The sequence below is a fragment of the Lissotriton vulgaris genome, chromosome 6, assembly GCF_964263255.1.
Source record: "Lissotriton vulgaris chromosome 6, aLisVul1.2, whole genome shotgun sequence".
NCBI classification, from domain to species: domain Eukaryota; kingdom Metazoa; phylum Chordata; class Amphibia; order Caudata; family Salamandridae; genus Lissotriton; species Lissotriton vulgaris.
In genome coordinates this window covers 1,061,201,161-1,061,273,249 of record NC_141694.1, presented here as the reverse complement: position 1 = coordinate 1,061,273,249, position 72,089 = coordinate 1,061,201,161, and the positions used below count along the sequence as shown (strand labels likewise).

The following is a 72,089-nucleotide window of genomic DNA, read 5'->3' as shown; positions in this document are numbered from 1 at the left end:
TATGTATTTTTGTTGCAGGAGTTCATGATGTCGGAAGGAGTCGTTTTTTTTTTTAAAGAAGTGTTTGTTAGTTTTATTAACTAATGGATTTTTAACACTTCTTTAAATTTTTCGGTTTTCCTGGAGCGTTTGTTCTATATTTTATCATTTTTCGGGATTTTTATGGTTTTTCGAACAACCTTCGTCGAATGGATTATTCAGTTTTGGCACAGTTGGATTTTTTCATTTGTTTTTGGGCACAATTTTTCTAAACTGGGTTGTTTTGGTGTAAATGGATTCTACAGCCTTTGGGATATGTTTGGTAAGTGTTTTAAATTTTATTTATTGTGGGTGGGTAATGGTATTATGATTATTGTTATGTTTTATTCATTTCAAATATTATTAATGTGTGTATATATATTTTAAAAAATATAATATATATTGCACACATTAATTATTTTTGAGATAAGTTATATGATTGTGATTTACATGGTATTGTTTGAATTTTTAGGGTACTGCTTTGTTGGTTAGAGTAATTTAGAGTAGTGTTTTGGCTATTATGTTGAGGTATTCTATGCCTTTTGTGCTAGGGTACAGCTTTACTTGTTGCTCTAGGTATTTATGCATTTGCTTGGTTTGTTTAGATGTTTTTGGAGTTAGTTCAGTAATGGATTGTTCCATTCTGAACTCTTGATAACTTTGCTCTTTTTGGAGGCATTTAATACATTTTTCTAAAGTTGGTTTAGTTCTGCCTGTTGATTGGAGGAAGGCATTGTGCCAGCCTACAACAGCGTTGTTTGTTTTAGATTCCCCATTTAAGGTGCTTCGGTAAACGTTCTACCAGGGTATTAAGAATTTTGGATTTCTCCTGTGGCCAGATCTATGGAGCCTACCTACCCATGTGTCCTCAAAGTAGTCTAAGAGTGCACTTAATTTTGCTTTATTTTGTTTGTCAAATGTGCTGCCAATTAAAAATGCTGTAGTGTTCGGCCACATCTGTTTCTGGAACGTAAGCCAGTGCTGTTAGTTTTTTTTTTGATATGCAAAGATGAATTGGTTGCATATTCTATGCTTAGTTTGTCTTTTGTAAATGTCTCCATAGACATTGATTAAAGTGATAATAGCAGCCTTGGATATAGGTATGGGGGTGTATTTTTAAAATACTAGAAAGCATTGCTTGTTCAAAATCAAGTATTATTTTTTGGGGGGAATAGTTATTAGTTTTTTGTTTGATAGTGTTTAATAATTCCACATATGTTGAATTAGTTTTATTTGGTAGCAGTGCATAAAGTAGAGGTATATTGCAGTTTTGATATAGGCCATGTATCGTGTATAATTGGAAAAAAAGGTTTGGGACAGATGTTAAAAGTCCTATCCATCATCCAATATTGGCTTTGTTGGAGTTTTATGAGGTTAAAAGCTGTGCCAAAAATTATTAGTCTTTTCTCATTGTTTTCGTTGTCGTAAATGACAAAAGGTCGTTTGTTTAAAGTTATAGTTTGGTCAGGATTTAAATTTATATCGCTATATGTTGTAGGAGGTGGAGTGGTAGTGGTAGTTGTTCTTTTAGTATGTGATATTGTTCTTTTGAGGGAAACTATATTTGGCATTTGGGTAGTGGCTGTTTTAGGTATTTGGGGAATCTGTTCTTTTAAGATTACGCGTGTTGTTTTTTGGGAACCTGTACTTGCTTCTTTTTAATGTTTTCTAATGCTGTTCTAACTTCTATTTCGGTTATGTTTGGTGGGTGGTTGTGTTCCCTGGTATAAAGGACTGTTGCTTCCCTAGTTGTTGCCCTTTCATAACATTTGTTGGAGTAATATTTGCTACATTTCCAATTAACTTTCTTCCCAAATTGTTTCTCTTGGGTATAAGTGTAACCCATGTAGCCGAGTAACAGTTTTCCTTTCTGGCTGGTAACAAATTTAGCTCCTTCTGTCATTTTGTTGTTTGTTAATCTATAAGAAATATATTTTATAGTTATTTAAAATATAGATGTATGTATATTAAGTTAAATTTAAAAACATTTCTATCGTGCATGCTTACCTCTTTGATTTTGATGTTCTTTACTGTTTAGTTGTGGTCTGTATTTTCTGTGTTTTCTTTACCTGAAAAAAAAATGCATTTATTTGTGTTAATTGTTCTGATATATTTTTTAGGTTGCAGTTACAGTTTTTGCTATAAGTTTTAGCTTAGACTTATTTTATGTTTTTATAAAAGTCTTTGGACATACTTACTTTGTTAGTTGTATTTTGGTTTTCTGAGTTCTGTTCTCTGTTCTTTGTCAGTTGAGTATTCTGTAGTGTTGCTAGAAAAAAAAGTAGATATGCATTAGTAATTGAATCATGTGTGTTATTTTTTTACAATTTAGTAGTTAGTTTCATTTAGTTCATTTTATTTACTTACTTTTTATTCACTGATTTTTAGGTTGGGTTTTGATGTTCTTGTAGGAGTAGTCTAATGTATCCAATGTTTAGTTGTGGCCTGTATTTTCTGTATTCTCTTTATCTGTAAAAATAATGCATTTATTTGTGCTAATTGTTTTGATATAATTTTTTAGGTTGCAGTTACATTTTATGCTATAAGTTTTAGTTTAGACTTATTTTATGTTGTTATAAAAATCTTTGGACATACTTTGTTAGTTGTATCTTGCTTTTCTGAGTTCTGTTCTTTGTTCTTTGTCAGTAGAGTATTCTGTAGTAGTAGGAGAAAATAACAAATAGATATGTATTAGTTATTGGATCATGTTTCTTTTTACATTTATTTTAGTTACTTACTTTTAATCCTCTGAATTGTAGGTTGAATCTTGATGTTCTTGTAGGTGTAGTCGAATTTATCCACAGTATTTTCTCCTGTCGTTTTTTTGTCAGGTGGTTTGTGTTTAGTGTTTAATTGTTTATATAGTGGTTTGGATTTAGTAATTAGTTTGCTGTTGGTCAATTTATATTTGCAGTGTTTTTATTGGTTAGTTTGTATTTTTGAAAATATGTTTGGGTATTTATTTTCCATATAAGGCAAACGCTAATTAATTTTTTGGTGAGATAATTTTATATATTTTATTTAAATAGTTTTAGTTAAATTTCTATCGAATTTAATATATTTAAATTGTGAAATGTAATTATATTTATCATTTGTTATGAGAGATGTGTATTTTTGTGTTAATTGTATTTTTAAATGTTAAAAAGTGTTATTGTATATTAATAATTATTTTTGATATTTCTAAATTAACGATATTATTGTTGTCGATAATTTTACTCTCGATATTTTTTACTTAGTGTGTATATTTTTTAGTAGTCGATATTTAAATATTTCGATATGTATGTTGTCGATATTAGTGAGATCGATGTTTATGTAGGTCGATATTTAATATCCGATATTTTTTTATGTTTTTAGTTATGTATAGGATGTCGATATTATTGCTTCCGATATTTTTGTGTCGATATTTTTGGAGGACGATATTGTGTCTTTCGATATTATGTCAGTGATTCACTGCACTCTGCAATGCCGGCAGTGACCTTGTGTACAGTACTGCAGGTGCGCATGATCACTGTGACTCCACTCCGTCTCATCAACGACGTGTGTTGTGTCTGAAGAAGTCGGCAGCGGACCGGGCACTGCGTAAGGTAAAACAAAAAGTAACAGCTGCCAGGCCCAGGCTTATTTGGTTTGTAATTGGGTCTGTTTTAGGGTCTGGTCCTGCTGCTCTGGTCCTCGCTTAGTCTTTCACCCCTGCCACTCTCCTGCTTTTGCTCAGTTCACACAGTCTCCTTTGCTGCCCCCCCGTACTGAAAAACACACACTTAATTCTAACGGGTGTGATCTGCGGAAAGCAAAGTAATTACTTTATCCCCTTCTTTACTCTGTAAGGTTTCAAACCATTATCTCCCTTTTTTCCGACCACAGCCTACCAGTCGACCCATCAACAGGCAGTTCCGTTTGCGCACATACTCATTTTGTGTCTGGGGCAAGCTTATCTATATCATGTTAGGGCTCTTTACTATTCCACTATCACGAGGGTTCTGGCCTGCAGCGAGAGATAAGATAAAATGGGTTATGCTGGTGCGCCTGTAGTAGGGCAGAGTCCGTGTAATGTGAGGGTAAATATGTGCATCGATAGGGGGACTACTATTTGCAATTTCAATATTCCAGGGTCTTCAAACTGAGCCTCAAGACTGTTGGGTTATAGTTGTTATGCCGCATATTTTATAACGTGCTTAAGGAGTTCTGCTTGAGGATTTTAAAAGCTAAGTCATTCAGGACTTACATGCCAATACCTGTGACCAATGATAACATGGAGCTTATAAAAAAGTGTGTTGTGTCTGTGAAGTGCTTCGTGAAGGAGTCAGCAGAATGGGAACTACAGCAGATTAAGACAAAAAAGGGACAGCTACGGGCCCAGGCCAATTTGGTTTGTTTTAATTGGGTCCGTTTCGGGGTCTGGACCCTCGCTTATTCTTTTACCCCTTGCACTTCTGCTTGTGCGCAGTTCACACAGTCCCCCTTGCCATCCCTGTACTGAGAAACACACACTTTGTTGTGATCTTGGACAAAGTAAACTGCCTCTAGTCTGGGAGCCTGAGGTTTCAAACCTCACTTCTCTCCGACCACAGGCTACCAGTCGATCCATCCCCAGTTCCGTTTGCCCCCATTCTAAGGGCCCCCAGTCTGGGTCAAGCTTATCTGGGCGTTGGCGCCATTGTAGGACTCTTGTTTTAACGTTGCGAGCGCTCTAAGGCCGCAGTGGGAGATAACATGGCTTCATTGGCTAGTGGGCCTGTAGTAGGAATCCGTGTGTATTGCGAGGTTAAAGACTTGCATCAAATCAATAGGGAATATTTGCACTTTCAATATTCTACGTTCGACAGACTGACCCCAAGACTGTTATAGTTTTTTTGATGCACATATTTTGCAACGTGTTTAAGGAGTTCTGCTTGAGTGGATGTTAAGAGCTAAACGGGTTCACACCATTCTGTCATTCAAGACTTCCATGCCAATACTTGTGCTGAATGACAGATTGGAGTTAAAAACAAAAGTGAAAACATCCAAAATTACATTATAATGATGTTGTGTGTAAGACCAAGAGGTGTACATCAGATATGTTGCTGAGAGGTGCCTCTTTTAATTTTAAAGGAGCCTTGCTTTTATCACATTCAAGCCTCCAAAAAACTGGCAAGAATAAAGGTCTGAGTCTAATTCCAAAGGTTCGATGTGGAATAATAATTTATTTGAACCAACTTTGTGCCTGCCCTGAAATAGATGCGATCTTAAACTGGTTGTAAAAACATATTTGCTTGCAGGAAGCAAACGTAAAGAATTAATTCAGAATTCTACTTCGCCAGAGGGACCTGTTTTTTCCCCTGTGCCCAATGTGTCTCTTTATTTTTTAGTACTTTATTTTCCACTCGTTTGCTCCTCACGCTTCCTCTGATTCTTTCCACTTCTATTGCCGCCTCTCTCCTCTTTTACGTCTCATTCCTTTTCCATGAAGTTTCTTTCCATCTTCTGTCTACTCTTTCCTCTCCTTTCCCATGTCCCTTAACTGCTTCCAGTGCCTAATGAGCAAACTCACTACACGCTCACATGTCTCTCACCAATCTGTCCCCCTGTATCTCACTCTCCTGAGTCACTTCTTAAATCCTGCCACTCCTCCTCCCCCCTGCCGGGCCTCCCCTCTCACATCCCTCTCCATCTCTTTCACCTACTATGTCTTGTGCAAGAAGAGTCAGGGACAGGCACTGTTTGGGCCAACACTTTGGAGGCAGTGACCCCATCAGTGCAGTATTGGGACAGAGCGCAGAGAGGAGGAGAGGGCGGAACTCACATATCCTGCTTGTGATTAATAGGCAGAGAATTTACAACAACTTTAACCCAGTCACGCTCTTTGCCCCATGTCCACTCCTTCATTCCACTCTGGGTGGTTCTTCATGAAGGTAATCCGACTGGTTGTGCTGACCAGGTCACCCCTTGACCTGTTGCATCCGCGGGTGGGGGAGGAAAGGGTGGACTTGGAGCAATTAATCTAGTGCATGAGAGGGAGGCAGAAGTTACAGCTGCTGACAGAGTTGGGGGAACCAAGTGGGGGGGTTGGTGAACTGGCTTCACACTCCACCTTTGAGCTTATTGCTGTTCTCCACTAAGCCAGTTTGACTCTGCCCGCTGTAGTTGTACCTTTTCTGTCTTACCAGGCATCCCCTGTTTGCTCCAAAGGTGTACTTTTGTTCTCTAATTGTGCTTTGTCCTCCCTGCCTTTCACCTTTATACTATATTACACAGTGTTTTCCATAATACACAGAATATGTGGTGATGACATTTATATGTGACATTGACATTTTTATAGAAGTTATAATGCAAATAGTCGAAATTGTGACAGAAATTGATGCCAATGAAAGAGGAGGCACTGTGAGTTTTTCAATGGAATGTAATAGTCGCTGCTGCGTTCATAACTGTACGGGCACCCTGCTGAAACAAGCGTGGTAGGCATAGTTTGCAGCGGCCTTGTGGTTCACAAGAGAGTGTATGTGTGTGAGTGAGACTGATGTGCTACATATTACTGCAAGCAGCCTTTCTAAGTATTCAGGGATGTTGAGGATAAATGCACTGGGAGACATTGGAAGCAGTCTAGTTATGTTTGGCCTCTATGGGAGACTGTTTTTGCAGATATGTGTAACCTTAGGGATGGATCTCATGGTTGAGACTTAAATCTACTCGATCTGTTTAACTAAAGGCATAGCTTTACTCTCTGAATTGTGAGTCTACGATCTGTCTAACAAGCAGATTGCTTTCTTTGCATGAATTTGTAAGATCTGTGTATCCTGAATGAAAGTTCTGCTGTCTGAGGCATGGCTATGTAAGATTTGTGTGATTTAATAAAATGCTTGTTTATGCAACAGCAATAAAATTGTGATTATTAGCCCCTACCTTTCCTATTATCCTTATTATGACAGTCTGACATGTTTCCCACAAACTTCTTGACTGCTGCACACATGCATGACTAAAAAAGCAAGTCAGGTGCTTCATGCAAAGACAGGCCTATGAAAACTGTTCATCTTTTATGCCATTTTTGTTAAATAAGATTTGCACAGGAAATGGCGGAACTAACCTCCCGAAACAATGCGTGGTTCGCTCCCTCCCCTTACCCCTTCCCCACCCCACAGGCTACCAATCCCAGCCTCACCTCTCCTGAAGCTCACCAGCCGCCACTGGAGAAATGTCATCAATCACTCAGGACCAATAGCGAGCAGAGGAGATGCGTCAAGGGAGGAGACGGTAAGTGAGGACTGAAGAGAACAGCAAGGATGAGGAGTTCAATAAGAGGGACCGACAAGAGGCCACCAAGGAGGAGAAACCACAGGCTGCCAGCACTGTGGAAGACCCTCAGCTTGGATCAAGTTGGGGCAAGCCAGGAGGCCAACTTCTTCACGATATGCCCAGCCACGCTCCCAGAGGAGCGCAGCTTGCACAAGTAGTGCAAGCATCCGCGGGCTAACCGGGAGGAGGGAGAGAGCCAGTACTGTGAAAACCCTATAATGGATGGTTAGAGAGTGCTGACCTCTCTTCCCCGATAATAGCAAACATGTGGTGACGGGCGTAAAACCCTTGGTGATCTCTCACCCCCTTCCTAATAAAATTGCAATTTGTGACACTAAATAATTACTGGTGCTACTTCTTTTCTTTGAGGCGAGCCGACGTTGGTCCGCTGAAAACTGCCAATAAGAGGATGGAAAACCTATCAAGAAAAAAGAAAACCAAGGAATAAGAAATATTATCGCTTTGGGAAACAGTCAAAAGATTGAAAAGGAAAAGAATAAAAGTGTTAACTTCCCTATTGATTTGGCTGTGTCTTTCCAAACCCTTACACAGTTATTCCAGCGGGGAGGCATGTTTCAAAACCAGTGCATTTTTTCAAGAGGCTTATGAGACGGTCTCTTGCTGCCTTACAGCTAAATGTCCTGTCATATGTCCACTCCATGCATTTTTTTAAGCAATACGGCCATTTAAAGGAAAATAATAACCTGGATCCAGGTACGATCATCCAAGTAACATGTCAGAAATGATCAAGATAAGCGTGATCAAGCATAGGTCAAAACTCACAGTAGAGAAATTCAAGATCTCCCAGGCTCCCCGCATAACATCCCCGGCTGAACTAAACAGAAAATGGGTTAGGGGTGCATAGCACTCTCCATCCAGCCCACTTCATGCACTGTAAACACCAGTCCCGGATTTGGGTCCTGACCTGCAGACTGTTACTATCAGCAAAAGGTTTAGTTAGGAACAGCAAGTCTAAAAGGTCAAAGTCAGTTACCTGCCTTCCATGAACAAAGAGTGGATGATTCAGGTTGGTTGTAGCATAGAAAAGTAATGTTATGTCCCCATGAATTCATGATATAAATTCGATAATAAAAGCGGCCATAAGTAACATTTCGCCTATCTCCATGGTCTTCTTGTCGTGTCTGCAAGGTGTAGAGTCATGCCCACAGGGCTGGAGGTCCAGGGTTACAACCGCCAAGAACAGGAGCACAGTGCAAATTGGATGGTGATACAGTGGAGAATGTGTCACCATCTAGGGCATTTGAGGAGTGTAATAATCATAACGTATCTGAGTCTCCACCCAGTCGCATCTACTGGGTTCCTTCCCAATTGTACTTGCATGATGATTTTCTCTGGAAACTGTTGTGCCAATCTTCTTGCAGATGTTTGTTTCATGGGGGTTTGGTTCCCACAATGTTTCCAGGTCTTAGAGCTTTCTGGAAAAAGAAAAGCGATTTCTGGGGAACCTGAACCAACCCTTTTTTTGCTCCATGTCAGTATTTCCAACATCTTTATACAAATCATTTTAATATGGCTTTCTGCAATAATTGACAGTTTTAATTTCATAAAGACTACCTATACATACAGTTCTACCATCTTACATCCTTATTCTACAACTAGTGGCATAACGCAGGCCCCTGCAGCCTTTGTGCGCAGCTGGCTTAGTCCTTTAGGGGCCCCCTTCAGCCCAAAGCCAAAGAATATCGGTGATAGAGTGCAATGACTAATTAAACGCATGTATTAACAAAGGGCAATTAATAACGTTAAAATAACATATACACATTTAACACAACATTTGTAATAGCTCATCACAAATAGCCATTATAAGCAAACACTCAAGCTAACTTATTGTAATGAATTAAGCTAGTTGAAACACTGATGCCATTTTGAATGTCGGTTTTACACATTAGGGCTAATAGGCCTGTTTACGTATTCATGCAGGTGTTTTGTACAATATACTTTTCTCTTCCCTCTACTGAAGCTGTACTTTTCAAGAAGCCCTCTGTTAGCTAGAGAATAGTCATGTTTCATTTCTTATGTATTAGACAACTGACAGTGAGGTGTCACCAGGAGGAGAGGAAGATGCCAGGAAGCACGACTCGTGGGAAGAGCTGTCTGAACCAGAAGATTCTGTTGAAAGTATCAAACCAAGGACACAGTTATGTATAAACCATTGTAGAGACAATGCAATGTTGCAGATAGAGTTTTGTTACATTCTAATAAGGATGCATTCCTAGACTAGGGCAGATCTTATAGATGCTTGCTGACTTCAAGCTGAAATGACCTTTCCAGCCTCTGCTAATTTCCACTGCCTGAGTGCTAAGGCTTCATGCCTCTGCATCCCGATTCTTTCATCGGAAACTTTGATTTAGCTTTCCTAAGCTGACACCTTACACCTTGCTTAAAATAAAATGCCATTCTTGCCCAACCTTTTTTAATTTAGATTAGAGATTTTCCTTTATGGAACACTCTTGCTGGATATTCTGCATTCTTTTTCTACTTTTCACCAATGTGCTATTTTATTGTATTTTGAAATATCAACTTTTAGATTATTTGAATCTGTTATAATGATGACATAAATGTAAATACTTACTGAATTATTGATTGATTTGAACTAATTTGTAAATCAATCCCTTTTAAACTCTTTCCAATTTTCTTTGTCATTTTCTGTGAAGTCCCAATTGCTTTTCACTTTTATGGCAACTAACATAAATGATAGCTCTCTATCTCTTCTCCTTGTCAACTAGCAGAGATCCAGCTGACTAGTGGCGGGTATTATTTGATGACCATACCCAACTTTTGAAATACAAGAATCCCCGCTCTAGCATCTGTGACATATGGGAGACTGGGGGGCCCTTCTACTGCTTCCAATCTTCCTCTTGAAATTTCTGACCTGGAATCCTCTGCAAAGTACCTGTGCCTGGAGGTTTTCTCTGCCATATAGCTTTCTCCTCTAGCTTGAAATATCTTTCTGCAGACACCTGCTACCACACATTTTTCTATTGTGCCGAGCAAAGTGGTTCTGGAGGGTTTCATCCCTATCTGGGACAGACCAGGTTAAAGACACAAAGATATCTGGTGTACTCTAGCCCAGGCTGCAAATCATTACATCCAAATGTTAATTACAAACAACCTTCTATAGAGGTACATGATTTATTATTTCAATTAGATAGAGTCATATAGTGAATAAAGGTGTCCTCATAATGGCTAAATAACCAACATTATTCTTCTGTCAAATGTATTTGCATCTGCAAGCAATCAAAATATTGTACCAGTCCAAATGCCTATTTCAACACCATATACGACTCATAATGTAAAATGGGGTATAGAGTGATTTCTCGGCTAGACCCTAATTGAAGAATTCAGTCAATGAGCATAGAATAGAGTCATATTACATTGAAATATCTCTATCATTGGTCAAAGCTAGCAGTAGTCCATCTGTCCCCAAGAAAATCAAATTAAGGGGCTGATTTAGAGTGCATCAGAAAGGCTACTTTGTTGCAACGGCGATGGAGTACCTTTTCCGCCATGATGAAAGTCCACCCATCTTAGTTAGAGTTGGATGGACCTTCAGTATGTGAGTGCTGGAGACTTCTCCATATCCACCACTAACATACACCACAAAGGCTGTCGGACTTTTTATCCATTTGCCCGCTCGTCCTATTTAGACAGGGAGAGCAAATGAAAAGCTTTTACTTTCACTTACCACCATCTAAAACATGGCAGTAAGTGAAAGTAAAAACATTTCAATAACTCCCACGTCATGGTAGAAAACATGCCTGGTGACGACATCATTGCTGAAAATAATAAAAGATATTAAAAGTATGCTGTATGCCTATGCCATGTTGAGGGAGCCGAAAAGCACCCTTTCACTACATTGAAAGGAACATCCATTTATTTATTTTATTTGCGGTTTTTGTAGAGCGCAACACTCATCCCAAGGGATATCACGGCGCTTATACCAGGCAGAAACTACTGATGACTGATACTGAAAAAGTTAAAAAATTGAGGAAGAGGTGGGTTTTCAACTTTTTTCGGAACAGGAGATAATTTGTGGTATGTCATGACAACGGTTCATGCTGCTGGGGCAGTTTTTAATTTTGGAGTACGGTTTCTCTGTCAGGGTCACCCTGACAGAGTAACTGCAAACTCTATATCAGGCCCTCACTATATAGTTATAGCGAAGGTCTCCCTGAAAAGTATAGAACAATTTCCTCCATGTATCAGTACAAATATTCTACATATAGGAACAGCACGGAGTTCATATTGACATTAATTAAGGCCATGAAAGAAAACTAAGATTAAATCTCCTAATTAATACAAATCTATAAAAGTACATGTATGCCTTCTTCAATACTAAGTCTATGTGGTATTAACGTGGACACACTAATAATAATTTGTAGACTCTAAGGGCCTCATTTACAAGGCTACTACGCTGCCGTTGCGTCAATTATTTTGACGCACAGGCAGTGCAGTGTGCCTGCCCATATTTACAATGCCACGTAAAGTCACCCTGCATCCATTCCCAATATTTTCAATTTTCTCCTTCCATCTACTGGTGTTGGGTCTATAACGAGCACATATTTTTATCTTGATGTTCTATTTCTTACTTGGTACCTCTCATATCCCATAACGCGTGCTAAGTAAATATCTGGCGCTATTAATATCTGTTTCAGGTAAAGAGTATCTTTCTAGCCCATAATCTTTCACTACTTTTTCTCCACTTTGGTGGATGAAAGTTTTTATGATGCAATTCATGTTATTGTTATTTTAGTTTATCTCCACCTGGACTCAGTGTACATTATCTCAATTCTGTATAAAGGAATCAACAATGTGGCTTTCCTGATAAAGGCATCATGTATGCCGAAATGCACATAGAAGAACCATCACGTAGCCATCTGATTTACATGTCTAGTTCTTAGATATAAAGTGTATTTTGAAACTACATCAGTACCGCAGTTTTTGTGAATCTTGTTAATAAGTTTATGTTTGTCTATTGTATTTTGTATTCTTTGTTCTGTGATTTATGTTGAGATGCTGTCCCATATGTATATTAGGTAACTGATGATTAGAATGATTTTAAAGATTTTTGTATTGAATAAATGAATTTTTAATGACTTACTGTGTACACTGAGTCCTTAGCATTATCATTTTGTGCAGTTAGGTCGCAAAGCTGTTATAGACCTTTAGTTGCCATGGGGTTGTTGTCATGTTGTCCTTTCTTCTAGAATTGCTTTTCTTTCAGTCTTCCTTCCCTCGTGCATTCTAGCAAGGTTCTATATTTCGTGCTGGATGCCAGTTTGACTGGGAAGTATACTTGTGTAGGCTGTGTCCTACCTCGCTCCTGTGTTCCTCTTGAATAAATACCTCAACTTAATAATTTGCATCTTTATTTGAACATTACAAATTGGCGACGTTTTTAAGGAACACGAGGAACCCTGAACTCACTTTATGGATTATTCCTGGATTAACCTCGTTGGATTTATTTTCCTTTGACCCCTTTTGAACTACTTGCTTCGAGGATTTTTTACAAGATTATTGGATTTTCCCTTATTCTTCCTGGACGTCGCTTACAGAACATTTGCTGTTTAATTGTGAGTGTTTTGGTTTAACTTCGTAGCTGCACTAGCTTAACGCGTTGTGATTTTGTTGCTGCGCTAGTTACTAAAAGGATTGATTCTCTTGAAGCGGAACCTCCATTCTACTATTTTCTTAATATATATTTATTATTGCTGTCGTTTACTTTAGCATTTCGTGCTTGCCTAATTTAAAAGAAAACATTTATCTTCAATTCCACGGAGCATGTTACAGAGGAACGGTTGAATTCCAATTACCGCTCTCTGTATGACGTCATGCAGATTCTAAGAAGCGTTACGGAGAAGCAGCTTGATCACTAATGCCGTTCTCTGTTACAATGCAATAATAATCCTTATGTGCACGTCATTTCCATGAGCGCGTGATTACGCACGAACCTACGGCAGCCATTCTAGGACAAAGTGTATATGTTCCCATAGTCACTATAACATCGGAAAAATTAAGGATTAATTTCAACATGCACAAACTTGAAGTAAGTTATTCTTACTTTTACTTTCACTGCGTTGCCTTTATCCTACAAATAAAAGGTAACACAACAAGCTGGGCTATTTACCTTGTATGGAAACTTGAAGTAGGTTGTACTTTTCTTCATTTTTTTTATCACAAGACGTTAAAAATAAAAAAGAAAGTCCTGCAAGTTAAAAGGAAGAAATTAACCATTACCTACATTGCCTAACCTTGTGAAGATTTTGTTGTTGGTGACTTTCAAGTGCTCAGGTTATCTTCATCTTGTATACATTATGGCTACCCAAAACGTTACCATACAATCTCCACAGGCATTTTGGCCAACTGGATCAGAACCTTGCATGAAATGGCAACAGTGGAAAGCATACTTTTTGAACTTTATTGAGACTATAGATGAAGATGGAAAGATGAAGCCAGAGAGGAAGAAAAAACTCTTTTTTCATGCAATTGGTGCTTGTGGATTAAAAGATTTACGATGAAATGACAAAAACTACTGGTGGGGGTGATGGGAATGTATTTTCTGATATTTTAAAAGATTTTGATAATCATTTCTCTCCGAAAGTATGTATAGGTATAACAAGATGTAAATTGTTCCACAGGAAACAACAACCAGGGGAGACTATTGATGTTTATGTTTCCGCACTAAAGAAGTTAGCTGAAGATTGTAAATGTAATCACCTCCAGGAGCAATTTATAAGAGATCATGTTGTAATGCATGCTTTAGATCCTGCTATCCAAAATAGACTTTGGATTAATGGAGACGCTGATCTCAAAGACGTGTTAGCCATTGTTAAGAAAGCTGAGTTATCAGGTTGCAGTGCCAAAGCTATTAAAAATGAAAGTAAGGAAACTTCTGAACAAATTATCTTTAAAATTCATAACAAATCTAATTCCAAACAAAAGTTACTACCGAAAAACAAATCTCAGGATTTTAAAAAAAGGTGCTGATTTAAAATGCTTTCGCTGTGGTAGTGATTCTCACTTAGCAAACAACAAGCTGTGCCCTGCTATTAAGGAAAAGTGTTCCAATTGTGGGTTGATTGGACATTATTCTAGAGCCTTTGATAGGAAAAAAAATCATAAAGTAAAAGTTATTCATGAGTCCTCTTCAAGTGATGAAGATTATATGGTTAAGAAAGTCATGCATTGCTCTGTTGAAGATGATAGTTATCGTATTAGCAACGAAAAAGAATTAATTTTTAACATTAATGGTCCCTCCGACAAACTCATTAAAAAAAACTATATGTAATATGTCAATAGGTGGAGTTTCAATTGATATTCATGCTGACTCAGGTTCAACTTATACTATTGTTAGTGAACATGTTTGGAACTCTTAGTTTATACGTTATTTAGGTGACAAATTGTACTATACTGATATTTCTCCTGAGAGCTATTCTGGGGAAAAATTGACATGATTGGGTTTAGGCCCCTGATGTTTAGATTCAAAGGAAGAGAATCCTTGGGCAATTTATATGTTGCCAAACAATGGTCCTTCGGTTCTCGGTTGGAGAGACCAAGGGAATTTGAATATTATTTTTAATCCTAATAGCCCAGATCCAGTTCTTGTTGTTGATGAAGGTACTAAAATAGGTGAGTCCATGCTTTCTAAATTTCCCAAAGTTTTCAGCGGGAAAATTGGCTGTTTCAAAGGTTTCACTCACCATATTGTTTTAAAAAGCAATGCCAATCCCAGAGTTTTCAAGGCTAGGAATATTCCCATTTTGATTCGCGGAGATGTAGAGAAAGAATTAGAAAAACTTGTTAATGAGGATATGATAGAACCATTTGAATCCTCTGAATGGATTTCTCCAGTAGTAGTGGCCAGACGCTCCAATGATAAAATTTGTCTAGGCATTGACCTTAGACATTTAAATGAAAATATTGTTATTGATAAGTTTCCCTTACCAAAATCCTCTGAGATGTTATCTTTAGTGCATGGTGCCAAGTTATTTTCTACTATTGATTTGTCCTCAGCATATCATCAGATTGTTCTTGATAAGGATAGTAAATACATGACTGCGTTTGTCACACCTATGGGCTGTTTTCAATTTAAGAGAATGCCTTTTGGGTTGGCATCCGCCGCTGCCATTTTTCAGCGTATTATGCATCAATTATTTGGCAAACACCCCAAAGTAAGATTTTTTCAAGATGACATCCTTAATTTTGGAAAAGACAGTGATGAACATAATGCTGTGCTAGAGGAAGTTTTAAGTACCTTGGAGGAAAAAGGGTTATCTATAGAACACTCAAAATGCAAATTTGGCATAAAATCAGTGACTTATATGGGTCATGTACTGTGTGCTGATGGTGTTGCAACTGAACCCAAATTGCTGGATGCCATAAAAGAAGCACCCCTTCCATCCAATAAGGACGAAGTTAGATCATTCAGAGGAATGGTAGAATTCTATTCTAAGTTTGTAGAAGGGTTTTCAAGTAAAGTTTTTAACATCAGACAACTCCTTAAAAGTAATATCATGTTTTCGTGGTCTGAAACATGTGAAAAGGAATTCAACCTTGTTAAGAATGCAATTGTCCATGCCCCGGTTCTAAGTCCTTTTAACATGGACTATAATTCTGTATTTACAGTTGATGCAAGCAATAAAAGGTTAGGAGGTGTTCTTTCTCAAATTGATGAGTCTGGTAAAGAATGCATAATTGCGTTCGCTTCAAAAGCTCTCTCCACTCCTGAGTGCAAATTTTCTGTGATTGAGAAAGAAACGTTAGCTGTAGTTTGGACTTTAGAACATTTTCGCAGTTTTGTATAGGTCTGACCATAAGCCATTGGCTAATTTGCTTACTACTGAAGGACTATTCAAAGCTTCAGCCAGAATAGCTAGGATGTCTATGCGCCTACAGGATTTTGCTTATAGAATTGAATATGTTCCTGGCAAAAGTAATGTTCTTGCAGATTTTTTGTCCAGAATGCCTCGAGACCTGCAAGAATGCAACATGAACGAATTATATTCTTTACAAGTTGCACTTGTGTATGATGAAAGTCCGTTTTGTGTAGAGAAGAAAAATTGGAATGAAGAATACCTTAAAGATAATGAGTTGGTATCTGTTACTTCTTTCATTCGCCAGGGTTCATCTCCTAACTTAAGACCCTTCTGGGATGTAAGAAATGAGTTGTCCATTTTGTATAGTAGTGTTTTTCGTGGAGATAAAGCCATTCCTCCTATGTCATTAAGAAACTCGGTCCTACAATTGTGTCACGAAGATCATTGCGGTATTGTAAAAACTAAACAAAATATTAAGAAATGGTACTGGTGGCCTGGTATAGATATAAGTGCGGAAAGAATTGTGAGAGAATGCGTTGTGTGTTCCAATTACGATGAAGCACTTAAAATGTTAAGGCCTGACATGTGTGAACCAATTATTCCTGATGGTCCATGGCACACTGTGACTGTTGACATTATGGGTCCCATTGGTGCCAATTCCAAATATATAATTTCCATTATTGACATCTTTTCAAGATGGCCAAGTATTACTATTGTAGACAAAATTGACTCTATCACCATGTTAAAGTTTTTAGATAAAGTTTTTATTGAAGCAGGTCTTCCAGTTCAAATAATTAGTGATAATAGGGTACAATTTGTCTCCAAGTTAGCCAAGTCATATTTTGAGAGAATTGGTGTTACCCATAGAACCACTTCCTTATACAACCCTAGTGGCAATGGTATGTGTGAAAGATTTAATAAAGTACTTAAAAATGCCATCCAAATTGCTGGTATGAAGGGTGTAGATTGGGAACTTCAAGTCCATAAAGCCATCTGGACGTATAGAACTAATATACATGATGCTTTAAAAATGTCTCCTTTTGAAATGATGAGAGGTCGCACTGCAAGAACTAAGTGTAATCCGATTTGATTGAAAAAAAGCCTTTGTTTAGACATTCACATGAACAAAGTTAAAAATGATATTTTAGATAAACATTTACAATAAAAGCGCAATTTTGACAATAAATTCAGTGCTGGTTCTGTGGACATCAAGGCGAGAATGTGGGTCAAAGTAAAAAAGCCTTGGAGAGTCCGCAAGGGTGAATCTCAATATTCTGAACCATTGATGATCAAAAAAGTTTTACGTAATGCGGTTCTTTTCAGTAATGGCAAGGTGTGGAATATTAGGAGTATTGCTGTGTACAGAGGGAAGAAGGAGGATCATTCAATTAAAGATTTAGCTGTTTCATCTTCTTCTGGAATCAATTTTGATGATGAGGATCATGGTGATGTTGTTATTCCTGAAATCATTGTCAACCCTGAAATCAACACGTCTGGTGAAATAACAGATCTGGAACCATCATTACCTCAGAATCGAGCAATGTTGAATTCTCTTCCCTAAGTGTAACGCCTGTTACTGCACCTTGTAACAGTAATGAACCAGAATCTGGAAATGTTCTTTCCCCATCTGTTGATGGAAGTGTTGTGACTACTAATGTTAATGATTCTGCTGAAGCAAATGTTAATTGTGATATGTCTAAGAAACGCATATGTTCTAAACGTAAGAGGTTAGAAGATTTTGAATGTTAATTTGTTTTGTTTTTCTATTTTGTTTTATTTTGGGTTTTTTTGTTTTCCTTGAGCAGGAAGATGTGTCATGTTGTCCTTACTTCTAGAATTGTTTTTCTTTCAGTCTTCCTCTCCTCGTGCATTCTAGCAAGGTTCTCTATTCCTTGCTGGATGCCAGTTTGACTGAGAAGAAGAAGACTTGTGTAGGCTGTGTCCTACCTCGCTCCAGTGTTCCTCTTGAATAAATACCTCAACTTAATTATTTACATCTTTATTTGAACATTACAGTTGTGTTTTCCAATTGTGTTATTTCCCTGCCCTAGGAACCCACATTAGTAGCAGGGGATCCTTGTTTTTTGACGTTCATGGACTTAACATGGACATGTAGGTCTAAATAGTTAACCATATTCTGATCACATGTATTATGTAATCACATGTATTATGTAAATTTAAGTTTCAAATAATAATTATTAAGTATTTCAATGAAACGTATTAGTGTATCTTTGAGCAAGTTTCACAAAAGAGGAGAGTATTTTTTATTTAAGTTTTATTTAAGTTTCTAGCATGGCGACCCGCACCCAACAGATGCACTCTCAAATGCTGTGATGCCGCCTCCCACTTTGCAGTTATATAGGTACTGCCACAGGGCCATGTCTCTGAGAGGTTCAGATCACAACTACCCAAGTTACAGTTTTGCACAAAAAATAAGTATGCCTATCTCAGATCGACAGTGAAAATACGTTCGGAGCACGTTGGTAGTAGATAGAAGTGCACGTTTGAGCAAAGGTTTTTGAAGCACGCTGCGCTCCCTGGAGTTCTGCCAAAAAACTCTGCTGTGCTCATGCACCCTCCGTGATACTGGGCTGCCCGAAGAAGGTTGGACTCCACAAAACCCCCCAAATGTCTCAGACTGGCCCACTCCCAGTAAAACACCTTGGCAAGCTGAGAAGACGTTAGGTCAAAGGTAAGAGTGGGGGTGTGGCAGTAATTTGGGAAAGGAAGAAATAAGAGCTTCTGCCTCGACATCAAGCAGGAGTAGCGTGTGTATTCTCTTGAACGCTTCAGTTAATATGAGGCTAACAGCTACCATTGTGCCTGGACAGAGTATAACCAGTGGTGGGGGCAGGTGGGTTAAAAAAGAAGGGAAAAAAATAAATCTCACTTACCTGAGTATGGCCGCCACCTCTCTCCCTCCTCCCTTTGTTTCTGGTTCCAAGCAGCACACAGGCTCCCAGGCTCTCCAAAGTCAATCACGATGCTGCTGTCACCAGCATGACAGCATCATAGTGATTGGTCTGAGCTGCCTGGTTCAGTGCTCAGACAAGGAGTGGGAGCATGTGCATGTTCTCCACCCGGCTGTGCAATACAGCTGGGTGGAGAAAGGCTTAGTGCGCAAATCTGTTTGGCCAGCTCAAGACGACCGACCAAACTGTCATGCGCACTTAAGTGCACCCAACCTCGCCCACCCTAACCTGGCTCGTTCTGAATAAAATGATAATAACATAATTAACATTGTGTTATTATAATTTTATTTTTCCTTTTGCACACATTGGTGCGATGATCCTAAGCCTTAGTGGAGGAGCCGCTGCTCGACAAACCCATAGTACAGAAGCACCAAGGTTACACATTCCACACTTGCCAACAACTTTTGCACCTCCATGAGATACAAGGCTTACCTAAATTTGGTCAAATGTACTCCATCAGGCCTCTTTCTTCCTAATGTTTGAATGATCCAGCATCATAACCCCCATGGACTAGCAGAATAACCTCATGGCCCTGGTCATTTTACATCTGGCCTTGTGCACCGCAGTGGGTTTCAATACCCCTCTCCATTTCCCCCAAAATATAAACTCAGACCATACAAATGGTAGTTCCCGACCTTAACTGCTTGACCAATTTCAAGTCCGCCTTCATGTGTTGCAGCAGTGTCAGTGTTGAAAGAAGCACCAGGTCGTTCTCCCCAAGGTGAATACGTACTAAATTAGGACAACCCCAGTGAGAAGTTGGCCAAGCATATGCTGTCCACTATTCTAGTGGGCACCTTTCATCAGTCCAAATGACCCTTACTGGTGGTAGGTTTAAAGTCAACCTTTATAGAAAGCTATCCTAGTGGTAGCTGTGGAGAGCAGCCATCATGCTAAGACTTAGAGGCGAGTTAAGTTAGTTGTAAGCATGGGCGGAAAATCCGTTACGCTCGCGGATTTTGCGGATTTTTGGGAAATTCGCAATCCGCGAGATTTGCGAATTTCCCGCAAAATCCGCAAATTCGCACGAAGCGGATTTTTTTTGCGGCTCGCGTCGTTGGTAATACAATTTTTGTGGCGCGCGGCGTTTATCATCGTTTGCCGAGTTGTTTTTCTCGATATTTTGCGAGTGCTGCGCCATTTTGGATCTTGCTGTGTGATCCCGCGGGAATTTGGCGAGCGCGATTACGTCATCGCGGCTTGCCAACTTGCACAGCGAGAGTTTGTCAACGCGAGTACGGCGAGATCACGTCTCGCGGTACTTCGCAATTGCGAGATTTGAGATGCGGCGAGCAGCAACAATCTCGCACAAGCAAAAATATAAAATTGGCAATTCTGCACAAGAAATCCACCAGCAAGCAGCATAAACCTTCTTGAAATGATGATTTTTATCTGAATAACTCCTTAGGTGGACATTTTCCTGCACTTTTTTAGCGAGGAGTCCATTTTGGGGAGGGGGGTGGGAGGAAGGAAGTGCCCCACAGTCTTCAACTTCCTGTTCCTGTCCAGCAGGCTCCTCCCAGTGCTTTGTCCATCTCCTGGTCACTTTTCATTTGGATCTGGAGCTGGAAGGATTACTTTTTGTGGATGCTGCTGGATATTTGGATTTGAGGCCTTTTTGACTTTCTTTGGATCACTGTTGGATTAGAAATTTTACAAGTAAGTTTGTTTGGGGCATTACAGTTGCTGCAACTAAAATTTTGGAATTTTCGATTTTTGGGCTGTTTTGGGGCCTTTTGCCCAGGGGTACTCAGTGGTGGGTGGACTGAGTCTTTCTGTGGGTTGTCTTGAACTTAAACATCATGGAGGGCATGGATGGATTGGGATTGTGCTGATTTTTCAGTGATTTTCGTTTTTTGGGGCTGTACTTGTGGCCTTTTCACCAGGGGTATTTGAGTCTAGCATGGGCCTAGTCTTTCTGTGGGCTGTCTTGAACTTAAACATCATGGAGGCCATGGATGGAATGGGATTGTGCTGATTTTTCAGTGATTTTCGTTTTTTGGGGCTGTACTTGTGGCCTTTTCACCAGGGGTATTTGAGTCTAGCATGGGCCTAGTCTTTCTGTGGGCTGTCTTGAACTTAAACATCATGGAGGGCATGGATGGAATGGGATTGTGCTGATTTTGCAGTGTTTTTCGATTTTTGGGGGTGTTCATGGGGAGGGACAGGCCATGTGGCTGGTGGCCATTTTGAGTGCTGCTACAGGCACTGGCCATGTGCTGGGAGAGGCAAGTGGCCATTTTGAATGCAGGCTTTGTTGTTAGGCCTGCAACCATTTTGCCTACTTTTCAACCTTTATGCCCAGGGGTAGTGAGTCTTGCATGGGCCTACTCTTTCTGTGGGTTGTCTTGAATTTAAACATCATGGAGGGCATGGATGGATTGGGATTGTGCTGATTTTTCAATGATTTTCGTTTTTTGGGGCTGTACTTGTGGCCTTTTCACCAGGGGTATTTGAGTCTAGCATGGGCCTAGTCTTTCTGTGGGCTGTCTTGAACTTAAACATCATGGAGGGCATGGATGGACTGGGATTGTGGTGATTTTGCAGTGTTTTTCGATTTTTGGGGGTGTTCATGGGGAGGGACAGGCCATGTGGCTGGTGGCCATTTTGAGTGCTGCTACAGGCACTGGCCATGTGCTGGGAGGCAAGTGGCCATTTTGAATGCAGGCTTTGTTGTTAGGCCTGCAACCATTTGCCTACTTTTCAACCTTTATGCCCAGGGGTAGTGAGTCTTGCATGGGCCTAGTCTTTCTGTGGGTTGTCTTGAATTTAAACATCATGGAGGGCATGGATGGATTGGGATTGTGCTGATTTTTCAGTGATTTTCGTTTTTTGGGGCTGTACTTGTGGCCTTTTCACCAGGGGTATTTGAGTCTAGCATGGGCCTAGTCTTTCTGTGGGCTGTCTTGAACTTAAACATCATGGAGGGCATGGATGGATTGGGATTGTGCTGATTTTTCAGTGATTTTCGTTTTTTGGGGCTGTACTTGTGGCCTTTTCACCAGGGGTATTTGAGTCTAGCATGGGCCTAGTCTTTCTGTGGGCTGTCTTGAACTTAAACATCATGGAGGTCATGGATGGAATGGGATTGTGCTGATTTTGCAGTGTTTTTCGATTTTTGGGGGTGTTCATGGGGAGGGACAGGCCATGTGGCTGGTGGCCATTTTGAGTGCTGCTACAGGCACTGGCCATGTGCTGGGAGAGGCAAGTGGCCATTTTGAATGCAGGCTTTGTTGTTAGGCCTGCAACCATTTTGCCTACTTTTCAACCTTTATGCCCAGGGGTAGTGAGTCTTGCATGGGCCTAGTCTTTCTGTGGGTTGTCTTGAATTTAAACATCATGGAGGGCATGGATGGATTGGGATTGTGCTGATTTTGCAGTGATTTTCGTTTTTTGGGGCTGTACTTGTGGCCTTTTCACCAGGGGTATTTGAGTCTAGCATGGGCCTAGTCTATCTGTGGGCTGTCTTGAACTTAAACATCATGGAGGCCATGGATGGAATGGGATTGTGCTGATTTTGCAGTGTTTTTCGATTTTTGGGGGTGTTCATGGGGAGGGACAGGCCATGTGGCTGGTGGCCATTTTGAGTGCTGCTACAGGCACTGGCCATGTGCTGGGAGAGGCAAGTGGCCATTTTGAATGCAGGCTTTGTTGTTAGGCCTGCAACCATTTTGCCTACTTTTCAACCTTTATGCCCAGGGGTAGTGAGTCTTGCATGGGCCTAGTCTTTCTGTGGGTTGTCTTGAATTTAAACATCATGGAGGGCATGGATGGATTGGGATTGTGCTGATTTTTCAGTGATTTTCGTTTTTTGGGGCTGTACTTGTGGCCTTTTCACCAGGGGTATTTGAGTCTAGCATGGGCCTAGTCTTTCTGTGGGCTGTCTTGAACTTAAACATCATGGAGGGCATGGATGGATTGGGATTGTGCTGATTTTTCAGTGATTTTCGTTTTTTGGGGCTGTACTTGTGGCCTTTTCACCAGGGGTATTTGAGTCTAGCATGGGCCTAGTCTTTCTGTGGGCTGTCTTGAACTTAAACATCATGGAGGCCATGGATGGAATGGGATTGTGCTGATTTTGCAGTGTTTTTCGATTTTTGGGGGTGTTCATGGGGAGGGACAGGCCATGTGGCTGGTGGCCATTTTGAGTGCTGCTACAGGCACTGGCCATGTGCTGGGAGAGGCAAGTGGCCATTTTGAATGCAGGCCTTGTTGTTAGGCCTGCAACCATTTTGCCTACTTTTCAACCTTTATGCCCAGGGGTAGTGAGTCTTGCATGGGCCTAGTCTTTCTGTGGGTTGTCTTGAATTTAAACATCATGGAGGGCATGGATGGATTGGGATTGTGCTGATTTTTCAGTGATTTTCGTTTTTTGGGGCTGTACTTGTGGCCTTTTCACCAGGGGTATTTGAGTCTAGCATGGGCCTAGTCTTTCTGTGGGCTGTCTTGAACTTAAACATCATGGAGGGCATGGATGGATTGGGATTGTGCTGATTTTGCAGTGATTTTCGTTTTTTGGGGCTGTACTTGTGGCCTTTTCACCAGGGGTATTTGAGTCTAGCATGGGCCTAGTCTTTCTGTGGGCTGTCTTGAACTTAAACATCATGGAGGCCATGGATGGAATGGGATTGTGCTGATTTTGCAGTGTTTTTCGATTTTTGGGGGTGTTCATGGGGAGGGACAGGCCATGTGGCTGGTAGCCATTTTGAGTGCTGCTATAGGCACTGGCCATGTGCTGGGAGAGGCAAGTGGCCATTTTGAATGCAGGCTTTGTTGTTAGGCCTGCAACCATTTTGCCTACTTTTCAACCTTTATGCCCAGGGGTAGTGAGTCTTGCATGGGCCTAGTCTTTCTGTGGGTTGTCTTGAATTTAAACATCATGGAGGGCATGGATGGTTTGGGATTGTGCTGATTTTTCAGTGATTTTCGTTTTTTGGGGCTGTACTTGTGGCCTTTTCACCAGGGGTATTTGAGTCTAGCATGGGCCTAGTCTTTCTGTGGGCTGTCTTGAACTTAAACATCATGGAGGGCATGGATGGATTGGGATTGTGCTGATTTTGCAGTGATTTTCGTTTTTTGGGGCTGTACTTGTCGCCTTTTCACCAGGGGTATTTGAGTCTAGCATGGGCCTAGTCTTTCTGTGGGCTGTCTTGAACTTAAACATCATGGAGGGCATGGATGGAATGGGATTGTGCTGATTTTTCTGTTTTTTTCCGATTTTTTTGTGGTGTATAACTGAACTGATGTTCCTCTGTCTTCCATTGTTTTTAGGTGCACAAGACTCAAGAGAACCACCAGTGCCAGGAAGAAGTCCTGCAGCGGTGTGTGTGTGCAGCATAACGTCACGCGACGTCACGTCTGGCCTCAGACAACTCTACAATTCGTGCAACTGCGGCCTGCTGTCTGACCTGCTCTGAAGAAGATGGCCCCAAAAAAAGTTCTCCGTAGCTCCTCTAGCAAGAAAGTTGCTAGTAAGGAGCAGAAGAAGCAAGTTACCAAGGAGGCTGGTGTGCCAACCGCCACGTTTTTTGGGAGAAAAAAAAAAAGTACGCCTGCAGCAGCAGCAGGATCTGCTGGGGACCAAGCTGGGAGCAGCACCCCTGCTCCATTGGGTTCAGTGCCTCCACAACCACGCCAACTTAAGTCAAAGCCCTTGAGTGCTTCAGAGGCAGTCAGTGTACTTCTCCAATCACCATCGACCAGTGATGTTGGCTCATCGCAAGAAAGTAGCAGCAATGTCCCTGAATCAACACAGGTTGTTGTAACTCATCTGACAAGTGTTGAACAACCACAGCCGCAACAACAACATGTGTAAGTAGTACAAGCCCAAGTACATGTGGAAGGAGAGGCAGCGCAAGGAGATGCGCAAGCAGAGGTGCATGGAGGGTCACAAGTGCCCACAATAGTTGTTCCTCCCGAAGTAGGGGCACATCAGGAAATTGACAATCAGACCGAGGTATCATTTGAGGAAGCCACTCCTCCTGATGATCATTCATTGTCTTCCACATCCCTAGCAAGGAAAAGATCAAGGGGGGTGTCTACATCTTCTTCAAGCTCACCTCCTACTGATGATCTGGATGACGAATGGGTACCACAACGGCAGCCTGAGAGTGAGGCACACCATGATCTGACAAAGATACCTAAGCGTAAAAGGAAGGTCGTCGAAAAACTCATACCTATGGAGTGTGATGAGGCTCAACAAGAAGTGACAGATACTGCTGGTGATGAAGCCTCTCACGATGACGACGAGCCAGTCATCACAAAGGTCACTGCAGCCCCTCCGGGCATGCAGCAAAGAGACATTTTGACCCTATCCCGAGAAGCTGCTGAGCGTGATGATGATGTCGACGAGGAGGCAATGGAAATGGAAACACAACAATCATTAGATTTGGAGTTAAGTAGTACACCAACACCTACCGCTTCCATATTTCTTCCTCGCAAGAAGGTACCCACCTCGACCTCAATTCGTGGTGGTGAAAGTGCAAAACGTACTGAAGTTCGGCAATCCACATCCTCCACTTCATCTGGCATTAGCAGCAGGACCACCACCACCAGTATCGCCGCCTCCTCCGGCCCCCAAAGACATTTCAAGTCTCCAGTTTGGGACTTCTTTAGTGTTTGCCCAAAAATGGAAAACGTAGCCATTTGTAGCATTTGTAAGCTTCGAGTTAGTCGTGGTAAGCTTGGTTCTAACTATGGTACCGGAGGCCAGAGAGGTCATCTTAAGAGAGCGCACCCTGTCCAATGGTTTCCGCACCTAGAGGCGTTCAAGGAAGCCGGAATTGCACGTAATGAAAACGTTGATTTTTCATCTGATGATGACGAGGAGGAAGAAGACGATTCAAACACTTCACTTACACCCAGTACCCCTGTCAGCAGCACACCCCATGTGAGGCACACTAAGAGTGTGGGAGAGAGTGAGACATCAATGCGGAAAAGTTCATCAGCAAGCGTAACTGGGTCGAAGAAATCATCATCATCCCGTAAATCCTTGGTCCAGGGCAACATTAAAAAGATGTTGTTTACAGAAGCGCAATATGAACGCAACCACCCACTGACGCGTCTGTATAACACTAAGGTGGCTAAAATGCTAGCTCTGGACCTTCTCCCTTTTTCTTTTGTAGAAGGGGTTGGTTTTCTAGAATTAGTGGCAGCGCTCTGCCCTAAATGGAAGGTTCCTAGCCGGTTCTATTTTGCCCGAGTTGCGGTTCCAGCACTACATGAAGATGTTCTGAAGGTGATTGGGGCAGCTTTGCAGAAGAGTGCTGTTCACACTATACATATGACAACAGACATGTGGACCAGTGGTGCAGGCGCTGATTACATGTGCATCACTGCACACTGGGTCTCTTTTTCAGGGGCTAAAGCAAAGCTAAACACAGGTGTTGACACGGACATTGTTTTTAAAGCTGCTCGGAAACATGCAACACTAGCCATGTTTGGTTTGGAGAAACGTCACACAGCAGAAAACATTTTGGATGTCTTTAACACAAAGGTCCTTAACTGGCTGTCCCCACTAAAACGCCAGGTTGGTTATGTTTCCACGGACAATGGCGCCAATATAGTTAAGGCCATGAGGGACGGTAACTATTTCAGAGTGCCGTGTTTGGCGCACTGTATAAACCTGGTTGTCCAAAAATTCTTGGGTAATAAAGGCAGTGCAGCGTACAGCGTATTGGACACCTGCCGAAAAATGTGCAAGCATTTCAGCCATTCTTTTAAGGCCCGGAAGCAGCTGAGGAGCCTGCTATATCAACGTAAAATGCCAGTGAAAGCACTCATCCAGGAGGTGGTAACACGTTGGAACTCAACCTTCTACATGCTTGAGCGTCTGTATGAGCAGTATACGGAACTCGATCAATATTTCCTTACAGAGGGTACAGAGGAGCTGAGGATGGGTGCGGCGCAATGGAACATAGTTCAAAGCCTGACACGCATGCTTCGTCCTTTTGAGTTCTTCACGCGTGCAGTCAGCAAGGAGGACTGTAATTTGGGAAAAGCTATCCCATTGTTGTACATGCTGGAGGACCAACTGAAGGAGGTGTGTTCTGTGTTTGAAAAAGATGTAAAAAACCAAGACTCTTTTCTTCTGGCTGAGAAATTATTAGAGCTCCTACAAGGTGATGAACGTCTTAAAAAGATCCACTCAGAAGAGCATTACATTTGTGCTACTATTCTGGATCCACGCTACAAAAAGGCGCTGGCAGGCCAAGCATTCTTTCCTTTTGATGATGAACATGTTCCAAAGTACAAACGTTGGCTAGCCTTGTCAGCCAAGAGGTTTGAAAGAGAACGGCTGGAAATTGAAGGAAATGGCAGTACATCAGCAGGCCATCCCCAGTCAAAACAATCCACTTCTGCACCTGTGGCTGTGGCACAAGTGACCTCTCAGCCGTTAAAGACACCGGCAACCGGATCATCTGCACGAGACACAACAGAAACATTGGAGGCTGAAGAGGATTGGCTAGCTCTGCGTGGGTTTGGTTCTCAAAAGGTCAGAGGCACAGCAAGAGCTAAGCAAAGTGGAGGAACCTTGGATGAGGACCTTGAGTCGATGGTGAAGGACTATCTGAATGACTCAACAGAGGTCTATGTTAATTCTGACCCATTGGCGTATTGGCATGGGAAAAAAGAATTGTGGCCACAGCTCACCAACCTGGCTTTAAACTACTTGTCTTGCCCACTCGCAAGCGTGTCTTCTGAACGGGTTTTCAGTGCTGCTGGTGGCATTGTAACTCCCAAACGGAGCCGCCTCTCGCCCAAAAATGAGGAGAGGTTAACAATGATCAAGATGAATCAGCACCTCATACCACCAGATTTCAGAGTACGAGAAAGCGTGCCGGATGAAGAGGAGGTGGCCAGCAACATAGATGAGGGAATTTCTACTCTGTCAGGTGACACTGAGCTCACCCTGCCTGAATTCGCAGAGTATGATGACGAAGCCTTATTCTCATTCCTGGACCGTGATACCGAGCCCTGAAAATGAGACAACGAATCAATAACTTTCTTTTTCGTCCTTATTCACTTTTATTCCTGTGTGTCTGTCTTTCTTTGTTGTGCACAGTTAATATATTTCAAACTTTAATCAGATAATCACAAAAACAAGCCCATCAGCAGAACTGTCTTCACTGGTTTGCTAATTGATTTGAAGTTGCCGCAGTCTGCATTCCTCAGGTTCACAAGTTCAGAAGAACATGCTCCTCTATCCTCCTCCTCCAGACTCCTATTTCCATCAAACCAGAGGGCTGGTTTACGCCCAATGAAGAAAGACTCAGCACTTGTGGGGGTGTTGTTGTACCTCTTTGCAGGTGAGTTGACGGCTCTGGGACCATTGTTGGGAAGCTCTAATACCGGATAAAAGTGGTTTGGACCAAATCCCAGGCGGAAAATGTTTTGTGTTTTTGATGACTTGCTTGCCTTTGAGGTGCTTTTAGGGGGGGTTCCGTCTGTTTGTGGGTGAGTTTCGTGGTCTGGGAGCACTGCTGGGACACTCTAATCTTGATTGCATTTGCTTTTCAGGAAATCCGTGGTGGCAACCCCGACTTATGGCCTAGCTACGCAGCGCGTTTGGACCGAAGGCCGAGAAATATTGCAAGTATGAGATTTTGCTTTTGGCCTGTTTGGGGGTGTTATGCTTCTTGGCGGGTGGGTTGGCGGGTCTTGGGGCATTCCTGGGAAGGTCTAATACCGGGTAGAAGTGGTTGGGACAAAATCCAGGCCGATTTTTTTTTGGCTATTTCTGACATTTTGCTCAATGTAGCGTTTTTGGGGGCCTGTTTGGGGGGCTTCCTGGTGTTTGTGGGTGGGTTTCGGGGTCTGGGCGCACTGCTGGCTATATATACTTTACTTTGCAAGAGGTTTGAAGCAAATCCATGGTGGCAGAGGGGAGTTAGGGCCTAGCTGCAGAGCGCGCGCGGAGTTATTTGGGAAATTTGTGGAAAACTGACAAAAGTCCCCATTTTTGTACTTTTGCTCTTTGGCTGTTTGGGGGTCTTCTACTCGTTTTCTCCTGGGTTGACGGCTCTGGGGCCATTGCTGGGAAGCTCTAATACCAGATAAAAGTGGTTTGGACCAAATCCCAGGCGGAACATTTTTTGTGTTTTTGATGACTTGCTTGCCTTTGAGGTGCTCTTAGGGGGGGTTCCGTCTGTTTGTGGGTGAGTTTCGTGGTCTGGGAGCACTGCTGGGACACTCTAATCTTGATTGCATTTGCTTTTCAGGAAATCCGTGGTGGCAACCCCGACTTATGGCCTAGCTACGCAGCGCGTTTGGACCGAAGGCCGAGAAATATTTCAAGTATGAGATTTTGCTTTTGGCCTGTTTGGGGGTGTTATGCTTCTTGGCGGGTGGGTTGGCGGGTCTTGGGGCATTCCTGGGAATGTCTAATACCGGGTAGAAGTGGTTGGGACAAAATCCTCGCGGAAAAGCCTTTTGGCACTTTTTGTAACTTAGGGTTCGTTAGGGTTAGCCCTAGCAGCAGGATTGCATGTGTTTCGGGGTGTTCTAGATTTTTGCGACTGAGTTCTGGGGGCTTAGAGCACTCGTGAGAATGTGTAATTTTGGTTGCAAGTCATTTAAAGAAAATCCATGGTGGGAAAGGGGGGATTTGGCATAGTTAAAGAAAGCCTTTGCCACTATTCTTAACTTAGGGTTCGTTAGGGTTAGCAGCATTTCTATTGCATGTGTTTGAGTGGGGGGGATTTCGAGTCTTGGAGCGATGCTGGCTATGGATACTTTTGCTTGGTTGCTTGCAAGTGGTTTGAATGCAATCCACGGTGGGTAAGGGGTAATTAGGAAGGGGGTACTTCGGCCTACTTTTACTTTCAAAGTAAGTTTTGTCACCAGTTTTCTGCTAGGCCTCGTTTTTTGAGATTTGATTGGGGGTCTTCTACATTTTTGCGACTGGCTTTAGTAAGGGTCTGGGTGGGAGCACTGCTAGGAAGATCTAATTTTGTTCTAAAACACAGTTTACAGTACACCTAGCTTGAGGGGAAAGATCCGCTACATTAATTTGCCCCTACTTATTTATCCTTCAAAAGGTGACTCAGACAGAGTACGCACTTTCAAAAATATTGTACTGTCTACTAGGAAAATCAAATTGTGACTTTTTGCACTCCACAGCCTACATACCTTATATTTATTTATCAGTGGTGTTGTAATATTATATCACTTCCTGTTTTTCGTTGAATAATTACAGGCCGGGTTTCAGTCTCTGCAATGGGGAAAAAAGGATGGAGTCAGGCTTCACATTAGCGAGCCACAATTCAGCATCAGGCAGGCAGTGGACAGGGTGTCTTCTGGTGACCAACATCGATGGACGAAGCGTCGGCTGCAATGGAGGAGTGCCGCTAATAAGAGGATTTTTTTTCTGCAGGCAACTTACTTACCACTTCCAACAGGACAACTACAACAACATAGATACAGTATCCCTTGCCTTTTTCTCTGACTGTGACTGCATTTCTTGGATCTCTCTCTGCTTCTAAATTGATCCCTTAACACAGGGGTCTCCAAACCGGTCCTGGAGGGCCGGATCCATGCCAGATTTTTAAAATTACTACATGTATCTCAATGGGGATATCCAAAAAATCTGGAATGGATCCGGCCCTCCCGGACCGGTTTGGAGACCCCTGCCTTAACACATCACTTAGTCCACTCCACTATCACATCTGCACCACACATAGTCATTTGTAAGTACTCCTACGTAATTCGCAAGTCGCAGCACGCCCCAGCCCGTAGAGGACTGGGATGGCCCCAATGATGAAGCATGTCACCAAGGGGCAACCCTGGTGAGTGAGGGGACACCTAGAAAAAAAGCAATTTCTCCTTTTCTATCTACTATACCTTCCAGACCAACCCCATTGAGTGTTGTTGTGAATGGATTTATAGTGACCAGCAAGGCTCTCAGGTATCTGGCTACAGAGACCTTATGTTGAATATAGTTATCAATAATTCCACACACGCCCTGTACTGTCGCATTCTTTCTTCCACAGTTGTCGAAAGTACTACTTACTTTTCACTGACATGCATGCAGTAGTGCATGCACTTTCAAAGATTGATGGATAGGTTTGTACCCAAAGAATTGTTTATGTTCAATTGTTTGTCTATGCTGTGCTTTTTTTACAGGGTGTCTTCCAGTGACCAACATCGATGGACGAAGCGTCGGCTGCAATGGAGGAGTGCCGCTAATAAGAGGATTTTTTTTCTGCAGGCAACTTACTTACCACTTCCAATAGGACAACTACAACAACATAGATACAGTATCCCTTGCCTTTTTCTCTGACTGTGACTGCATTTCTTGGATCTCTCTCTGCTTCTAAATTGATCCCTTAACACATCACTTAGTCCACTCCACTATCACATCTGCACCACACATAGTCATTTGTAAGTGCTCCTACATAATTTGCAAGTCGCAGCACGCCCCAGCCCGTAGAGGACTGGGATGGCCCCAATGATGAAGCATGTCACCAAGGGGCAACCCTGGTGAGTGAGGGGACACCTAGAAAAAAAGCTATTTCTCCTTTTCTATCTACTATACCTTCCAGACCAACCCCATTGAGTGTTGTTGTGAATGGATTTATAGTGACCAGCAAGGCTCTCAGGTATCTGGCTACAGAGACCTTATGTTGAATATAGTTATCAATATTTCCACCCACGCCCTGTACTGTCGCATTCTTTCTTCCACAGTTGTCGAAAGTACTACTTACTTTTCACTGACATGCATGCAGTAGTGCATGCACTTTCAAAGATTGATGGATAGGTTTGTACCCAAAGATTTGTTTATGTTCACAATAGTTTGTCCATGCTGTGCTATTTTTTCTTGTCTCCCAAAACCTTTCCCAAAAACCCCCGTACCCATCCATTTTACAAACCCTAACCCTCTTCCCCCGGGCTGTGTGGTTTTGATTGATGTGTGACTAAATTACAGCAATAAATCCACACACTTGCTGGGGAGGATAAGGTGATAGCAACAGGCTGGTGAAGAAATCCGAGGATATATTCTTACTCTGCTTGACAAAGACCCATGGCTAATGTCAAAGAACTTCAACCGAATTAGTAGTTATACTTTACCATTTGTTAGGCTACAATGTGGCACTGTTCTAGTGTACTTCTGTCACCTGCTATATTCTCTATTGTACCGTTGAATTGCTCAGGAGGACAAACCAGATTTAATTTTCTTTATTTTCATAGGCATGCAACTGCCACTGTGTCACACCACTAGTACCACCGCTATGAGGAAATTTTATCCGACCAAGATTGCCAACCTTATTCGCTGTTTCCCGTGGAGCCAGCCCTGGGTCTAGCCCTACTTTCAAACACAAATTACAGGTAAGATAATCGTTTGGTGGTTTGGGGGGATAATGGAGTATTAGTAGGAGAGACGAGAGACTGACGGTTGTACTACTAAAGTCCTAGGACTCTTGGATTCACTTCACTTACTCTGTGAGAGGTACTTAGTGTTGAAAACATTTGGGCATTTACACTTAAAGGAAGAAAATGGAACTAAACTTTCAGGAAAACAAAGTCACTGTTAAACCCCCACCCACCAGGCAAGCAGTAAGAAACGGGTATGCTCAGATAAAGTTTGAAAAAGTATATTTATATCCCTAACAAAATAATCTCCCGCAAGACCCTCCCTAACCCCAACGATTGTCCTTCAAAAGTCCCCAAAAACCCAACTCCCAATTCCCACCCCCCAAAAGTCTCTAAAAAAGGGGCAAGGGACACTATGGGTGGATGCTGTCTACTTTTTGGGCCAGGGCATCATGCTCCTGGCGGAGCAAGGCGTGCTCTACGCGGAGCCCCTCCAACACGTTTGAAAAGTGGTGGAGCTCCTGCTGGAGGCGGGACACCATCAGGGTACTGCGGCGCAGGCGTGCCTTCACTGCCTTGCAGGTGCAACGGCTGTGAGAGGAAGCTGTTGTCCTTGCTACTCGGCAGTGGCGTTTGGCTTTGGCAGCCCGGCTCAGTCTGGGTGGACCACTGTGCTGGGTGGCAGCCCGTGGGGGCACGGAGGCCGATGCAGACGACGTTGTTGTGGTCGACTGCACACTTTCTTCGTCCTCCAGGGCCACCAGCAGCCGATATTCGGCCACAGTGGCATCGATCCTCCGTTGCCGGGCCGCTCTTGCCAGCTCCTTCCTCCTTGTTCGTTTGGAAGGAGAATCTATATGAAGAAAGAAAGACATAGTCTGTAACCAATGCTCTTTAAGATTAACTCAATCATTCAGCAGAAATTTGTGTTGCAGTACAACTAGCAACTTGCAAGCGCATTACATAACTATTGAGGCCAGTATCTATCTAACCTCATACTTCTTCATCCTTGCTCTAACATTAGCGGGAGTTTAAGGAACAAATTCTACGAGCACTATGGACTTCCATTGGAGTCGACTATGAAAGTACACCAGTCTTATTCTTCTTCTTGTCTCTTGTTTAGGAAAATTGGTACGTTATCTTCTGCAAGCCGGCATAATGCCAGCGCAGTAAACTTGCACCCGAGAAAAAGAGACGCACGCCATGATGAGTGACCTAGACTTGCCTTGCGTTACTGTACCCGTCCAGTACATGCAGGTGGTGAAGCTCTTACTTTTCTATTACGGGTGGCACTGAGAATACTCTGTTACAACTCAAGGGCTACTGCTTAATTAATTTAACTTTCACCCTACAGTGGAAATGAGTACTAGAAATGGAAAATTGAAGAAGATAAATAATCTGATTATCTATCACTTCACATGGGATGTTTTTGCTTATATATGGGATGACTTTAGGTGCTTTGCTTTTTATTGAGTGACCAGTGATACATCCACACATGAATGACTGAGTACTACTAAACTTATTAAGAGAGGTAGGGAGTGGCCACCGTAATAACCGGATCTATGCTGTGCTTGCAATACAAACTACTGCTACTATTGATGGTAGTATTTGGACAAAATTAAAACTTCTTTTCCTTGCCTTTCCTACACTGGAACGGACGTGCGGGTGCAGTGTTACATGCTCTTCAAAGTTACACTTAGTTCATCCACTGACCGTCTACTCTCTCTAGATCATGGGTACTCACAAACTTTCTCTCAGGGGCTAAATTTACAGTGTAGTTTGTGGCAGAGGGCTGCACTGGTGGGGGCGGAGTCAGAGGGGGCGGGGCTAAAGCAAAACGAAAACTTGTGACCATGAGGTTGCACACAGGTCCCTGCAGCAGATGCCTTCATCCACTGAGCCACCAGACCCAGCATTTACATACATCTCTCTCACTCATGCTCTCCCTCCTGCCCTCCCTCTCCATCTCTCTCTCCCTCCTGCCCTCCCTCTCCCTCCCCCTCTGTCATCTCACTGTGTGTGTGTCTGTCTGTGTCAGCCTTCAGCCCGGGCTGAGACAGCTTCCTCACCGCGCACACACAGACAGCCACACCAAAGTACTTAACAGGTCTTTAAAAGACCATTAACATATTATTGAGGCTTTGTTTGTTGTAGCGCCCCTGCATCTCCACCCTGACAATCACTGCTTGCCCGGCCCCACAGAGCAGAGGCTTTGTTCTATTTCACCTCTTTGTGGCCCTGCATCTCCACTCTGCTCTGTGGGGGCCGGGGGAGCAGTGATTGTCTGCAAGGTCTGCACACCGCCAAGGAAGGCTTGCCGGGCCGCCACCGGCCCGCGGGCCGTACTATGAGTACCCCTGCTCTAGATACACATATGCTATCTAAGAGTCAGATAGTAGCATGATCCAGGTATATGGACACATACAGTTTCTGTGTCACCCACCCAGGCTGTTGTCCTTCCACCAATCATTGCTTCATCATTCACCCAGCCATGCATCTCATAATCTTTCCTTCCCAGCCACGTCTTCAATCTCAATAAGTAAGGAATATATAAGAGCTTACCTCTGCCCGCCACCACCACCGTCTGAACTCTCACAGCCGGCACTGGAACCGCCGCATTCTCCCCTGAGGAATTGCCCTCCGCCTCCGTGTCGAGCACCACCACCTCCGCGTTGGCCCCGCCACCAGATGTTCCACCTACAAAGTACATTTAAGAATGTTAGAATAAACCACTCACTAGTATTTGGTCAAGGAATGAAGACATGTGAAAACAATGTAATGCAGCACTTTTTGGCACAACTGATGAAGGCTGGCTTTTTAACACGCACCATTTTTTTCCACACAGACAGAAGATGGACTTCTAACAACAAGATCAAGTTGAAACAAGGTGAGAGCTCGGCTCGACCACAAGAAATGGCTTCAATTAATCGTCAGCACTAACCACTTTTACATTCTCAGTTAAATGTTTGGTTTTTTTATTATGACTTCATTTTAATAAATGTGTTTACTTTTAATAAAGCTTTTAAACTTAGAGAGACTCTGTGTTTTTTGGTCCAGAGTGACTAGAGTGACTGAGCGAAAGGTTTTGCAATTTTTGCAAGCATGAGTCCGTGCCTCTGACACTTCTTGACTCTGACTCCGTACTCTTCAGCTACGTTGGATAATAATCATCATTGGGGATCAATGATCGATGAATTCGGGAGGTAAATGACTGTGCCACACTATGTAGTCAGTCAGTAAGGAATTGGGGGTTCAAAGTCTGTTATCACAGAGGTATGTGGAAACTCTAACAGCGCCTATTATAATTGATAAGCAATGCACTATTTATTGTCCATAGTTCTGTTTCTGCAGAAGAATTGTCCGCGCCACTGTAGTGGTATGGATTGTTCTCCTATCCAAACCAAAAGGTAGTATCTTATTCTTTCTTGGTGGTCATTCACATTTTATAGTTGGGAATTTTCAAAGCAGATAGAACACTTCAAAAGACATTATGGACAATCCCAGAGGACTGCACTAAGTTGATAGAGCTATTGCAGACTAGAATGGGAGTTTCGCCAACCGTGCAATCTTAGTTAGCTACACAGACAGACTAATAAGAATAATCTAGTAATACCACAGGGAGTCATAGTAGAGGCAGGATAAGAATTTAGATACAGTGTACAAGAAGATCAAAGACGATTTTGAAAAAATCAAATGAGGAACGCTAGGAAAAATAGGTACTAGTCTAAAATGAAAACTTACTGGGGCCAGCAAAGGAGCCCTCGCCTGCCCGATCCTGGCCCTGTTGAACAGCATCCGCCGCCTGCTGCTCCTGTGTCCTCCCCTCGCCCCTGGGGGGAGCTGACGTACAACATGAAAGAAAGAACAGAAAACATGGATGATTGTTGCTTGTCAATGTCAACCAAATCAAACATTTCAAAAGAACAATAACAAAATATTTCCGCGAAATTATATTGATTAGGGTTAGTTTTCATTTATTTGCAGACCTGTGACTTCAAAAGTCACGTAACTCACTAATCAAAGTACTGAAAGGTTCACCTAGGACTGGCAGGCAGCAGTCCGCAGGCAAGACGCAAAGTGACAGACAAACTCCATTGTGATTTCAGTCAGATCAGTGACAACACTAACAGTTGCCTGCTACATTACCAGTCATTTAAATAGTCAAACTATCAATCCACCGCCACTATTTTTCTTATTGTCAGGGGTACAAAGGAAGGGGCAGATGTAAGCCCCTTGCGGCTCTTTTGCTCCGTTCTTGCGTGACTTTTGTGACGCAGCAGCTAAACAAAAAAGGGCGCCATGGTGCGGCGTATAATATTATAACAACGTGACGCATTTGGGAGATGCATCCCGTTATAAAGCCCTGCGCCATCAGGGGGCGTTCCGGCGCAAGGGAGGGCATTCCTGCGCTGGAACACATCCTAAAAGTGGCTGAGGGAAATCTACAAAATTTCAATCAGTCACCTTTAGGACAATAATGCGTCCTAAAGATTGATGGATAGGTTTGTACCCAAAGAATTGTTTATGTTCAATTGTTTGTCTATGCTGTGCTTTTTTTACAGGGTGTCTTCCAGTGACCAACATCGATGGACGAAGCGTCGGCTGCAATGGAGGAGTGCCGCTAATAAGAGGATTTTTTTTCTGCAGGCAACTTACTTACCACTTCCAATAGGACAACTACAACAACATAGATACAGTATCCCTTGCCTTTTTCTCTGACTGTGACTGCATTTCTTGGATCTCTCTCTGCTTCTAAATTGATCCCTTAACACATCACTTAGTCCACTCCACTATCACATCTGCACCACACATAGTCATTTGTAAGTGCTCCTACATAATTCGCAAGTCGCAGCACGCCCCAGCCCGTAGAGGACTGGGATGGCCCCAATGATGAAGCATGTCACCAAGGGGCAACCCTGGTGAGTGAGGGGACACCTAGAAAAAAAGCTATTTCTCCTTTTCTATCTACTATACCTTCCAGACCAACCCCATTGAGTGTTGTTGTGAATGGATTTATAGTGACCAGCAAGGCTCTCAGGTATCTGGCTACAGAGACCTTATGTTGAATATAGTTATCAATATTTCCACCCACGCCCTGTACTGTCGCATTCTTTCTTCCACAGTTGTCGAAAGTACTACTTACTTTTCACTGGCATGCATGCAGTAGTGCATGCACTTTCAAAGATTGATGGATAGGTTTGTACCCAAAGATTTGTTTATGTTCACAATAGTTTGTCCATGCTGTGCTATTTTTTCTTGTCTCCCAAAACCTTTCCCAAAAACCCCCGTACCCATCCATTTTACAAACCCTAACCCTCTTCCCCCGGGCTGTGTGGTTTTGATTGATGTGTGACTAAATTACAGCAATAAATCCACACACTTGCTGGGGAGGATAAGGTGATAGCAACAGGCTGGTGAAGAAATCCGAGGATATATTCTTACTCTGCTTGACAAAGACCCATGGCTAATGTCAAAGAACTTCAACCGAATTAGTAGTTATACTTTACCATTTGTTAGGCTACAATGTGGCACTGTTCTAGTGTACTTCTGTCACCTGCTATATTCTCTATTGTACCGTTGAATTGCTCAGGAGGACAAACCAGATTTAATTTTCTTTATTTTCATAGGCATGCAACTGCCACTGTGTCACACCACTAGTACCACCGCTATGAGGAAATTTTATCCGACCAAGATTGCCAACCTTATTCGCTGTTTCCCGTGGAGCCAGCCCTGGGTCTAGCCCTACTTTCAAACACAAATTACAGGTAAGATAATCGTTTGGTGGTTTGGGGGGATAATGGAGTATTAGTAGGAGAGACGAGAGACTGACGGTTGTACTACTAAAGTCCTAGGACTCTTGGATTCACTTCACTTACTCTGTGAGAGGTACTTAGTGTTGAAAACATTTGGGCATTTACACTTAAAGGAAGAAAATGGAACTAAACTTTCAGGAAAACAAAGTCACTGTTAAACCCCCACCCACCAGGCAAGCAGTAAGAAACGGGTATGCTCAGATAAAGTTTGAAAAAGTATATTTATATCCCTAACAAAATAATCTCCCGCAAGACCCTCCCTAACCCCAACGATTGTCCTTCAAAAGTCCCCAAAAACCCAACTCCCAATTCCCACCCCCCAAAAGTCTCTAAAAAAGGGGCAAGGGACACTATGGGTGGATGCTGTCTACTTTTTGGGCCAGGGCATCATGCTCCTGGCGGAGCAAGGCGTGCTCTACGCGGAGCCCCTCCAACACGTTTGAAAAGTGGTGGAGCTCCTGCTGGAGGCGGGACACCATCAGGGTACTGCGGCGCAGGCGTGCCTTCACTGCCTTGCAGGTGCAACGGCTGTGAGAGGAAGCTGTTGTCCTTGCTACTCGGCAGTGGCGTTTGGCTTTGGCAGCCCGGCTCAGTCTGGGTGGACCACTGTGCTGGGTGGCAGCCCGTGGGGGCACGGAGGCCGATGCAGACGACGTTGTTGTGGTCGACTGCACACTTTCTTCGTCCTCCAGGGCCACCAGCAGCCGATATTCGGCCACAGTGGCATCGATCCTCCGTTGCCGGGCCGCTCTTGCCAGCTCCTTCCTCCTTGTTCGTTTGGAAGGAGAATCTATATGAAGAAAGAAAGACATAGTCTGTAACCAATGCTCTTTAAGATTAACTCAATCATTCAGCAGAAATTTGTGTTGCAGTACAACTAGCAACTTGCAAGCGCATTACATAACTATTGAGGCCAGTATCTATCTAACCTCACACTTCTTCATCCTTGCTCTAACATTAGCGGGAGTTTAAGGAACAAATTCTACGAGCACTATGGACTTCCATTGGAGTCGACTATGAAAGTACACCAGTCTTATTCTTCTTCTTGTCTCTTGTTTAGGAAAATTGGTACGTTATCTTCTGCAAGCCGGCATAATGCCAGCGCAGTAAACTTGCACCCGAGAAAAAGAGACGCACGCCATGATGAGTGACCTAGACTTGCCTTGCGTTACTGTACCCGTCCAGTACATGCAGGTGGTGAAGCTCTTACTTTTCTATTACGGGTGGCACTGAGAATACTCTGTTACAACTCAAGGGCTACTGCTTAATTAATTTAACTTTCACCCTACAGTGGAAATGAGTACTAGAAATGGAAAATTGAAGAAGATAAATAATCTGATTATCTATCACTTCACATGGGATGTTTTTGCTTATATAAGGGATGACTTTAGGTGCTTTGCTTTTTATTGAGTGACCAGTGATACATCCACACATGAATGACTGAGTACTACTAAACTTATTAAGAGAGGTAGGGAGTGGCCACCGTAATAACCGGATCTATGCTGTGCTTGCAATACAAACTACTGCTACTATTGATGGTAGTATTTGGACAAAATTAAAACTTCTTTTCCTTGCCTTTCCTACACTGGAACGGACGTGCGGGTGCAGTGTTACATGCTCTTCAAAGTTACACTTAGTTCATCCACTGACCGTCTACTCTCTCTAGATCATGGGTACTCACAAACTTTCTCTCAGGGGCTAAATTTACAGTGTAGTTTGTGGCAGAGGGCTGCACTGGTGGGGGCGGAGTCAGAGGGGGCGGGGCTAAAGCAAAACGAAAACTTGTGACCATGAGGTTGCACACAGGTCCCTGCAGCAGATGCCTTCATCCACTGAGCCACCAGACCCAGCATTTACATACATCTCTCTCACTCATGCTCTCCCTCCTGCCCTCCCTCTCCATCTCTCTCTCCCTCCTGCCCTCCCTCTCCCTCCCCCTCTGTCATCTCACTGTGTGTGTGTCTGTCTGTGTCAGCCTTCAGCCCGGGCTGAGACAGCTTCCTCACCGCGCACACACAGACAGCCACACCAAAGTACTTAACAGGTCTTTAAAAGACCATTAACATATTATTGAGGCTTTGTTTGTTGTAGCGCCCCTGCATCTCCACCCTGACAATCACTGCTTGCCCGGCCCCACAGAGCAGAGGCTTTGTTCTATTTCACCTCTTTGTGGCCCTGCATCTCCACTCTGCTCTGTGGGGGCCGGGGGAGCAGTGATTGTCTGCAAGGTCTGCACACCGCCAAGGAAGGCTTGCCGGGCCGCCACCGGCCCGCGGGCCGTACTATGAGTACCCCTGCTCTAGATACACATATGCTATCTAAGAGTCAGATAGTAGCATGATCCAGGTATATGGACACATACAGTTTCTGTGTCACCCACCCAGGCTGTTGTCCTTCCACCAATCATTGCTTCATCATTCACCCAGCCATGCATCTCATAATCTTTCCTTCCCAGCCACGTCTTCAATCTCAATAAGTAAGGAATATATAAGAGCTTACCTCTGCCCGCCACCACCACCGTCTGAACTCTCACAGCCGGCACTGGAACCGCCGCATTCTCCCCTGAGGAATTGCCCTCCGCCTCCGTGTCGAGCACCACCACCTCCGCGTTGGCCCCGCCACCAGATGTTCCACCTACAAAGTACATTTAAGAATGTTAGAATAAACCACTCACTAGTATTTGGTCAAGGAATGAAGACATGTGAAAACAATGTAATGCAGCACTTTTTGGCACAACTGATGAAGGCTGGCTTTTTAACACGCACCATTTTTTTCCACACAGACAGAAGATGGACTTCTAACAACAAGATCAAGTTGAAACAAGGTGAGAGCTCGGCTCGACCACAAGAAATGTCTTCAATTAATCGTCAGCACTAACCACTTTTACATTCTCAGTTAAATGTTTGGTTTTTTTATTATGACTTCATTTTAATAAATGTGTTTACTTTTAATAAAGCTTTTAAACTTAGAGAGACTCTGTGTTTTTTGGTCCAGAGTGACTAGAGTGACTGAGCGAAAGGTTTTGCAATTTTTGCAAGCATGAGTCCGTGCCTCTGACACTTCTTGACTCTGACTCCGTACTCTTCAGCTACGTTGGATAATAATCATCATTGGGGATCAATGATCGATGAATTCGGGAGGTAAATGACTGTGCCACACTATGTAGTCAGTCAGTAAGGAATTGGGGGTTCAAAGTCTGTTATCACAGAGGTATGTGGAAACTCTAACAGCGCCTATTATAATTGATAAGCAATGCACTATTTATTGTCCATAGTTCTGTTTCTGCAGAAGAATTGTCCGCGCCACTGTAGTGGTATGGATTGTTCTCCTATCCAAACCAAAAGGTAGTATCTTATTCTTTCTTGGTGGTCATTCACATTTTATAGTTGGGAATTTTCAAAGTAGATAGAACACTTCAAAAGACATTATGGACAATCCCAGAGGACTGCACTAAGTTGATAGAGCTATTGCTGACTAGAATGGGAGTTTCGCCAACCGTGCAATCTTAGTTAGCTACACAGACAGACTAATAAGAATAATCTAGTAATACCACAGGGAGTCATAGTAGAGGCAGGATAAGAATTTAGATACAGTGTACAAGAAGATCAAAGACGATTTTGAAAAAATCAAATGAGGAACGCTAGGAAAAATAGGTACTAGTCTAAAATGAAAACTTACTGGGGCCAGCAAAGGAGCCCTCGCCTGCCCGATCCTGGCCCTGTTGAACAGCATCCGCCGCCTGCTGCTCCTGTGTCCTCCCCTCGCCCCTGGGGGGAGCTGACGTACAACATGAAAGAAAGAACAGAAAACATGGATGATTGTTGCTTGTCAATGTCAACCAAATCAAACATTTCAAAAGAACAATAACAAAATATTTCCGCGAAATTATATTGATTAGGGTTAGTTTTCATTTATTTGCAGACCTGTGACTTCAAAAGTCACGTAACTCACTAATCAAAGTACTGAAAGGTTCACCTAGGACTGGCAGGCAGCAGTCCGCAGGCAAGACGCAAAGTGACAGACAAACTCCATTGTGATTTCAGTCAGATCAGTGACAACACTAACAGTTGCCTGCTACATTACCAGTCATTTAAATAGTCAAACTATCAATCCACCGCCACTATTTTTCTTATTGTCAGGGGTACAAAGGAAGGGGCAGATTTAAGCCCCTTGCGGCTCTTTTGCTCCGTTCTTGCGTGACTTTTGTGACGCAGCAGCTAAACAAAAAAGGGCGCCATGGTGCGGCGTATAATATTATAACAACGTGACGCATTTGGGAGATGCATCCCGTTATAAAGCCCTGCGCCATCAGGGGGCGTTCCGGCGCAAGGGAGGGCATTCCTGCGCTGGAACACATCCTAAAAGTGGCTGAGGGAAATCTACAAAATTTCAATCAGTCACCTTTAGGACAATAATGCGTCACACAAACCCTGCACCTGCTTGAAGCAGACGTACGGCTTGACCCAGCATTGGGGAGATAGGGTACCCCAGAGCATTGCTGGAGCTGCGCCATCGTTGCGACGCAACTCCAGCAGTAAAGCTTCGGTGACGTTTTGGGCCCATGGTGCGCCGCATTGCAAATACGGCGCACCATGTTTGGTGGTGGTAGCGGGCCGCACAATTAATGGCGCATCCCTGCTACTTTGCAGGGATGCGACGGTAATTGCAATTCTGCCCCTTAGGGGCATACTTACTTACGCGTTCTGGCGCATCTCCAGAGATGCGCCAGATCAAATGCGTCACGCAAAACTACCCTTGCGACACGGCAGATGCGCCTCATTTACAATGCGGCGCGCCCTGGTGCAAGGGTAGGCACTTGCGTGATGCATCTCGTCACGTAAGAGCGGCGCATCGCTGGAGTCACATCGCCAACGCAATGCAACTCCAGTAATGCTCAGGGCCACCCAATACTTAACATGCTGTGTCAGTCCTTTCGCCTGCTTCAAGCAGGCATAAGGAATTGAATTGACGTAGCAGCGTCGCAGAAGTGCCTGCGTTAAATCTTGTAGATTTCACGCAGGCAATTTTGCGAGGCGCACAGCCGCCGGACCGCCCACCCTGCGTACTAGGAACGCACCCATTGTGGTGCAGGCCCATGGCTTTATAACGTGACGCATCTCCCTAGATGCGTCATGCTGTAAATGACTCGCAGGGATGCGGCACGTTCACGCCGCTAATGCGTCACGCAAGGCAACGTAAACGTGGCGCAAGGGGCTTGTAAATGTAATCTGCCCCCTAGTGTCTAGCATTACGCAGTTCTGTAAAGTACACTCATACATATTAGTTACTCAGGCCAATGAGACCACAAAATAGAAAACAAATAAGCATAGTAGCAACGCCACTGAGAAGGAGAGCAGTGCACCTGAAATGCACAGAAGATTTTGAAATATAATTTAACTACAATGTAATCGTCATCAGCAGCATTATTGGCTTGCTCCATGTAAAAAACAAATATTTGCAATACAACAACACAGAGCAGGAGAAAACATCATAGTAGTGAGTGATGAAATGGCTACTACTACTCACCAAGCCCGGGGATCTCCAAGCCGAGCTGGTCCAGCAGGTCGCGCTCCCGGTCCAGGAGGTCCGTCCAGCGATGGGTGACCTGGCTGTAGGTGCGCTGGACCCCGTAGAGGTGGGATATGGCCCAGCACACCTTCTCCCACCGCTTCCGGCGCTCCCGCATGTTGTAGCCGCCGGCCGCGATCCTGCCGCCTCCCGCGATGGTCCTGGGCAGGCGGCGCTGGACGAAGTAGACCAGCGCGCCCACTTCCTCCGGGCTGAAGATCTCCAGTCGCATCACCTGCTCCCCCCTCAATCGACCGCATGGTGTCCTGGCACGGGGTCCAGGACTCCTCCTCGCCGCCGCCGCTGCCGCCCTCAAGTGCCTGGGCAGCTTCACGGCGCCTGGCTTCACCATGGTCTGGGCAGGTAAGGTAGGAAGTAGAAAATTAAGAAGGAATAGGATAGGGAAGAATAAAAGAAAAGAGTTTAAAAAAGTAGTTTAAAAGTAAAGAAAAATAGCAGAAAAGACAAAAATATACAGCTAGGAAAAGAGAGGGATAGATAAGAAGCAAAATCGAAAAAAAAAAACTGAAAACAAGCAAAGGATGGCAAAGATAGCAAGAGGATTAAACACCATGCCCAGACACAGGAAATGAATGAAAAACAAGATGGCCGGCGCCCGTTCACGAGCGCGAAAGTAAGTTCGCGCGAGATTTTCCTCGCGATCTCGTGCGAACTTCTACTCGCAATGCGCTTACTGCGCGAGATTATACATAGCGGGCGGAAACGGAAATACGTCACGCAAACAAAATGGCCGCGCCCGTACTCGACCTTGGGGTAAATTCGCGTGTTGCGCTGCAAGCGGCTCGCGAATACTGCAAAAAACTCGTGAAACAACAAGCCGCAAAAAAATAAAAAGCTCATTCGCACGAATTGGCGGCTTCCGCGGTCGGTTTCGCACGACGCCGCGCCCCGCGAATAGCGCGAAAAAAACGAAAAACGATTTTTGCAAAAGCAAAAGCAATGAGCAGGTGCAAAAGGTCAACCTCATGATTTGTAACGATTCCCTGTAGTGCTTCCTGAGGGGGCCCTCCAGAATTCGGTTGCCTGCTTGCAACTATTGTGTGACCCTGCTCTGACCTTAACTGTATGCCACAAAGGTCCTGATTTACAGCTAAGGGAGCAGACAAGCAGGTGCCAGGCTGGAACTTCAAATTCAGTGACACATTAATTAGCCCCTACTTCATTATTGTCAGTTGGGGCAGGGCAGGTGTTGTTAATAAACTAACCCCAAATTAATTCATGTCAGTTCAAGCAGGGCAGGTGGGCTTGCTTTTCCCCCCCATCTTCTACAGTGATGATGAACCAGAGGGTGGCATTGATGTAACAGAGGGTGGCATGGGTCAAAGAGAGGGTGCCAGTGGTGAAACAGAGGGTGCTGGGAGGCTGTGATGATGAACTAGACGTAGAAACAACATAGTCGCGACCGTTGCGAGCCGACAAGTAAGTTCGCAATTGCGAACTACTACCAAATCCTCGCGAACTGGCAGAAACACTTGCGAACACACAAAAAAAAATCCGCAAATTCGCGAGAATTCGCGGATTTTGCGGATTGCGAATTCGCAAATCCGCAAAATTCGCGAACGCGAGATTCGCAAAATTCGCCCATGCTTAGTTAGTTGTTTTACCAATTATAATCTTTTGAATGATCAAATGAAAGCACTCCACACAAGGTATATATCAAATATATATGTATTTATTCTAAAAACAACCCCTCTGGACTCTTTATGAGGTCAGAGGTAAAAGTGCAATGCAAGGAACTTAATTAAAATACAATAAGTTGCACAGTATACGTTATGCCCTAGGGGCCGCACAAACCATATACTAAAATAGTGGTATAAGAATCACGTGAGGGTTAGAAAGCAGACCTAGGGCCTGTAGAACCGCTGGGGCTACCAGGAACCTCCCAAGGTAGGGACACAGGAGGCCCACGGGGGACGCGTGCAGTGTCTAAACACATCCGCGGATCACCTTTGACTTTCTACGGAGAACAATCAAGTTACAATTTTAAAGATTAAGGACACTTAGAGGTGAACTGCGATGGAACCCTCTTAGACTAGGACACTTCGAGAGTCAAGACCCACGGGAGCACCGGAGTACTCGTGTTACCACACCCAGGGAAGCCGGGTGCATGGGTGTCTTTTGGTGTTGGGTTTCGTCATCGATTCCTATGGAGAGCTGCGAAGAAATGCTGCAGGCGACCAGAGGAAAAATGTCCGGGTGGATCCATGAGTGGATCAGAGCTGGGAAGAACCTGAAAGCAGAGGGGACAGTATCTGGGTCACTAGCCAGAGACCAGGATGGCATTAGGAAGATGCCAACCAATGTTGGGTGTTTTCAGGTAAATGAGGTGAAGCTTGATATGCTTCAGCCACGAGGACCAGGAGGTGTCGATGACAACCAAGAGCTGGATTCGAGCTGTCCCATAAAGAATGTCGAGTGCTGCAGTGTCAGAATCCAGATTGGACCCAACAAGCCTTGGCAACAGCAACCCACGCAAGATGACAAGATTGACTTTGGTTCAGACCAGCAAGGTCTGAGGGACTTCTCTTTTGGAGGGGAGTCCGAGCAAGTCTGGAGCAACCAGGAAAGCTCAAGAAACAAAGGATTGGCCTTCATGGGGGCTCACTAGCCAACAGACTAGGAAACGCAAAGGCGCCTCAATCTGCGGTGAAGAAAGGGGACTCACGGGTCACTTGTGGAGTGTTCGCCTCTGTACTTCAGTGCAAAAGGTGCTTGGGGCAGGGGCTTCAAATACCCCAATGCACAACTTCGGGATACCTCGTGAAGTAGGTGCAGTTTCAAAAAATGCAGGATGTCCAGGAGTTCCGGTCCCACGTCTCACGTGCCAGCCAAATGTCTCAGCTTTGCTGGGAGCTCGGGTCAGCTTCAGAGATGTCTGGAAGTCCATGTCCTGTGTTGCAGATTCTTCGGGACCCGGCGGGAGCTTCAAAAATGCAGACCAGAAATGATACAGTTGGTACCTGTTTGAACAGGGTGGTCTCTCCTTGACCACAAGGGAGATTTCTTCAGTCTTCCAGTCGATATGGAATGTCGAAGGTCCAAGATATATGTTGCAGAGTTTCGTCTAGGGTACTCTAAAGTCCTAGGGACTGGGCTCCAATTCTTATAGTAAGTTTAGAGGTTGGACTAACTCTAGGGTTCCACTTTTATCCAGTTTCGCACCAGAGCTGGGGCTGAGTGCCCCAGCAACCTGTTTGAACTGGGAAATGCCTGGAGAACCTTGTGTGCCCCAGGCAGTGTCTGAAAAGCATTCACTGAATGCAACCTACCCTGCCCCACTACACTAAAGCCTGACTGGGGCTAGCTCCCTGGACAGAAAACCTATTGTTCAGGCCTCCCCTGCTGGAGTTTTGTCCAGCAGCAGGAAGACAGACTTGTGTCTGTGGCAGCAGCATCCATTTTGTGATGCTGGGGCTCTGTTTAACTTTAACCAGGTTTATCAGTATGTTCATGTCTTCTCCCTCTAGAAGGGTGGAATGCTACCCCCACCACCAGAACTAGTGGGGGGGGGGGGTAGTATTACAAAGTGTTTGACAACTTACACAACATGTTTTGATAAAGCCAAACCAAAGTTAGCATTAACCGCGAGTATTATAATGCACTTAAGAGTATATGGTATGGCTATATCATAGAACAGCTATAAGGAGATGGTTCCGAAAGTTGCAGAGGGGTCAGCTCATGCTAGGGCACCCTCTTACACAAAACCAAGCACTCTGCCTTCAGGACTGTCAAGGCCTGCCATAGGAGTGAGTTATAGGTTACTATGTGTCTATATATAAAGGTAGATATAGGTATACTATATCAAAGTAAGGGGTGCTTACACCACCTTACACAGGCTGCAAGTGCAGACCTGTGGTGTCAGTTTGGAAGGCTAACCAGGGGTGGCACAATACATGCTTCAGCCCCTGGTAGGCCTCTGGGGTCCCTATGCCCTGGGTACCATATACAGGGACTCAAAGGGGTGACCCAGTAACCAATCTGGTATGTACCTAAAGAGCATGGTATCAATTTAGAGAGAGAACAGCTAGGCTGTGGGCCTGATTAGCAGGGCCACAGCCATACTAAAGTCAAAAAACAGTGAAACACAGCAAATTGTGGGGGTAACCATAGGAAGCAGACACTACTCTCCTTCACAACCCCCCCCCCCCCCACAAACGCAAGGACATTAAACTAACCTTGACCAGTTGAGTCTTCATGTTCTAAGTGGAAATATCTGGAGAGTCTATCTGCATTGGCATGGTTACTCCCAGGCCGATGTTCCACTATATAGTCCATCTCCTGTAGGGAAATGGACCACCTGAGCAGTTTGGGATTTTCACCCATCATCTGTTTTAGCCATAAGAGGGGCTTATGGTCTCCCTGTGATAGCACAGCCCCTACCTCCAACTCAGAAGCATCTGTTTGTACAATGAATTCTTTGGAATAGTTAGGACTTTGCAGAATTGGTGCAGTGCACATGACCTGCTTCAGGTCATCAAATGCCTTTTGACAGCTGACTGTCCACTGAACTTTCTTAGGCATTCTTTTAGAAGTTAAGTCATTCAGGGGTGTCACTATGGAACCATACCCCTTGACAAATCTCCTGTAGTACCCAGTCAGGCCCAAGAAAGCTCTGACCTGAGTCTGGGTGGTTGGAGCAACCCAGTCCATTATGGTCTGGATTTTGCTCTGCAATGGTTGAACCTGGCCTCCACCTAGCCCAGGTGCACAACCGGACTCTGCCCTATCTGGCACTTAGTAGCCTTGATAGTTAGGCCTGCTTTTTGCAGGGCCTCCAAAACATTTTTCAGGTAGATCGGGTGATCTTCCCAGGTGGAGCTAAAGACAGCAATATCATCAAGATAAGCTGCATAGTAGTCTTCCAGGTCTGTGAGGACTTTATTCACCAACCTTTGAAATGTGGCAGGTGCATTTGTCAGACCAAAGGGAATCACCACATATTGTTAATGCCCTCTAGGGGTTAAAAATGCTGTTTTGGCTCTGCATCATTAGCTAGTCTGATCTGGCAGTAGCCAGCTGTTAGATCAAATGTGCTCATAAATTTGGCAGATGCCAACTTATCTATGAGCTCATCTGCTATGGGTATTGAATGCGCATCAGTCTTAGTAACAGCATTGAAACCTCTGTAGTCTACACAAATCCTCACCTCTCTCTTACCACCCTGGGTGTGAGGCTTTGGCACTAGGACTACTGGACTAGCCCAAGGGCTATCTGAAGGTTCAATAACTCCCAATTCCAACATTTTCTGAACTTCAGTCCTGATACAGTCCCTGACATGTTCGGGTTGCCTGTAAATCTTATTTTTAACAGGCAGACTGTCCCCAGTGTCCACTTCATGAGTGCACCAGGAAGTCTGACTTGGAGTCAGTGAAAACTTATGTCTGTACTGCTGCAGAACTTGAATGCAGTCTGTCTGCTGCTGATCAGTGAGGCTGCCTGCTAAGGCTACTCCATCAACTGATCCATCATCAGGGTTCTGAGAGAGCAGGTCTGGGAGAGGGTCACTCTCTTCCTCGTGTCCTTCATCAGTAGCCATGAGCAAACCCATGTCTGCCCTGTCAACATATTGTTTCAGTCTGTTGACATAAAGCACCCTATGGGGGCTCCTGGGAGTTCGATATCTACCAAATAGGTAACCTCTCCCTTCTGTTCAACAATAGTGTGGGATCCACTCCACTTGTTTTGGAGAGCTGCTGGGGCACCCACACTTTCTGTCCTGGCTGATAAACAGTCAGCACAGCCTTTTGGTCATGCCAGGCTTTTTGTAATTCCTGGCTAGCCTCAAGGTTTTTGGTTGCCTTTTTCATGTACTCTGCCATCCTGGAACGGAGACCAAGTACATAGTCCACAATATTCTGTTTAGGGGGGTTGAGCGGTAACTCCCATCCCTCCTTCATCAGACAAAGTGGTCCTCTAACAGGATGTCCAAACAAAAGTTCAAATGGGCTGTAGCCAACCCCCTTCTGTGGAACCTCCCTGTTTGCAAACAAAAGGCAGGGTAGCAGGATATCCCATCTCCGCCTGAGCTTTTCTGGGAGACCCTTGATCATACCCTTTAAGGTCTTGTTAAATCTTTCAACTAGACCATTGCACTGTGGATGATAGGATGTGGTTAACTTGTAGTTCACTCCACACTCTGTCAACATTGCAGTTAAGTAACTTGACATAAGGTTTGCACCTCTGTCAGAAACTACCTCCTTAGGAAAACCCACTCTTGAGAAAACTCCCAAGAGGGCTCTTGATACAACAGGTGCTGTAATGGTTCTAAGGGGAATTGCCTCTGGGTACCTGCTGGCATGATGCACTATCACCAGGATACACCTGTGCCCAGATGCAGTTTGGGGATCCATTGGTCCAACAATGTCAATCCCTACACGTTCAAAGGGAACCCCCACCACAGGTAGTGGTATAAGGGCGCCTTTGTAGTGCCACCTAATTTGCCACTGGCTTGGCAGGTGACACAGGAGCAACAAAACTTCTTGGTGTCTTCAGACATGTGGGGCCAGCGAAAGTGAGGGACAATTCTGTCCCAAGTCTTGTTCTGGCCCAGGTGTCCTGCTAAGGGGATATCATGGCCTAGTGACAAAAGGAAGCCACTGAATGCCAAAGGTATAACCAACCTCCTGGAAGCACCAGGCTTGGGGTCTCTATTCTCTGAATACAGGAGCCCTTCATCCCAATAGATTATATGGGTACCATTAGCATTCACAGCAGCCTCAGCAGCAGCTTGCTGTCTGAGGGGTTCAACAGAAGGGCAGTCGAACTGCGCCTGACTCAGATCTGCCCTGTCCCTAAGAACTTAACCTGATCAGGTTCAAGCTCCTCTGGGACAGTTTCTTCTTCAGGCTCACAATCAGCTTCCTCAGAAGGCTGATCCTCACTCTGAGTCCAGTGCCCTGTTCAGTGTTACACTTTTTGACCTGTGACCTAGTCACTGCAAGGACATGTGCTGAGATTCCTAACATTTCTGCATGGGACCTAAACTCTAATTCAGACAAGGCTGAAGTCTCTAGGTCATTGCCAAGCAAACATTCTACAGGGAGGTCTGCACTAATCACAACCTTCTTAAGGCCAGTTACCCCTCCCCAGGAGAAATTAACAACTTCCATACTATGGGTAGTACTGACATTGCTGGCATTGGTCACTTGGTAAGTTTCACCAAGTATGACTTGTCCAGGGTCCAAAAAAGTCATGTATCACCATTGTGACACTGGCATCTGTGTCCCTGTAGGCCTGAGCCTTTTTCTCATTGATTAAAGGAGTTTGTCTGTACTTGCCCAGATTACTGTGACTCACAGAGGAGGTCATATCTATGCCCCATCACAGATCAAAACAGCTTGAGTTGCCATTTTGACTAGGCCAGAGTCCATCTCAGTTCCCAGGGTTAACCATACTACACCCTTCTGTTGAGAACCACCATTTGGAGCTGAACTAGGGAGGACAGTTGCCTTAGGGGCAATAGTGACTGGAGCTGTCTCCTTCTTGGTGCACTCTCTAGTCCAGTGAGTATTATTCTTACAATTCTTGCACCATGGTTTTCTTGGGCCTTCTTTCTTTTTAGATTGAGCACCCCCACCATTAGAAGCTTTATGGGGACCTTGTGAAGACTTCTGGTCTTTACCTTTCTCCCCACCCTTTTGGTCTTGCTTCTTTTGGTCACCACCTTGGTTCTGTACCTTCTGCTTTACCCTGGTTCTGACCCATTTGTCTGCCTTCTTTCCCAATTCTTGGGGAGAGGTCAGATCAGAGTCAACCAAGTGCTGATGCAACAACTGGTTCTGACAGTTATTAAGAATCTGTTCTCTCATGATTAGATTATACAATCCTGTATAGTCACACACTTTACTGGCCAGTAACCAGCCCTCCGGAGCCTTAGTAGCGCAATCTACAAAGTCAGTCCAGTCCTGAGTCTGTGTTTTCTAGGTATCTCTGATCTGCAACCTATACTGTTCAGTGGTTAGGCCAAACCCATATATCAGAGCACTCTTCAGGTCATTGTAATTGTCGGCATCCTCTTCTCTTACAGTGAGGAGCTTATCTCTACCTTTGTCTGCAAATGAGATTCACAAGATTGCTGCCCACTGCCCTGGTGGTACCTGCTGTACTTTGCAGGCCCTTTCCAGTACAGTTATCCATTTGTGGATGTCATCTCCAGTCTGATAGGGCGGGACAATCTTGCTTAGGTTTCTATGGTCATAAGACCTATCCCTACCACTAGGGATATTGCTGCCACCATGGGGCTCTAGCCCCATCTTTTTTCTTTCTCTCTCAAGAGCTAGGGTGTCTTTTTCTAAGGCTACTTATTTTCTCCTTATCCTAAGTGTCGCCTTTTCCCCGAAGAACCACAGGAGCCAGGAGCAGGTTCTCAACACGTCTTTATTTTATTGTGTCTGCTCGTAACTGCCCTCAAACTTTCCCTTTCCTTTTTATTCCCCGCCCCTTCCTGTACTGCCTGTCCTGTCCCTAACTAAGCTCAGGCAGATAACGATACAACACCTCCCCCCTTTGTACAAGAGTCTTACTGTCTCTCAGATTTCTTCAATGAGGCGTGCTGGTCGTTTGGCATGTCGTCGGGGGCGACTGGACTGTTCCGGTGTCCCGATTCGGTGGTTCACAGGTTCTTCATACCTTGCTGGACTAAGGTGATCTCTGTCACTATTTTCACTTTGACTTGCCGAGTCAGTGGAAGACTCATATGGCCGGGTCTCATCGTGGCTGCCAAAGTTATATTTATTGAAGTGTGAGATGTTGCGGGTTATCCGTTTGTGATCAGCCTTGGCTGTTATCATGGTCCCTTTCCGGCGGCTAACTCTCAAAGGATGGGCGAGATAATGACTGTCTGCTTTCGTTTTTCGATCACGCCGAACCATCACCCAATCTCCTTTCTGGATGTCCGTGTGTTTCGCATGTCTGCGTCGATCGGCATAGGTTTTCATTTTCAGTTTCTTGCCATGATCTAACTTGACCAGAGTGTTGAGATCAATGTTCACAGTTCGAGGTTGTAGTGCGCTGTCTAGTGTAGGCAGCCGGGTGCGAGGGACCCTCCCTAGCATCAGAGTGGCCGGGCATTGATTCATGGTGTTATGGGGTGTGGTGCGATACGCTCGCAGTACGTCATTCAATGCTTGTTGGATGTCTCGGCGGGCTAATTCTGCTTGTTCAACCGCTTTCTTCAGAGTTCCCATAAAGCGTTCCACCATGCCGTTGGCTTGAGGCCATAAAGGTGTGATCTTTTTGTGCTTGAAGTTGAGGTGCTTTGCAAATTCTGCGAATTCATGACCATTGAACGGTGGCCCATTGTCGGACTTGACTGCCAGTGGAATACCACATGCTGCAAAGGTCTCATCCAGAACTGGGATTACTGCTGTCGCCCTGGTGGATGACACTAGATGTGCAATCGGAAATCGGGAGTGTTCGTCCATAATGACGACGATGTACTGGCCTGATTTCAAGGGCCCGAAGAAGTCAATGGCGATTTGTTGCCAGACTCCACTCCTAATTAAAACACTTTATTTGATAGAGCTGCACGCTGCAAGGGAGAAGACTGAAGGAATCCCCAGCGAGATCCCAGATGTAAGGAAAGTAACAACCTTACACCCATCTGTTAATCACTTTTAACATTGGTAAGATTAATTCCATTATTATCAAACACAAGTTGAATACGGAGACCCAATCGCCAGAACAGCACCTTAAACATTTCAATCTTCTTTATAAATAAGTGCCCTCTTGTATTTCTAAGAACATATTTACCGACCATGAGAACTAGAAGTGTCTAATAAATATAAGAAATCCCGTTGATCATCATCCTTATTAGTAAGTATTATGTACTGAAACACAATGAACTGAAGGGCAATAAGGTTTCGAGACTATAATACTTCTATCTATTATTGATACAGGAACTATATAACCATCTGGAATCAGCGCCTCAATTTATTAGGAGGTTTATGATTTAAGCTGAGAAAAGACAACCTAAAAGGTGGGTTCTTAACCATTGTATGCATGAGGCCCACCCTAGTTAGAATCTAGCACAGACCATATGTGGTGCTAGAACAGGCAACAACATGTATGAATGTGGGAATGGATGTAAGACATTGGGATCACAAAATTAGCACAGGGAATGGTTCAACTATAATGCTTAGTAAAGAATATGGAACTCAGTAACAGGACTACAGGAATGTATAATACAGATAATAAGAAGTCCTGTACCTACAATTGATCTATGCATGCAATGAGCTGACAACGGTTAATAATATTTGGGTAACCAGTATATAAATTGATAGCTTGTAGGGTGAAATTGTGATTATTATCATTCTTTGTAAACGTATGCCAAGGATAAAGTTTGATTTTGTTTTGTTTTTAATAATTACTTTTACAGAACGGTTTAAATATTGTCCTGAAGAAGGTGGTGCGCACAGCAGAGATCCACCGAAACGCGTCGACTTGATTTAAAAAAAAATCATTTTAAAAAGTGAGCAAGGGATTCAGGGTGTGAGTGTTTGATTGATTCAGATGCTCCGTCCATCACCACCCCCTTTTGTACCGCTTTTGGCCGCCATAAGTGTGGTAGGGTATGCTCAGACGTGAGTCCCTTGCTCACTTTGCCACTGGATTCAAGCAAGCCGGGCTGAAGACGGCTGGAATGCCAGAAACCGGTCCTCGGAAGCTTGTTTCCGGTCCAGGGAAAACATGGCTTGGCAGTTCGGGCTGGACTGTTCCCATGAGGCACAGGGTCGGACTGATTTGCATATAGCCATGTCTGAACTGGGGTGGCAGAGTGGGCTAAAGAACGGTGATGGATTAAACCCAGATCTTTTGACTGGGTGTGAGTGTTTGATTGATTGAGATTCTCCGTCCATTACCACCCCCTTTTGTACCGGTTTTGGCCGCCATAAGTGTGGCAGGGTATGCTCAGACGTGAGTCCCTTGCTCACTTTGCCACTGGATTCAAGCAAGCCGGGCTGAAGACGGCTGGAATGCCAGAAACCGGTCCTCGGAAGCTTGTTTCCGGTCCAGGGAAGACATGGCTTGGCAGTTCGGGCTGGACTGTTCCCAAGAGGCACAGGGTCGGACTGATTTGCATATAGCCATGTCTGAACTGGGGTGGCAGAGTGGGCTAAAGAACGGTGATGGATTAAACCCAGATCTTTTGACTGGGTTTGAGTGTTTGATTGATTCAGATGCTCCGTCCATCACCACCCCCTTTTGTACCGTAAGTAAACAGTCAGCCAGATCCGGGCCTTCAACAACATGAACGTAGGCAGGAATCTGTCGATCCTTGTAGGACAGAGTCGTGCTGAAACGACCTAGACATGGTAATGGTTTTCTGGACATCCAGGTGTATACCCGGACGGCCGCTGGTTCTAGCTTCGGTCGTGGCTTCATGCTTTGATATTCAAGAGCACAGATGTAATTTAAAGAGGCTCCAGAGTCCATTACAAATTTTGCAGGATGGTCTCCTATCTTGATGTCTAGCTTCGGGTATTTTTTCAGTCGGTCCGGGTCTGATACCATGCAGATATATTCGTCACTGTCTTGTGACACAGGTGTGGGCAGTGATGACTCACTGGATGTCGATCTTCGTGATCGATATGAGCTGACAGAACGGACGCTCGACCGGGATGAGCTCGAGGAGCGACTCTCTCTCACTTTCACTGCAGGAGCGTGGTGATGCGTGTTTGACCGCGACGTGGACGATCTTCGTCCTGACTGTCGAGTTTGGCAGGTTATTTCAAAATGGTTCTCTCTTCCGCAGCGGTGACATCACTGACCAATGGCCGGACACTGTCCTGAGTGGGGGTATTCTTGGCCATACCTGTAGCACGTCGGTGCTGTCTTGTTGGACTTGGTGTATCGTGACTCCTGACGTGATGACGTCCTTCGGGAGGTCGCGATGTGTGTATGTTTGCTTGACTTGCGATGGTCTGTCCGGTGCTTCTTCTCCCCATGCTCTTGCAGTCTGAATGCTTGTTCTTTTCTACCAGTCTTGTTGACTTCCATTTTCTTCGCATGATCTTCCGCTTGGTCATTGATTTGTGTCATTTCTTCGATTTCCTCAAGAGTGTAGTGTTTCTTTAGTAGTCGCCGACGTAGCGATTCAGAATGGCAGCCTTCAATTATGTGCAGTCGCAGCGCGTCTTCAGTGCTAAAGGCGTCGAATTCGCAATGTCGGGCTAGCCGCCTGATGCGCACGATGAAGTCACACATGGGTTCATCTTTTTCTTGGGATGCTAAATTGAAGGTGTAGCACTCATAGTCTAAGTTGCGCTTATGTAGAAACCTCCGATCAAGGGCTCCTTTTACATAATCGTAGGAGGTGGCATTGGCGGCAGGCAATTCTTTGATGAACTGTGCAATGTCTTTCCCCACCAAGTTTCGCAAAGCTATTCGTTTTTGCTTAGGATGCTGTACCTGAGACCCAGTCATATAGTCCTCAAAGTCTTCAGCCCAGCTCTTCCACTTGGGCCCCATGCTATTTCCAGATGTCAACTCTAAAGGGTCTGGTGGTCGTAGGTATGGTACTCCCAAGAGCACCTGAGGAGACGGTGCGAGTGGTGGTGGCGTGGTCAGAGCTGCTGCTCCTCCTCCTGGAGCACCTCCTCCTCCTGGAGCGCCTGTCGGGTTGGTGACAGACATTGTGGCTTGGTCGAGTTACTCAGCGAGCTATTGCCTGATTTATTTGCAATGTGAACTTGTACTTCAGTGTTACTTGGCTCCCAGAAGCTTATTCAGCAATTCAAATGCTAAATTCAATGTTGCCTGACTCCAAAATGGCCGACACCAAAAATCCAATGGGTGCCTATGGCTGGCGCCTGACCCTAAGATGGCTGCCGTTCGGGACACGTGGTTTCCTCTTATTTCAAGATCGCCACATTCAAGTCTCTTATTTTAAGATTTGCCACATTCAAATTGGTTCAGGCAGGCTTTCCAGCGCTCGGGACTTACCCTCATGCGCTCGGCTTCAGCTGGCCGGTTCCGGGACGTTCTCTGGTGTCCTTGCTGCTTCGCGTCAATTTCCCTTCACAGTCGGGCAGTTTCTAGGTGGTTGCCGAGTCAGGTAGACTCAAGGCAACGCTCAGATAGCGCAGGCACTTCCTGGGTTGATGAAGATCATCGCGCTCTCGGGCAGCATTCAAGCGCGGCGTGTGGAGCGTTTTCTTTCCTCTTTTTTGCGCTCTTACACACCGCGCCGACACAGGCTGCAGGCTCGCTGTATCCAGCCGTTCTCGGACAGCGGGGTCTTCAAGGCGTGTAGGGCTCCAGCAGCTATCCCACCCTCGTCGCCAGTGTCGCCTTTTCCCCGAAGAACCACAGGAGCCAGGAGCAGGTTCTCAACACGTCTTTATTTTATCGTGTCTGCTCGTAACTGCCCTCAAACTTTCCCTTTCCTTTTTATTCCCCGCCCCTTCCTGTACTGCCTGTCCTGTCCCTAACTAAGATCTGGCAGATAATGATACGACACCAAGCTTGGCTTCTTTCATCCTAGCTTCATTTTCCCTCTTCTCATGAGAAGTTCTTCTATGAGCAGAGGCAGAGGACCCTAAAGATGAGCCAGAATGGTTGGATTCCACTGAAGGTGATCTTTCCCTTCTAGGCACACCTACAGGTCTACATGGGGGGATGGAGGGAGGCCCATTTTGGCCCACTTTATCCCCTGGTAGCCCTGTGTTCCCCAGGTTGAGTCTACTGACATCATCCTGGTCTGCATCATGGGAAACAACACTTACAACGCAACTTTTACAACGCACTACCTTTACAACAAAACTTTTACAACGCACATCCATTACACGCATACCATTACAACACAACCATTACAACGCATGTCACTACAGCGCATACCACTACAACGCATGTCATTACAATGCAGTCATTACAACGCATACCATTACAACGCATACCTACACTATCCAACACTTACCCTACTGTTGCACCCCCTGGAGTTAGAATAGTAATTTTTACCCCTACACTATCCAATACTTACCCTACTGTTGCACCCCCTGGAGTTAGAATAGTATTTTTTACCCCTACACTATCCAACACTTACCCTACTGCTGCACCCCCTTGAGTTAGAATAGTAATTTTTACCCCTACACTATCCAATACTTACCATACATGCAATGTAGTGGTATGCGTTTAATGGTATGCGTTGTAAATGTAGTATGCGTTGTAGTGGAATGCGTTGTAAAGGTAGTTTCAAAGAATGCGTTGTAATGGCATGCGTTGTAAAGGAATGCGTTGTAATGGATGTTGCGGTGTAAAAAATGCGTTGTAAAGGTATGCGTTGTAAAAGTATGCGTTGTAATGACATACATCCCTGCATCATCATCATCAGAGGTCTGGTATGGCATCCCATTAGGATCCTCTTCTGCTGATGGTTGCACCCCATCCCCATTACTCTGTCTATCTGGGTCTGATGTTTTTTCTAAGTCATCTGCCACTGAGATATCTATCAGGTGTTGGGTGGTGGGACTTTGTCCTTGCTTTAATTTACTTATGGCACGCAGACCCCTTAACTCCTGGAAGGAGAATGTGTCATACTTAGATGGCAGCATTGGCCTTCATCTGGCAGAGACCCACTAGGTCCTGCCTTTAAAGCCATGACTAGTGAGGTGTGGTATGTGCACCTACCTACACTACTTGGTTTCCAACTAAATCTCTCTAGTAGTTGTAGTCAGGGTGTGCTAGGCCCTGAACACCTACAACTGCTACATTCAGTAGAACCTATGTATTTTAAGCTTGATTTATATGTACCTACTAGTACCTTAATGTGATTTTTCAAATGATATTCTCAAGATTATTTGGTAAAACAATGCAAGCTCTAATCCCGCACGCTGCACACCAATGTGAGAAGTTGGCCTGGCATATGATGTCCACTATTCTAGTGGGCACCTTGCACCAGTCCAAACAACCCTATTGATGGTAGGTTTAAAGTCAAACTTTATAGAAAGCTATCCTAGTGGTAGCTGTGGAAAGCAGCCTTCAGGCTAAGACTTAGAGGCGAGTTAGGCTAGTTGTTTTACCAATTATAAACTCTTGAATGATCAAATGAAAGCACACCACACAAGGTATATATTAAATATATATGTATTTATTCTAAACACAACCCCTCTGGACTCTTTATGAGGTCAGAGGTAAAAGTGCATTACAAGGAACTTAATTAGCCTACGATAAGTTGCACAGTATACGTTATGCCCTAGGGGCCTCACAAACCATATACTAAAATAGTGGCATAAGAACCATGTGAGGGTTAGAAAGCAGGACTGGTGCCTGCAGAACAGCTGGGGCTACCAGGAATCACCCAAGGTAGGGACACAGGAGGCCCACGGGGGACATGTACAGTGTCTAAACGCAGCCGCGGATCACCTTTGACTTTCTATGGAGAACGAACAAGTTGCAATTTTAAAGATTAAGGCCACTTATAGGTGAACTACGATGGAACCCTCTTAGACTAGGACACTTCGAGAGCCAAGACCCACGGGAGCACCGGAGTACTCATGTTACCTCAACCAGGGAAACCGGGTGCATATGTGTCTTTTGGTGTCGGGTTTCGTCGTCGATTCCTATGGAGAGCTGCGAAGAAATGTTGCAGGCGACCAGAGGAAAAGTGTCCGGGTGGATCCAGGAGTGGATCAGAGCTGTGAAGAACCTGAAAGCAGAGGGGACAGTGTCTGGGTCACTAGCCAGTGACCAGGATGGCGATAGGAAGATGCCAACCAATGTAGGGTGTTTTCAGGTGAAAGATGTGAAGCTTGACTCTTCAGCCATGAGGACCAGGAGGTGTTGACGATGACCAGGAGCTGGATTCGAGCTGTCCCACAAAGGATGTCGAGTGCTGCAGCATCAGAATCTGGATTGGATCCAACAAGCCTTGGCAACAGCAGCCCACGCAAGATGACAAGATTGGCTTCGGTTCAGACCAGCAAGGTCGGAGGTACTCCTCCTTTGGAGGGGAGTCAGAGCACATCTGGTGCAACCAGAAAAGCTCAAGAAACAAAGGATTGGCCTTCATGGAGGCTTGCTAGCCAACAGACTAGGAACCACAAAGGCGCCTCAAGCTGCGGTGAAGAAAGGGGACTCACGGGTCACTCATGGAATGCTGGCCTCTGTACTTCAGTGCAAAAGGTGCTCAAGCAGGGGCTTCAAATACCCCAATGCAGAACTTCGGGATACCTCGGGAAGTAGGTTCAGTTGCAAAAATGCAGGATGTCCAGGAGTTCCGGTCCCACGTCTCTCGTGTCAGCTACGGGTCTCAGCTTTGCTGGGAGCTCGGGTCAGCTTCAGAGATGTCTGGAAGTCTATGTCCTGTGTTACACATTCTTCGGGATCCAGTGGGAGCCTCAAAAATGAAAACCGGCAAAGATTCAGTTGATACCTGTTTGAACAGGGTGGTCAGTCCTTGACCACAAGGGAGATTTCCTTAGTCTTCCAGTCGATATGGAATGTCGAAGATCCAAGATATATGTTCCAGAGTTTCGTCCAGGGTAATCTAAAGTCCTAGGGACTGGGCTCCTATTCTTATAGTAAGTTTAGGGGTTGGACTAACTCTAGGGTCCCACCTATGGGTGGACCTGGGGAGGGGGTGGTTTCACCCCTTCCCCTTTGTCGAGTTTCACACCAGACCTGGGGCTGAGTGCCCCAGCAACCTGTTTGAACATGAGAAATGCATGGAGCACCTTGTGTGCCCCAGGCAGTGTCTGAAAAGCATTCACTGAATGCAACCCACTCTGCCCTAATACACTAAAGCCTGTCTGGGGAGGTGCTAGCACCTCCCTGGACAAGAAACCTATTGTCCAGGTCTCCCCTGCCGGAGTTTCATCCAGCAGCAGAAGGGCAGACTCGTGTCTGTGGCAGCAGCATCCATTTTGTGATGGTGGGGCTCTATTTAACTTTAACCGGGTTTACCAGTATGTACATGTCTTCTCTCTCTAGAAGGGTGGAATGCTACCCCCACCACCAGAACTGGTGGTGGGGTAGTATTCCAAAGTGTTCGACACCTTGCACGACATGTTTTGATAAAGCCAAACCAAAGTTAGCATTAACCGCGAGGATTATAATGCACTTAAGAGTATATGGTATGGCTATATCATAGAACAGGTATAAAGAGATGGTTCCGTAAGCTGCAGAGGGGCTCAGCTCATGCCAGGGCACCCTCTCACACAAAAACAAGCACTCTGCCTTCAGGATTGTCAAGGCCTGCCATAGGAGTGACTTATTGGTTACTATGTGTCTATATATAAAGGTAGATATAGGTATACTCTTTCTAAGTAAGGGGTGCTTACACCACCTTACCCAGGCTGCAAGTGCAGACCTGTGGTGTCAGTTTAGAAGGCTAACCAGGGGTGGCACAATACATGCTACCGCCCCTGGTAGGCCACTGGGGTCCCTATGCCCTGGGTACCTAAGGTACCATATACAGGGACTCACAAGGGTGACCCAGTAACCAATCTGGTATGTACCTAAAGAACATGGTATCAATTTAGAGAGATAACAGCTAGGCTGAGGGCCTGATTAGCAGGGCCACAGCCAAACTAAAGTCAAAAAACCAGTGAAACACAGCAAAAAGTGGGGGTAACCATAGGAAGCAGACCCTACTCTCCTACAACCCCTACTAGATGACAACTGAACCAACAAAAGAAACAACACCCCACAGCATACCACTCGTGCCCCACCAAAATATTTTGAGTCAGCTGCTAGCCAGGCAATGGCCTCTGTCATAATGCTGTTGATCAGCAAATTGTTAAGTCCATCTGATAATAATTCAGGTCATCATTTTGTCGGATATAGGGCCAGGAACACAACTTACAAAAAGAAAAAATGTCAAACATAATAAAGTCTGCGAGTTAAACCCCATCCCAACCCTATCTATTTTCTGATATATATTGCTCACAACATTGCAAGCACCATCTCCCAATCCTCCTAACCTCTCTCCAAGACAAACCCAATCTAGCTGCCTCTGTTGCCTCCCTGATGCGAAAAGAATGTGTCCCATAGGAACTAGCATCCAAACCAAACCAAACCAACTTAAACCTATTCTCAAAACAGCCAACAACTAAAATGCAGTAACTGTGGAACTGTTGGTGTGACAAAAAATTCTCCCTGTGTTGCAAGATTACCAAATTACTAAAAACCTTCCATTTTCCCCACTGGGCACAACCTGTCCCCCTCCCACTCCCCTTTGCCCACCCCCAATGCTTGGTGCAACCAAACACAACACCTCGTCCCCAATGGGTCTTTTTTGAATGCCTCAACCAAATCCTTAAATGTGGAGACTGAATAATCACGTACTCAAAAAGACAAACCCGCCTCCTCAAGTAACTCAGAAACTATAAAAGCCCCCCAAAAAATCCAAATCATCAACAAAATAAACAGCACCACTTCAAAAGGTGTGTAGCAACAACAGGGCAAAACAATTAATAAGCGCCCCAACAAATTCACAGTAAATGGGGCCCTCCAAGAACGCTTGGGCTTTTCTTTGCCCCAACCAAAAAAGATTCTCTGCACCAGGTCACCCTCCACAGGATCATAACCCCACTACATTTTTGCCATAAAATAAAATACCGGCTAATTCTCTGGTAGTGTGCAAGAGGCCTTTATTGATGAAATGCAAAACAAAAGTAATTGAATCACCCTGCTTCTCGGCGACTTGCTGTCCAATAAATGTAACCTGAGTATGACCAAAAGCAAAAACTCTAGCCAACCCTTGTGAATATGACCGCCAGGTTGCTGCAGAAACCAGCTTTTCCATCAAATCCAAAATCCTTGTTTCCCCCACATCCAGACATGTTTTAGAGCTGGGGCTTTGTCCTCATATGCACCCAGGACCAACTTGAAGCAATGCCGCCACTGTGAACAAGACAAAAGACAACTAAGCAATAACCCATACACAAAAAGCCAAATGGCGACAGGAAGCTCCAGACACAAATAAAATAAAACTAAGATCCTCCACGCAACACTTGCAAAAACTGTTCAATCATGCCTTCCACTTGAATTGAAAAAATGTAACAACCGCAACCTTCACTATACCTTTCAAGAAAACATTTTTACCTCCTAGGGGCACCCGAAAGTAGAAAAAGAACCTCTCACTCTACCATAGCGGCTGGGATCATACAAGTCCAACAACACAGGACTTCAAAAGGTATGAGGGGGGCTCCTGTGTCCCCAAAGTCCAAGGAACCAGTACATTTTACAGAAACTTCTATAAGACCACCAGAACAACCAAAACACATTCCCCAACCCCTTTCGAGCAGTGAAAAGAAATTATCAACAATCAGCCAATCAAGTGAAGCATGATATAAACATCTCCCATCAACCGGAGTAGGGACCCTTTGATAAAAGTTGACCTTGTTGACCCCTGACCTTAGAGGGCCTCCACTGTTCTCCCTGAAGCCACTGTGGAGAAACATTGGGCCAAAGGATGATGCTCGCCACACTTCGAGCACCCGTGTTTGTATCTTCAAAATAGTCGGGTACAGAATCCACTGTTAAAATTGCATCACGCTCCTGCAGGGAGACCCTGCTCCTGACCTCCAGCGACCCCCAATGCTAATGATCCAACCAGCAAAGGCCAATATGTTATTGGCAACACACTTGCCTTATGAGTAGTGGTTGCGATTGAGTAGAAGACATCCATTGAAGCCCAACTCCTGATCCACATCACCCGATGGCATGTCCGGGTTAACACTCAATCGAGCCCTGAACTCCTCGTCGTACCTCAACCAGGCAAAACCCCGAAAGTGCATCTGGGCCTTATGAATTATGTCCATGTACTTAATAAATAGCAATGGCTTTCTCCCCATACTTTTCAGTGAATGCTGGCTTAGATAAGAAATGCTGATGTCCAATGGTATACCATGATAGCACCCTTGGTCTGTGTGCCAGCCCCCACTCCTCGTCCTTGGACCCCTCTTTATACTAAATGTCATGATGCAGTAGTTTAAAAACATCAATTTACACGTAAATCCTGATCCTATTCGTGTTTTCTGTGATAAATGAGAGCCCAGTGGCATCACAAGCCCGATGTACAGCAATTTCTTCCTAGACTGCAGAGAATCATCCCTATACTCTTCTTTCACATCTTTTCCTTGGTCTGCACGGACATTGCATTGAATATCTTTATCACACACTGAAAATGACCCCATCATTGTTCTATTAATGACAGACTCCTTTTTCCCCAATGGAGGCCCATCAAATTGCTACTTGAACCCCTCGGAAATCACCACGTCCCCTACCCACACCGATACTGAGGAAGGCTGCCCCTCCATGTTCCCTCTCACATCCCAAACATATCACCAGGGACCCATACCTTTTCGCAGGTGATGTCCTCCCGCCGTTCGTTTCATCTGCCACCTTAGGATATCCCCCTGAAACTCCTGGGCACCTCTGTGGTACTCTTCCCGTCCGCACTTGACATCTGAAAAGCACCAATTGCCATACTCCTTTCTGTTAAATGCTCACACAGCCCCTCTTCAAAAGAGCTGTCATCACTATAATCCAAAACCAAAGATTTATCTTCCATCTGCTCAGACACACTACTAATACCCAGACACTCTCCATCACCCACACCACCATCATAATTGTGCTAACCACTCTTTGAGTGAGGTCAAGACAAGGAACATTGCTCCCTCTGTGATGGGAAAGCCTGTTTTGACCTGTTTTTCTGTATATTTTGGTGCTTCTGTCAGTCACCAGGCCATTACTTACCACATCCTTTCTCAGGATCCAGAAAGGCACCACATTTCACAATACTTACCTAAGAAAGGAATAAGCACTTAACAACAACAAACTAAAGATATAAGACCATTGCAGAGGAGCTCAAAAATAACAACAAGTCACAACACCTCCCCATCCGAGAGGGTACGCAGCAAATCACAACACGTCCCCATCCGAGAGGGTACACAGCAAATTACAACACCTCCCCATCCGAGAGGGTGCCCAGCGCATGCTCCTCCTAGCAATGTATTGGATAGAATAAATAGAATGTATACTTCCTTGCTGGGAGCCTATTTCCCTCCTGTATCAACAACTACCCATTAGAAGGGAACTTACCCATCCTTCTGTAGGTACTTGGTAAAAAGAGGCCCGACCTTCCCTCAAAAAGAACACAAACAAATAATAATACACTTTGGGGTCTCTTTATTACACAATGATAGAATGGCAAAAGAAAGAAATAACTAAGCATCACAATCATACGCAATGGCTGGCATATACATGTATACATAACCTGAAAATAAAAAGGTAGTTAGGCATAGACAGAATATAAGAGTTAGTGAAACACCTCACCATGTTTCTACACATCTGGCTTTCAGAGGGGGCCCACCTCTCTGGTTCAATCAGGATTCTATGTTCCACAATCACAGCTGCACATCTGCAACGCGATGTATCACCAGACTGACTCTCTCTCCGAGATCAGAGCTCAGACACCTCCTTTAGTAACAAGTGGAAACGCTTGTCGAAGCTTCTAGCAAGCCTCGCCTTCTTTTCTCATCAGAGACTGTACCACTTCATACCAAGGTCACACCTCCGGTTGATCAGGCCTTTGTTATGACTCCGGCATAGAGTGAGCACATTCCTCTGACAAGAACCGGTCCTCTCTGGATCTGGAAGAGCAAATAACAAGTAGAACCTCTCGCCTAGAGAGGCTCGGAAGATGGCGACAGCTTAGAATATAGAGTTGGTCAAGCATAGGCCTCTATTTCAGCAAAAGAGCAAAATTAGTATGCAAGAAGGCATAAGATCATGCCAAAGCCAATAGGCAAGCCCTGTCATAAGCAAGATAAAGTCAGAAACAGAAAGAGATATAATCATACCATACTTTGTAATTTCAGGCCTACACATCACTATATTAGGCTAAAATATGCTGAGATGGTGGTGGGCAACGGTCATAATCGGACCAATTATCTATCCATCAAGATCAGAACAGCCATGGTCCTGTTCCAACAGCAAGAAATCAATACCAACTCCATGCTGCAAAATAGCTAGTTGAGCACCATGTATATCAAGCAGGAAATCAGATAAAGCTATCAAGGTGTGGTTAACAGATTTAACCAGTAGACAAGCCAGTCTACTAATAGCTCTAACATTGTAAATTGTCAGTCCAGGAATCCCTACAACTGAAGCAGCTAAACTAATAGATTCAGACTTAGAAAATAGAATTACATTAAACCACGACAAAGTCAATAGGCCAAAGTCATAATTCACCTAACCCAAATAACACTATGCACTTAATCCCTCAATATCCAACATGGAGCACATGTGTGCACCATCACTAACAACACTGCACCTCAACATCCCACATCTTCTATTCTTGGCAAGACTACTCTACTAAAAGACAGCAATATTATAGAACAGAAGAGAAATAGGCATATGCAAGACCATCCTACATTAAGGCCAGGGTAACATAGCACACTAAAGTCAGTACACAATGGTGGTGATTGGGGGTCATCACAGGGCATCAGACCACTCAAGTGACTCATTCACTACAAAGCCATAACAGACTCTCCAATGTCTTCGGACCGATGCCCAGGAGCTGCACACGGCTCGGTTGGAACTTGCATCCTACTGCCAGCTCGTGCGGCTGAATATCCCCCTGCTGCACCCAGAGACTCACACTGAAGGAATGAATGAATTAATGAAAGAATGAAACAACTTATAAAGAGCACAAATACTCAGAGGCGTCATGGCGCTGTATCGATCAGAAGGAAGCAGAAGAGAACTGAGAGGTGTCCATGAGGTTTATTGATTAAATAACCTGATTTTGAGGCTCTTCCCAAAAACCAAGAGTGAAGGCGCTGTTTTTAGTTCAAGTGGCAAGAAGTTCCAGTGGAGGGCTGTAATTCTGAAGAAGCTTCCCCCCTCGCCCCCCACCAGGTGGCGCATTTGAAGGAAGCAACCCTCAGCAGACTATTTGAACAAGAGCACAATGTTCTGCTCAGAATGAACCGCCCAAGATTTTTCTTGAGGTAAGCTGGAGCCTTTCCATGAAATACTTTGTAGGCCGCTTCAAAGAGCCTTGAAGGTAATGTGATGGCAGTCTGGAAGCTAGTGCAGTTATCTAATAAAGATCCTGACTGAGTGATATTTGGGAATTTTTAGGAGAAATTGAGCAGCCGCATTTTAAATGGTCTGCAAGTTTTTTAAGTGAACCCTTCGGAAGACCGACATAGAGACTGTTACAATACTCCAGTTGCGATACAGCTATGGTGAAACCACTGCTTTCAATAGCTCAGCCGTAAGATTTTTTTTGATTTTCTAATTCAGAAAAAGGAGGAGGAAGTAATCAGATGAACTTGGTCTTTATATTTTAGCTCACTATCCAGCAAAAACCCCACATTTTTCACTTTGGAGGTAGGCGTGGGTGCAGTGCCCGGGTCGGAAGGCCACCAGTTAGAGGACCAAAAAGCTATATTATTGCTGAACTGAATAACCTCTGATTTGGAGGAGTTCAGCTTCAGGCAGTTGTTGGCCATCCAACTACTCACTGCACTCATACAGTTGTTAAATGTATTGACAGGATAACTTTCATTTTTTGCCAATGAGACTATGATCTGTGTGTCATCAGTGTAAGACGCCAAGGACCGACCATAGGATTTAATCTGAGCAGCAAGCGGTGTAACATAAAGATTAAACAGCTTGGGGGACAAAGAAGACCCCTGAGGAACCCCACAGGGCAGGCAGTAAGATTCTGAGTTAAACGTACCAAGTGACACCACTTGTTGGCATCCTGAAAGAAAAGAATGAAGCAGCACCAGTGCGGAATCACTAATTCCTAGCACCTGCAGGCAGTCAACTAGTAGTTCATGACTGACTGTATTAAAAGCCGCAGAGAGATGCAGCAAAATCAGGACTTCATTACCCCCACTGCCTAGAAATGATCTAATTTCCCCAGTAGCTGTGAGCTGAGTAGATTCGGTGCTGTGATTTTCTCTAAAGCTGAACTGGGTATCATCCTAGAGATGATTAACCTCCAAAAAGGAGGAGAGTTGATGATTCATAATTTTTTCTGCTAATTTAGCCGGAAATGGAAGTCTTGCACTGGGTCAGTAATTGTTGGGATCAAGAGAGTTAAGAGTGGATTTCTTTAGGTGCAGAAGCACTGACGTTGCTTTCCAGGTGGTGTGAAAAATACCAGTCTTGAGCATGGTTGGAAAAATGTCAAAAAGGTGTTGAGCTATGACTTCAGGGACTCTGGCACTAAGTCTGAGGGAGGAGATCATCCTTCTCTGATGGGGCCGCATCAGCCCCCAAGTTCACAGCTGCAGCCTACTTTTTCAGTGCCCAAAACCACCTACCCGAACCCCCATTAGCTGGCAGACCAGGGGCAGCACCAAAGACCCTGCCTACTGAACCCTCACTACGTGTCCTCCTTGTTGGGCCTAATTTACCGCAGGCGATAGGGAAATCGATATCCCCAATCAGGAATCCTGCACATTAAAATTATTGTGGACCTCCAGACCATAGCCTACACCCTGTTCCAGCCCAAGCGCCTCACCCGAGAAGCTGCACGAGCACAGCTGTGCACTGCTTCCAATGAGAATCACATCCCCCATGATTCCCTGAACAACATCTTCGGGGTCAGTAACAGCTGCCTGCAACGCCACCTTGCGTGCTGGAGGTATCACTGCAATCAACAAGGGAGCTCCTAAAGCTTTCCCTTGCTTATTTGTGAGACCAACAGAAACAACAGACTCTGTCCCACGATGGGATGTAAACAATGAACAAAAGCACACAGCAGCTGACCAGGGTTTTGCACATCAACTTTGTCTGTTTCAGAAATATTTGGTGGTGCGGCTACTCTCACCATCCGCTGCCAAGGATGTATATCTGATCAATAGTGTATAAGAGTGGAGAGGCGCACACAATGGAGTCAGTGATACAAGAGAGTCCATGAAACGTGTAGATCTTCTGTTCTTTTTTAAAAAGTATTCTTTATTTTCACGTACAACGGCACAGCCAACGCGTTTCATTCCCATTCGTGCCTTGGAAATTTCATCAGGGCATATACTAGACAGTCAAGTCCGTGCGGTGATTCTTGATGTGGTTCCTCTTGGGAAATCGGGTTCAAGGACGATCACAGTAGATCACGGTGTGTTCCTGAAAAGTGCTTCACACTCAATTCCAAGTGGAATGGTGGTTCGAGTCCCCCGAATTGGCTGGAGAATGTCACTATGGAGAGTCAAGAAGTGTATTGATTCCGGACCCCTTAGGGGCGGCTCCAGGGCGGAGGGGGGGTCAGTGAGCTCGGTAAGATGACCGGCTTCGGTGGGGTTGAAGTTCCCGTTAGAACGCGACGGTACCTGTGATATGGTCTCCGTTCTCCGCCGCTCCTGAGCGGCGGAGAACGGAGAGTGGAGAGAGAGAGTGGAGAGAGTGGAGAGAGAGAGAGTGGAGAGAGAGAGAGTGGATAGAGAGAGAGTGGAGACAGAGAGTGGAGAGAGAGAGTGGAAAGAGAGTGGAGGGAGACAGTGGAGAGAGTGGAGAGATTGGAGAGAGAGAGAGAGTGGAGAGAGAGAGTGGAGTCAGAGAGAGTGGAGACAGAGAGAGTGGAGACAGAGAGTGGAGAGAGAGATTGGAGAGAGAGAGAAGGGAGAGAGAGTGGAGAGAGAGAGTGGAGGGAGACGGAGAACCGAGAACGGAGACCATATCATAGGTACCGTTGCATTCTAACGCGAACTTCAACCCCACCGAAGCCGGTCATCTTACCGAGCTCACTGACCCCCCCCCCCCCTCCGCCCTGGAGCCGCCCCTAAGGGGTCCGGAATCAATACACTTCTTGACTCTCCATAGTGACATTCTCCAGCCAATTCGGGGGACTCGAACCACCATTCCACTTGGAATTGAGTGTGAAGCACTTTTCAGGAACACACCGTGATCTACTGTGATCGTCCTTGAACCCGATTTCCCAAGAGGAACCACATCAAGAATCACCGCACGGACTTGACTGTCTAGTATATGCCCTGATGAAATTTCCAAGGCACGAATGGGAATGAAACGCGTTGGCTGTGCCGTTGTACGTGAAACTAAAGAATACTTTTAAAAAAAGAACAGAAGATCTACACGTCCCACGATGGGATGACGCTGCCTGTCAGACACCATGTTACCTCCCAGACCCATCCCATGTGCACCAGTATCGAAACGCCTCCGCACGAGAGACCACCCGCTCTTGGCAGTCAGTTCCCAATCAACAGGTAGACTCACAGTGTATTCCCTGAAGCCACCACCGATCTTAGTTGCCACCCCTTTAGCCAACCTTGCCGCCTTCTTTGCTCTCAGCAGTGAGCAATTGGCAACCACAGCAGCAACCATCCCCAAAGGCCTCCCGCTTAGGGTGCACCATTCCGACGCTTGTTCAAGCACTCAGGTAAGAATCAAATTCTTCCGCCAGGGGTGTAACAAACACCCTTGCAGCCCCCGCGGTGCGGGGAGGCCCCTCAGCCTTGAGTAGGTGAAGGGGGCCCCTCAGCTCCTCCGTGGAGATCAGATCTTTGAGAGGCTCTGAAGCAAGTGCAGTGTCTGCAGCCTGCTCTGAGCCCCTCACTCTGACCCAGGACTGAAGAGAAACAATGTTTCAACTTACATTGTTTCTCTTCAGTCAGAGCCACGAGCCGGGAAAGAGGATGGGGTGGGGGCCACAGGGACAGCATTCTCCAGGGCAATGCTCCTGTGAGAAGGGACGAGGCAGCAAAATGGTGCCCTCAGGTAAGCACTCTTGTTAGAAGGCACACTACTTTGTATCTGCCCTAAGTCAGGCGTGTTTAATAATTGAGCTCAGTGTGCCAAGTTGTATTTGTGTTGCTCTGGTTGCAGATGAGACTGAGAGACGGGGACATTATAGTGCAAAGGTGGCTGACTGTTCTGGATTCCTGGGGTCTGGGCTCGGGCGCTTGTTCCCACCTTCTTATATATTTGTTGACACAAGTAACTCTCAACAAGGACCAATAACAAGGAAAGGGTGCTGCGCTGCAAAGAACGTTGTGTGAGTCTTAAGGCAAAAATTGCTATATTTGTTGAAGACCTCTTGGGTCTTGATCGTCTTATTTGGACTTATTAAAAGTAAAGTGCCACTGTAGCGCAATACACCTTGTTTGCTGTCCCAACAGACAGTGGAAAGAGAGAGTTGAGAGAGAGAGAGTGGAGAGAGAGAGAGTGGAGAGAGTGGGAAGAGAGAGTGGAGAAAGAGTGGAGAGAGAGAGAGTGGAGACAGAGAGTGGAGACAGAGAGTGGAGAGAGAGAGAGAGAGTGGAGAGACAGTGGAGGGATACAGTGGAGAGAGTGGAGAGATTGGAGAGAGAGAGTGGAGAGAGAGAGAGTGGAGAGAGAGAGTGGAGAGAGAGAGTGGAGACAGAGAGTGGAGCGCGAGAGAGTGGAGAGAGAGAGTGGAGAGAGAGTGGAGCAAGTGGAGAGAGTGAAGAGAGTGGGGAGAGAGAGAGAGGGGAGAGAGTGGAGAGAGAGAGTGGAGAGATTGGAGAGAGAAAGTGGAGAGAGAGATTGGAGAGAGAAAGTGGAGAGAGAGAGTGGAGAGAGAGAGTGGAGAGTGAGAGAGTGGAGAGAGAGTGGAGAGAGAGAGTAGAGCGAGAGTGGAGAGATTGGAGAGAGAGAGTGGAGAGAGGGTGGAGACAGAGAGTGGAGAGTGAGAGAGTGGAGGGAGAGTGGAGAGAGAGTGGAGAGATTGTAGAGAGTGGAAAGATTGGAGAGAGAGAGACTGGAGACAGAGAGTGGAGAGAGAGTGGAGGGAGACAGTGGAGAGAGTGGAGAGATTGGAGAGAGAGAGTGGAGAGAGAGAGTGGAGAGAGAGTGGAGAGAGAGAGTGGAGAGAGAAAGTGGAGACAGAGAGTGGAGAGCGAGAGAGTGGAGAGAGAGAGTGGAGAGAGAGAGTGGAGAGAGTGGAGAGAGAGAGAGTGGAGAGAGAGAGAGTGGATAGAGAGAGAGTGGAGACAGAGAGTGGAGAGAGAGAGTGGAAAGAGAGTGGAGGGAGACAGTGGAGAGAGTGGAGAGATTGGAGAGAGAGAGAGAGTGGAGAGAGAGAGTGGAGACAGAGAGAGTGGAGACAGAGAGAGTGGAGACAGAGAGTGGAGAGAGAGATTGGAGAGAGAGAGAAGGGAGAGAGAGTGGAGAGAGAGAGTGGAGGGAGACAGTGGAGAGAGTGAAGAGAGAGTGGAGGGAGAGAGTAGAGAGAGAGTGGAGAGAGAGAGAGAGAGAGGAGAGATTGGAGAGAGAGAGTGGAGAGAGAGAGTGGAGAGATTGGAGAGAGAGAGAGTGGAGAGAGAGAGTGGAGAGCGAGAGAGTGG

The 72,089-nt window shown here is 44.7% G+C and overlaps 1 protein-coding gene across 1 annotated transcript; it reads left to right on the top strand.

The window, feature by feature from the left end:
- The first annotated feature begins 24,174 nt into the window (after positions 1-24,174).
- LOC147708416 (zinc finger BED domain-containing protein 6-like) lies at positions 24,175-52,209 on the top strand. The gene is made up of 3 exons (XM_086925737.1): positions 24,175-24,773; positions 24,830-27,709; positions 52,131-52,209. The coding sequence occupies exons 2-3, from the start codon at positions 25,275-25,277 to the stop codon at positions 52,207-52,209; spliced, it is 2,514 nt and encodes an 837-aa protein (XP_086781863.1). The 5' UTR covers positions 24,175-24,773; positions 24,830-25,274.
- Positions 52,210-72,089: the final 19,880 nt, after the last annotated feature.

What these genes read in the sequence shown, in the direction of transcription:
- LOC147708416 (XM_086925737.1), top strand. Translation starts at nt 25,275, where the DNA reads ATGGAGTGTGATGAGGCTCAACAAGAAGTGACAGATACTGCTGGTGAT. An exon ending in GTTAATTCTGACCCATTGGC is followed by an intron (nt 27,710 to 52,130) that starts GTATTGGCATGG and finishes CCTTATCCTAAG; the next exon opens with TGTCGCCTTTTCCCCGAAGA.